Genomic DNA, 60,000 nt, shown 5'->3' with positions numbered 1-60,000 from the left:
TCAGGATGATTATTTCTTTGAAATGATGCAGCTGTAAGGTCCAACTCTAACCCAAATCATAGCTCAATATGTGAACATTCTCTAACCCAAATCATAACTCAATATGTGAACATTCTCTAACCCAAATCATAAACAATATGTGAACATTCTCTAACCCAAATCATAGTTCAATATGTGAACATTCTCTAACCCAAATCATAGCTCAATATGTGAACATTCTCTAACCCAAATCATAGCTCAATATGTGAACATTCTCTAACCCAAATCATAGCTCAATATGTGAACATTATCTAACCCAAATCATAGCTCAATATGTGAACATTCTCTAACCCAAATCATAACTCAATATGTGAACATTCTCTAACCCAAATCATAACTCAATATGTGAACATTCTCTCTGCAAAAGTTGACTTTGATAAAGTGAATTTTAATTTGTTCATGTGCCGAACCATATATTTCACTTGTATATTACTTATGGTGTTCAATACATCCAAATACAGCAGTTTTGGGCTTTTTTTCATAAAACAAGCTATGATTTACAGTTTTATATAACAATCGCTCCGCCTGCCCCCTAGATTGCTTTATGTGTATGTTTGAGCTGCTAGTGCGTCTGTGGATGTTTAGTTTAGTTGATTCCTGTCTTTGAAGTCATCACTTGCTTCCTCTCGTAGTTCAGTGGAGAATAAATGTATATTTAGTTGACATGAAGTCATGTGATTGAGACATCTCCCGCCTTCCTTCCGCTCAGGATGATATTCTCAAAGCGGGAGGTGGCGGTGGCCAGCGGCTCGGGGTTCGTCGTGTCCGAAGACGGACTCATCGTCACCAACGCCCACGTGGTGGCCAACAAGCACCGGGTCAAGGTACGAGAGCAGCCTGACGTTAACATGCAATGTATCACAAAATCACACAATCTGAGCACACAACGTGCTCAGATTGTGTGATTTTGTGATACATTGCATTTTAATGTCGCAGCTAGTTTGTCATATTTCATTTCATGGTTGAAACAAACATTGTCAGCGACGGCAACTAATTTCAAGACATTGTGACCTTGATGAGATAACATGACGAGTGTGTGTGTGTGTGTGAGTGTGTGTGTGTGTGAGTGTGTGTGTGTGTGTCTTTGTTTGTCTGTGTATGTGTGTGTGTGTGTGTGTGTGTGTGTGTCTTTGTTTGTCTGTGTATGTGTGTGTGTGTGTGTGTGTGTGTGTCTCTGTGTACACTACATACACACTAAATGTACCACATACATCATAACTCATGAGACCTGAACAGCATCACATGAACATGAACTCGTCCACCAGGTGGAGCTGAAGAGCGGAGCGACGTTCGACGCCACGATCAAAGACGTGGACGAGAAGGCCGACATCGCTCTGATCCAGATCGACTCTCCGGTGAGCCCAGAGAGCCTCTCTTCCACCGGCCATCATTCGCTCCTCACGGTTCTGTTTCTTCTTCACAGTCTGCAGAAGGTCTTGGCTTCGTCCCAGAGATAGTCGCTTTATTGTATTGGTCAGATTTCTGTTTTAATCTTGGGGAATGAATCCTGGCCAGAAATCAGAGAAACCCCTGAAACAACGTAATCAAGAGGAAGTTAAAAGAGAGAATTAAAGCCTGAAATAAGGGGATATTTGTTTATAACTGTATGCAAGAAACCTTCAGTTTCATGATATCCTTTCTTTCTTGGTGCTGTTTTACGACCTTCTCTCAGACACACTTTTTTATTTTCCAAAACAGAATCAGGTATTTATTGCTTTTTGGGAGAGCATTCCCTAAATGGAAAGTTTTTATTTTTAGCTGGGTGGGATATTTGAGACGAGGCGGCTCAGCAAAATAATGTCGTGACTCGTGAAAGACGATATCATGCGGGGTCCTCCCAGTCGTCTTTTCTTCTTCTTTGTTTCGGTGCAGCGTCCCTTCAGGAAGTCAGGGTTTTTTCCACAGAATTCATGCATTGGAAAAACATAACTTGTCGGAGCTGCAACGTCCTGCACATTTTGATGTCACTCACCAGAACACTTGGCTCAATCTGCTAATGAGAGGTGTGGATGTAGAACTTGAGGACCCACACATGCGCTGCAGGAGTTACTCAAGTTACATCACATCGGATCCGTCACGAAAATAAGGGAGTAATCACCGTTATATGACACAGAAAACTCATGAACACACACTGAAGTGTTTCTCTGAGAATCAGTTGATGCGATGGAAAAAGATGAGAAAACTACACGGATATAATATTACAGACGACTTCCTGCTTTTATTGGAGCGTTGCTGAGGGATTTTTATGAATGGAATAAAGGAACATGTTGTGAGAGAGAGAGAGAGAGAGAGAGAGAGAGGGGCCCTATACCTAGATGATAAACACGACGTGATACTCTGCATTTGAAGAGTTTGGAGGAAAATATTTTTACTTTTTTAGCCTTTCCAAACTGAAGTCCCTGCTCTGAAAGTGAGTTCATCTGTTTCAATCAGAAACAGATGAATCAGTCTGTTTGATTTCTTTTGTCTCAATCATCTTCCTCTCTTCCTCTCTCTGTGTCATCCTCTCTTCCTCTCCTCTCTCATCCTCTCTTCCTCCCTCTCTTCTTCTCCTCTCTCTTCCTCCCTCTCTTCCTCTCATCCTCTCTTCCTCTCTCTGTGTCATCCTCTCTCTCTGTGTCCTCCTCTCTTCCTCTCCTCTCTCATCCTCTCTTCCTCTCCTCTCTCATCCTCTCTTCCTCTCTTCCTCTCTCTCATCCTCTCTTCCTCTCATCCTCTCTTCCTCTCTCTGTGTCATCCTCTCTCTCTGTGTCCTCCTCTCTTCCTCTCCTCTCTCATCCTCTCTTCCTCTCCTCTCTCTCTTCCTCTCCTCTCTCATCCTCTCTTCCTCTCCTCTCTCTCATCCTCTCTCTCATCCTCTCTTCCTCTCCTCTCTCTCATCCTCTCTTCCTCTCCTCTCTCTCTTCCTCTCTCATCCTCTCTTCCTCTCCTCTCTCTCTTCCTCTCCTCTCTCTCATCCTCTCTTCCTCTCCTCTCTCTCTTCCTCTCTCTCATCCTCTCTTCCTCCCTCTCTTCCTCTCCTCTCTCTCATCCTCTCTTCCCCTCTCTCTCTCTCTCTCTCTCTCTCTCTCTGTGTCCTCCTCTCTTCCTCTCCTCTCTCATCCTCTCTTCCTCTCCTCTCTCATCCTCTCTTCCTCTCCTCTCTCTCATCCTCTCTCTCATCCTCTCTTCCTCCCTCTCTTCCTCTCCTCTCTCTCTTCCTCTCCTCTCTCTCATCCTCTCTTCCTCCCTCTCTTCCTCCCTCTCTTCCTCTCCTCTCTCTCTCATCCTCTCTTCCTCTCCTCTCTCTCTTCCTCCCTCTCATCCTCTCTTCCTCCCTCTCTTCCTCTCCTCTCTCTCTCATCCTCTCTCTCTCTCATCCTCTCTTCCTCTCCTCTCTCTCTTCCTCCCTCTCATCCTCTCTTCCTCCCTCTCTTCCTCCCAGGTGAAGCTGCCGGTGCTGCTGCTCGGCCACTCGTCCACCCTGCGTCCCGGTGAGTTCGTGGTGGCCATCGGCAGCCCGTTCTCCCTGCAGAACACCGTGACCACCGGCGTGGTCAGCACCACCCAGAGGGGAGGCAGGGAGCTGGGCCTGCTGGACTCCGACATAGACTACATCCAGACCGACGCCATCATCAACGTGAGTGAAGGCAGAGAGACAGAGAGACAGGCAGAGAGAGAGAGACAGACAGGTCTTTGTCATGATTTTCAGCAACGATGCTCTCAAAAGTCTGCAACACTGAGCATGTCACAACCCAAATTGTTTGTGTTTATAACCATGTTTGTGTATGTAAATTTAAATGATCTGCATTGATCGGCTAACTTTAAACATCTTTCATGACCAAACCACAGAAGCTGATGCTCTATTGCATCGTCACCAATCTGCCAAAAATAGTTCACGATGTTTCTATATCGTATCAGAAATAATTTGCTTGAAAACCTGCTGTGATTTCTTTGCTTTTACATTCTTCCTTTGCTTATTTGTTTTCTTGCAGTACGGCAACTCAGGAGGACCACTAGTCAATCTGGTGAGTGTGTGTGAGTGTGTGTGTGTGTGTGTGTGCGTGTGTGTGTGTATGTGTGTGTGTGTGTGTGTGTGTGTGTGTGTGTGTGTGTGTGTGTGTGTGTGTGTGCGTGTGTGTGTGTGTGTGTGCGTGTGTGTGTGTATGTGTGTGTGTGTGTATGTGTGTGTGTGTGTGTGTGTGTGTGTGTGTGTGTGTGTGCGTGTGTGTGTGTGTGTGTGTGTGTGTGTGTGTGTGTGTCCAGATTAATTTGAATATGAAGCACGTTGTCCAGGACTCAAATATTTCTGTAACTGACATGACCAAGATGTTAAATATGACAATAGGGTGGTGATAATCAATTGTTCTTAATTTTAATGTATTTTATTGTATATCATAGGTAAATTTAAACATAAACAAGCCGTGTTTTGTTCCTCTCACCCTGAGATTCAAGTTCATTTAACTTGTAGCCCTTTAAGCCCTAACCATAACCCCTAATCCTATTTATTGTTTGAGTTGTGTTTAGAGGTTGTACATCGGGATTATATATTATAGTAGCCCTGATTTTTATGTTTAATTTGATACCGAACATGTTTGTTTTTTTGGGGGGGAGGGATTTATACCATGATTTCTTCTTGATTTTCCTGATATAAAAGGGTCCTAGGGCTTAACAGGTTAACAGCGACAGAAAATAAGAGTTTCACATTCCTTGGACCATAACTACATGTTGCGAAACAGAGTGATACATAATCTCATATGAACAGAAACCAAGACCCTGAAGTCCTTGTTCAGTAAATAGTGTCAGTAATGTTTGGCAAACAGTCGCTGTCCGCAGCTGCAGCTGATTATCAGCTGGTTTTGTGTCTGCCGCGTTACTAAAACGTAGAACAACGTCGGTGTTAAAGAAACGCCGTTGAACAGACTGTCACCCGTGTCCTGCAGGACGGAGAGGTCATCGGCATCAACACCCTGAAGGTCACGGCGGGGATCTCCTTCGCCATCCCCTCCGACAAGATCCGACAGTTCCTGGCAGAGTCCCACGAGAGGCGGTCCAAAGGTCGGCCCCCGCTTCATTTAACAGAGACTGTGATGTCACTTTAAAGGCATCTGACTCCTCCAGAACAAACAGGAAGTGCACTTCTTTCAGCCAGTACAGTTTATGTTTTCTAAGGTATTTGGTTCAGTAGGATGCACATTTGAAAGTACTATTTCACCAACAAAGTAAAAAAGTGTTTCCTTCCATGTGATTTTAAAACGTGGAAAGTATTCAGAGAGCAACGCTGTTTGTGTTTCCGTACTTTACTGAGTTTGATTTACAGAAAAGATAAATAGAGTGAAAGAAGAAGATGATTCACATTCCTCATGTTCTGCAGGTAAAACATACAAGAAGAAGAAATACATCGGCGTCAGGATGATGAGTCTCACTTCAGCGTAAGTTTCTGATGACATCATGTAAATGTACACATCAGGGAATGGGTTGCTCTTTGTGGAAAAATAATCATCATATGATAATGAAGGAATATTATTATTTATTTACATTATCTTTTGCATTTCTATCAGATCCTGTGGTGTAAAAGAAAAACACGACGGTGTGGTTTATTCAATCATTTGCTAGCCGTCATGATACGAATTACTTTATTTTAGACATATCATCACTTTAGAGATTGATTTCTCTCTGTCCTGGAAATCATTTTACATTTTGGTCACAGTTATATATTTTTTTTCTTTTTGACAAATTCACCGTTGCTTCATTTCTAGAAAAGAAAATGTATGTATGTGTATAACTGTAGCTTAGCAAAGGACAAACAGAAACAAGCAGTTTGAGCTAACAGAGCTAACAGAGCTAGCAGCTAACAGAGCTAACAGGACAGAGCTAACAGAACAGAATTAACCGAGCAAACAGAACAGAGCGAACAGAGCTAACAGAGCTAATAGAGCTAATAGAGCTAACAGAGCTAACAGAGCCAAATCTGATATTGTCATTCTTTATTTCTACTTCCGTTGACTCGTCATAGCTCATAAATGCAGTCTTTTTTTAATTTTTTATAAATTATTACATGTTGAAGAGTCCTTGAAAAGTTTTCCAGTTCGTGCAAGAAACAGCCATTTGTGTGTTTTCAGCACCATTTCCTAGCAATACTTTGCTAAATATTCACTGTGAGAATGATCTAATGTTAATTTTCATTGTAAGCAAACAATAATATACAACATATATTTCGGTCAGTGGATTTGAAAAATGTCATAATTTACAACTGGTGTCCAGAAGGAGCCTCAACAAACTGATCCAGTGAGTACGTATTGATGATAGTTGCAGTTTTTCAAAGTTTGAAATTTGCAAGTTTTACCACAATTAATTTGAGCAATGCTCTCTACATGCTGCACTTTAAAATGAGTCACAATGCACCAACCCTTGGAGTGGAATTAAGAGCTGGTGTTTTGGTTGTTTCCCTCCTGTCAGGCTGGCTAAGGAGCTGAAGGAGAGGCAGCCAGACTTCCCGGACATCACCTCCGGGGCGTACGTCATTGAGGTCATCAGCCGGACTCCAGCTGAGGCGTGAGTGTCTCCTATCACTTCCTTCATGCCGAATATATAATGTATTTTGTCCCAGGAAAACCTTTTGGTCTCCACATGAAACGCCTGTTGGCAGCAAGAGAAGACAGCAGTTTGTTTTCTTATTGTCTGACGGGTTTCTGTGAACACAGGCGGGAGTCAGGGTGATCTGAGCTGGATGAAAGCACATTTATTAGGTTTGAACTATCTGTGTGTGTGTGAGGACTGCAGGATGTGGAAAGTTCATTTCTGGTTTCAAAGCTGCTGTTTTGAATTTGGAACGAGGCTGAAAGCTGGCAGCGAAGGCAGAATCATGAGTGTTTCCCACCCAGAACGCCCAACTCCCTCTGGCAGGGCGGACAAACCGCCTCAGTCATAGTCCAGAGATTTCTGATTCATCTTCTCTGCAGCCTCTGCGTTGAAGGTATTGCTTTAATTATAGAAGTAAAGGCCCTGAAAACATTTCTGTGAAACATTATTCATAGTGACTACATAAGCAACTGGACGAGTAGAGTTGACACAGTGTTCTCATTTTAATCCATGCAAATGTCTGCAGCAGCTCAACTACAGTTCACCATGTAACTTAATGTTGACTGTGTTCACGTTTCCTCTGCCTCACAGTCCTGCTGTGTTTAGCTCCGTTAGCTCTGTTCTGTTAGCTCTGTTCTGTTAGCTCTGTTCTGTTAGCTCTGTTAGCTCTGTTCTGTTAGCTCTGTTTGCTCTGTTCTGTTAGCTTGGTTAATTCTGTTGTTAGCTCTGTTCTGTTAGCTCTGTTAGCTGCTAGCTCTGTTAGCTCAAACAGCTTGTTTCTGTTTGTCCTTTGCTAAGCTACAATTATACACATACATACATGCAGTTGTTTTACCTCGGGCTGCAAAACAAGAGAGCTAGAAATGATGGTATAAAACAGTCAATAAAACATGTTTTTAATAAATCGTGTTTGCAAAAAGTGTGAGTCGCTGCAACCACAAGAGGCCACTGAGCATACAGTCATGAATGAGCACGACAAATATTAAATTGATTGGCTCAGTTGACAGACAGATGTAGGGATGCACACACACAACTGAATACATAATCTAATGCAGCTATAACAAATAATTTTGTATTACCAAAAAAGAGGTTTTCAGTGCCAAGTGGAGTATGCACATATTTTTTGTTGAGGGAAAAGTTATAAATGAGATACATCCCGCCCTTCTTTCTCGGTAACAGAGCGGGCCTGCAGGAGAAAGACGTCATCATCAGCATCAACGGCGAGCGGATCACCTCGGCCAGCGACGTCAGCGCGGCCATAAAGCGGGACGACACGCTGCGGACGGTGGTGAGGCGCGGCAACGAGGACGTCCTCGTCACCATCGTCCCCGAGGACATGGAACCGTGACCTCTCGGCCGAACGAGCAGACAAGCGACGACCCCGACCAGTCGACCGATCCCGAGCTGGCTCTCAGTGGTTTGCAACCAGTCGTGAACGCTCTGAAAATCCCAGCAGCCAGTAGGGTCGTGTGCCTCTGAGGCCACACCTGCGTTTACAGACTTGTGATTATTAGCACTGCTCTTCCACGCTGATACGCTCACACGCACTTCATGACCCCGTGAACGAGGCTTCATCCCCATAATCATACTTCTCATATAAGTGTTTCTTTTAGTCCCAATTTACCGTAAAAGTCGGGTTTTAAACCGCTACTACCTTCAATGGTTGTCCCCGCAAGCTCCCCGCTGTAGCCAGATAGCGCTGCTGCTAGCAGGGAGCTAGCAGCAGCGCTATCTGGCTACAGCGGGGCGCTAGCGGGGAGCTAGCAGCAGCGCTAGCTGGCTACAGTGACGACAACCACTGAAGGTAGTAGCGGCTTATAACCCGACCTTTACGGTACTTTCCATCATCACAGACCTTTTATATTCACCCTCTGTCGCTATACGATGATTTAACTGCAGGTTACCGTAGTTCTGTTTGGTTGTGTATGTTCTTGATGGGATTTTATTTTTTAAATAGTATTTTTGTCCTTGTTTGTTTGATGCCAATCTTTCAAAAAATGAGAATAAAATGATTTTCCAAACTGTTGACAATGTCAATAAATATTAGATCTCAAACAAGATCCTCAATCATCCAAAAGGAAATAACAACAAGTATAATTTTGAATATCCTCCACAACTGTACACACGTTTTGTGAAAGACAAACATTCCTGAATGCTTCTGAACACACGTTCAAGTCGGTTGAGACCAAAAACTAAAGCTAAAAAGAGAGAACGTTGTACTTCAAATGATCCGGATGCCGGTGACAGGACTCCAAATAAATGCTGATGTTGCTCTGTGTGTCTGCCGGTTGCACAAATAAGCAACTGTTTGCAAACATGTTCATCATTTAGGTTCATTAGGAAATTATTGATGTTGTTTTTACAGCTCACCTGCTTCCCATTTCCCCCAATTATCGGTTCATTTCCACTGTGCTGTGTTTTGGGTCCTGCTCCCTTTTGTTCACTGTGATACGACAAACATAGACGCTCCATATGAAACCAATGAAGCCAACACTGGGTTTATAGTAACTGATCACAGATGAATAAACATGTGTTTGAGTAGAAACTCAGAAGCCGAGCTCCGTTCACAAGGAGATGGAGAAAAATAACTCCTTCATCCCTCAAGCATCTTGTGTGTGCGTGTGTGCGTGTGCGTGTGTGTGCGTGTGTGTGCGTGTGCGTGTGTGTGCGTGTGTGTGTGTGTGCGTGTGTGTGCGTATGCGTGTGCGTATGCGTGTGCGTGTGTGTGTGCGTGTGTGTGTGTGTGCGTGTGTGTGCGTATGCGTGTGCGTGTGTGCGTGTGTGTGTGTGGAGGCCCACTGGAGCGACGGTGTTGCGTAACACTCGACACAGTGAGGTCAGCGATGTGTTCTCTGTGCAGCTTGATGGAGGCCAGCTGATGTAAGTTAGAGCAGTGGGTTTGTGTGTTACTGTACTCGGGTCAGATTCTAAGGGTTTCAACATTATTATTATTATTAAATTATTTAGATATCACCGTGAACCCTCCCAAGTTTAACATTAAACTTGACATGAAACCAGTTCATTACTGACATTAAACACCGTATTGAGTATTTTTGATCTTTTCTTTCCACTAGTCAAAAAGAAGCAAGTTATGGAAGCAAAATAGCCCAAAAGTGTTTTACATTGCTTTTATATTATTATATTATTATTGTCTTCATAGTATAGCTTAATAATTTGTCTGCACAAACTACAAAATGGTATATTCTCAAATTACTCAGGCTTTGATAGTTCTAGCTAAAAATAGGGGCACAACGTTTTTTTAAAAGAGATAACAGAAAGACTATTGGGGATCATATATCATATCTTTGCAAATGTCTTTTTGTGTCAGCTGTAATATCATATTATACTTCACATATCATCCATATTATTAATATGGAGACTTTAAAGTGGCATCCAGTTACCATCTTAAGGATAATTTTGCTAAACTAAACTATGCTAAAGCTTCCACACTCTGTAGAAGAGGAGCAGGAGAAGAAGAGAAGACGAAGAAGAGGAGCAGAGGAAGAGGAGCAGGAGAAGAAGAGAAGACGAAGAAGAGGAGCAGAGGAAGAGGAGCAGGAGAAGAAGAGAAGACGAAGAAGAGGAGCAGAGGAAGAGGAGCAGGAGAAGAAGAGAAGACGAAGAAGAGGAGCAGAGGAAGAGGAGCAGGAGAAGAAGAGAAGACGAAGAAGAGGAGCAGAGGAAGAGGAGCAGGAGAAGAGGAGAAGACGAAGAAGAGGAGCAGAGGAAGAGGAGCAGAGGAAGAGGAGAAGACGAAGAAGAGGAGCAGAGGAAGAGGAGCAGAGGAAGAGGAGCAGGAGAAGAGGAGAAGACGAAGAAGAGGAGCAGAGGAAGAGGAGAAGAAGAAGAAGAGCAGGAGAGGAGGAGAAGAGGAAGAAGAGGAGCAGGAGAAGAGGAGGAGAAGAGGAAGAAGAGGAAGAAGAGGAGCAGGAGAAGAGGAGGAGAAGAGGAAGAAGAGGAGCAGGAGAGCTTCTTTCTTTCCGACCCCAGTTGGATGAGATGTTATGGAACCAGTGACCTGATTGACAGAGCAGGTTTCCTCCCAGAATGCTCAGCTGCTGACTCCGTGTCTTCTCCTCCACAAACATCTGCACATCACCTCATGAGTCGCTGTGACCCGCTGCAGCTCTCTGCTGCTGCCAGCTGGACCGGGTCCTTCAGGTGTGGAGCCGGACTCAGCGCATGCAAAGACCTCCAGGTGACCTCCAGGTGACCTCCAGGGTCAAAACCCTGAGCCTTACTGGAAGCAAGATGATTTGATCTTTCCAGGAAACTCTCGGGCGACGCTCTCCTCTTAAATCAGCGCCGTCGGCTCTTGAAAGTATTTTCTGACTCATGTGTTCTGAGCCCAAAGACACCGAACCCAACGGCAACGCTCTGCTGGTTCTGGTCGTCACGGTGAAATGAACTGCTGATGGGAAATTATTTTATAAAACTTTAATTTCGCATAAAATGAGATTCACATAACTCATTCATGTCCCATTTCCTCTAATGTCCCCCAGCTTGCTTAAAGGAATCATCTTTCTTTCCTCTCGTTGTAATTTACTCCTCTTTGTTATAAAACTTGTAAAACAAGAGTATTCATGTGTATAAATATATACTTTTATTGCTTTTAATATCAGCATAAAACCATCAATGTTACTTCATGTTACAGTACATTATTTCAAACATTACCGTGTCGTATTAAAACACATTTTGATCAGTTACACGTCTCATATATATATATATATATATATATATATATATACATATACATACATATTTATACATACATACATGTTCATTCTGAGATTCAAACCAAACTTACTGGTCCAAACAGTTGCGTGTGATTAATCAGTGCAGTTACAGAACATGTTGGAGGACAAACTGTTTACATTACAACGTGAATAAATAAATGTTCAGCTGGTGTCGCATGTACATTATTATTATTATTATGTTGAAACCTGGATGAGACCACATGTTTCACGTCATTCTAATAGTAAAACGGACTGTTGCTGTTGGTGATGTACTTACAGGTACTTTTCTTTCCCCATATGGCTAAACTTTCCCAGGATGCAATGCAGCCACGAAGCATGTTTTGCTATTTCCCCACCGACACAACGAACAAACCGTTAGAGGTTCCTCTGCAGCAGAATATTGCAATAATTGTGTTATTGGATTAATATTTCTCTTCTCTTTTTTCTCTTCTATTTCTGTTCACTAAGGTCTCGTCTGAAGGCTTGAGGGTTTCGGGTCCTTCAGCAGGACTCAGTGCGTGGCTGCTGTCGGGTCGGTCCGCTCACAGGGTCCCGGCGGCGGCGCCGCCGCCGCCGAGCTGCTCGCGGCCGCCGGGTCGAGGGCGCCGAGCAGCGCCTTCTCCAGCTTCTGCTCCAGGGCGTCCAGGCGGCGGTCCACGTGCTCCTTCAGCCTGCGCTCCATCTCCTCCAGGCGACGCTCCATGGCCGAGTCCCACTCCCTGAAGAGGAAACCCCAGGTGAGAGGACATGAAGCCTTCACGGACACACCATGCAGGGTTCATACACATTCTGACCAGTGGTTTCCAGGACTTTTCACCAAATTTCCATGACTTTTCACCAAATTTTCGTGACTTTTACATGACTTTAAACCAAACATTCCACCAAATGTCCATGACTTTTCCATGACTAACCCAACTTTCCATGACTTTTCACTAAATTTTCATGGCTTTTCCATGATTAAACCACATTTCCATGATTTTAAACCAAATTTCCATGATTTTCCACCACATTTCCATGACTTTTCATCAAATTTTCCACCAAATGTCCATGACTTTTCCATGATTAAATCAAATTTCCATTATTTTCCACCAAATTTCCATGATTTTCACTAAATTTCCATGACTTTTCCATGACTAAACCACATTTCCACTACAAACATTTAGTGAAGTCTGGGTGTGAACAGTAAAAAGTGAGTAAATGTAGTATTTAAACTAACAATGAGAACACAAAGCATACAGTAAACTTTAAAAGACTCAAATGAATGAGACAATAGTTTGATTAAAAGAATAAACATTTATATAGATGCCTGTATGTATGCCTGCTTATATTTTGAGTCTTTCTTTTAAAAGCATATTCATTATTTTAAACTCAGCGTAAATGAACATCATGAACACATGAATATAACACATTTACATGACTTTTACTAAACTTTTTTTTTTTTTTTTTTTTTTAAAAGACTCTTGCAGGTTTTCCGTGTGAACCCTGCAGAATGTTTACTCATGCATGTAAAACTTGTATAGAACAAGAAATATGATGCAAATACTTATATTCTAAACAAAGAATTTAGATAAAAGCTGAACCTTTGCATGATGAATAACAATAAAATAGCAATTTTTAAGACCAGATCTTGTTCGTACAAGTTGTGACTCATGTTAAATATAATAACTGCTTATGAAGCACTTAAATGAGGAGAGAGAGAGTCATATTTTGAAGCCACATCAGAGAAAAAACCTCCAAAACCAACATCCTGCTGCATCCATGTTCCTAATTCCTGTTTGCATGAAGCTCTCAGACAGCTGACTCAGCGTTTCTTTCACCCCAACCAGCCGGGGATCATTTCCTCTTGCGTCACAAACAGCATCTGGTGATGCGCTTTGAACATCTGGTTCTTTTTTTTTTCAGTTGAGGTATTTTTATGTTACAAATCACTGGCGAAGGTTTAGTGAGCAACCCGTTGTAGAAGTAAGAGTAAGAAACCAGCTTCTGCACCTAGAAGCAAGACATGGACTAGAATGCAATGCAGAATGCAAAACAACATTAATCTCAAAGTTTCTCCACAGCAAATAAAGTCATGTCATAAAGACATTAAAACAATTAGAAAACTGCTCTGAGCATCTTTAAAGCAAGCACTCAGTTTACTTCAATCCTTCCTCTCCGCCTTCTGGAGTCAAACTCAAACCCTAAAACTCCACTGATCCGGTCGGGTGAAACTCGCCTCTGAGCCGCCGCCGTCTCCTGGATGTGGAGTCAGATCGTGCGCTGCTCGTCTCCGTCACAGAGCCTCTTTATGCAGCGGCGCTCTGCAGCACCAGCTCGTAAACGCTGCTTTCCTCTTATCGTCGAGTGAAACTAGTGATGTGAAATGATACCGAGCCTTTTGCGTCGCAGATTCCACGTTTAATGACTCACGCGTGCAGCGACGCTGATGAATTATGATGTTTTATACGCGTTGCCGGGCAGATCAGTGAATATTCTACCGCGAGGCAGTGGGAAGTGTTTGGGCGTCAGCTTGCAGCTAACAAAGCGACCTCACACAACCAACGGCTGTCCCATGAGAGAGTCTCTGTTTCAGCCACGCCGACCTCAACAACGACCTTCCATTGAGTTAAGAACAGACGAGCTCAAACAATACAAAGAGAAGCAGCAACTTCAAATATTTTGATTGAAAGTGCTGCGAAAGATCAGTTTAACACCACTAAATACCATCTCTGCTAGAAGTACTATTAGTGTTATTATCATTTAATAGAATATATAGTATAGTAGTAATAACAACAACAGCAATGTATTATTATTTAGCATGTCTTTAGCTGCAGTAACGTCTCTCCGACACAAGGTGGAGCTGCTGCACCGGATTACAGATTCAAGTGGAGATGAGTTCAGATGTTCATTCTGAGCCTCAGAGCTTTTTCAAACTGTTTGGTTCAGGGCCTTAACAACAGCACACACACTCAGAAGACACCTTTATGGGAAGATTAGGACCTAAAGAATCAGAATATGCAACAACAATCACAATGAAACAAAACATTGGCATTTTAGAGAGGAGTTTCTTACTTAAATTACTTATTTTATGGCAAAACATTGGCCGATATGGGCATGCTGGGTATTGAAACGTTCAGGAGCTTCCGCACTAGCTGTTTGACGCTGTTTTAGAACCAGGAAGGCCTCTTCTCACAAGGGTTCGCGGTATTGTAGCAATTTAAATGAAGTTCAATTGAGTCGTGTTGGATCTCGTGAAGGTCACTCACCACGAGCCGTTCCTCGCCGTCTTCTCCGCCGCCGCCGCGTCGTCCATCCTCAGCTGCGTCACCTGACCACAGAGGCTCTGCAGCGCCGGCAGCAGCTGCTCCGGGCCGGAGGCCGCCGGGCCGCCACCTTTCAGGAGGCGGGACATCATCTCCGCCAGCTGGGCGCGGCCCGCCGGACCTCCGCCCTCGCCGCTCGCTAGAGATGGACGAGCACAACGCGAAGATTTAGGCATTTAAAAACTACGAAAAAAAACACGTTTTACACTTTCAGTGTTCCTTGCGCTGAAGGTCGGTCCAGACAAAATCTATCTATAAAACCTCAAAGACATTCCGAATTGTGATTTTTTTTCAAGAGCGCCACACGCCTCAGCACAAAGGTAAGTCTCCTTTTGACCGGAGAGACATGACCTTCCTCACCTGCGATCTCGGCGTCGCCTCCAGAAGCCAGCGGGTCGGGGGAGGAGTCCGACATCGCTCCGTTCTGAGCCGGTGGAAACAACACTGAATTTATCTGATGTGCAGCAAATGCAAACGTTCCACTGGCATGAAGTTGGACGTGCGACATTGATGAATGCAGATGATAGTGACTGGTACCCTGGGGTCTGCCGGCTGCGGCTGCGGCTGGTTGCTGGCGGCGGCTCCTTGAGCCAGAGCGGAGAAAACGCCGCCGCCCATCAGGAGAGGCAGGAAGCCACTGAGAGAGCCGGTCTGGTTCTGGAGAGGAACAAGCGTCACGGCAGGAGGAAAAGAAATATGAACCATAACGCAGGGTTCATCCTGACCAATGGGTTTCAGGACTTTAAACCAAATGTCCACTACAAACATTTAGTGAAGTCTGGGTGTAAACAGTAAAAAGTGAGTAAATGTAGTATTTAAACTAACAATGAGAACACAAAGCATACAGTAAACCTTAAATGACTCAAATGAATGAGACAATAGTTTGATTAAAAGAATAAACATTTATATAGATGCCTGTATGTATGCCTGCTTATATTTTGAGTCTTTCTTATAAAAGCATATTTTTTTAATTATTTAAAACTCAGCGTAAATGAACGTTATGAACACATGAATATAACGCATTTACATGACTTTTACTAAACTTTTATTTAAAAAATAAATAAATATATATATATATATATATATATATATATATATATATAAATAATAATAAATAAGATGCAAATATGATATAATAATAATAAATAATGTTATACATTTTTATAAATATTTTTGTATAAATAATAATTTATAAATCATTTATTAAACGATTAAAATTATGTATTACATAATTTATGTTGTGTTTTATATTATAGTAATAATATAAAACAATATAATATAAATAATAATAAATAATATTTTTTTATTTTTTTCAAGGGCTTTTCCAGGCCTGAAAAATAACCATTTCCATGTCAAATTCCATGACTTTTCCAGGTTTTCCATGACCGTAAGCTAATGGCAGATCAACGAGAAGTCGAGTGAAGGTTCTGCCTTCAACATGAAGTCCATCATCATCGTCGTTATTCGCTGCTGCTGTAATCTCCCTGACTGAGGTCATGAAGGTACGGAGTGACTCACTGCTCCTTTGCTCCCACCTTCTGCTGGAGCTGCACCATGTCCATGAGGTTCTGCGCTCCCGGCGAGAGGCTGGTCCCCATCTCCTCCACCAGACACTGCACCTGCTGCATGTCGATGCCGGGGCCCCGGGGGGCCACGCAGGGCCGCGGCGCCCGGAGGCCCACGACGACCCGCCGCACCAACACACTGCTCCTGCCGCCCAGCGAGAGCAGCTGGGAACGCCGGGAACCAGAGGATTACAAACAGATAACGGCTCAGAGAGTTTATGAGACGCAGACGTCAAACAGCTCACCTTCACTTCACAGGCGGAGGCCGGCTGCTCCAGGACCAGCTGCTTCCTGTAGAAAGGCCCTCTGTCTGAGCTGTGAACAGCAGAGAGACGCCGCTTCAACATTCGTCCAACGCAGACGTCATCAGAGCTTAAACCGCCCAACGTACCCGTCTGGCTGGACGCCGGCGCTCCTCTCCCCGCGCACCGTCCCGCAGTATTCGCCCGTCTGGTCGTACGCCTCCATGGTCCGAGCCTCGCTGACGACCAGCAGGCGGGCGATGGCGGCGCCGGGCGAGCAGCGGAGCGTCAGGAGACACGGAGACCCGTCCTCCGTCTGCTCCAGCAGCACCGGGCCGCCGCCGCTGTTTTTTTTAAAGAAGCATTTCACACAAGTGTCCACAAACACTTCACACAGATAACTAGTTTCCCCGGAGCTTAACGCTCCTCACCTGTCGGCCTCGTCTCCTTCTGGCTGACTGAGCTCCTCTTCGCGGTCCTCTTCGTCACCGAGCCGAACAGGAAGCAGAACGCCGGACAGCCGACGTTCCCGACAGCTCCAGGCCGCGCCGCTCTTCACGGCAATGTCCACCATGACGGACTAGGAGACAAGCTAGGACACGAAGCAGGGAACAGCTTAGGAGACAGGGAAGGAGATGAGTTTGGAGACAATTCAGGGAAAAAGTGTTCATACATATTAAGAAACAAATCAGTTTTTCATAGTCTTAATATTATAAATACATCTGAACTTCAAGTGCAGGATCAGAGGGTACATTTACTGAAGTGCAAGTAATGGAATACTCAATACTACATGTACATATTCCATTTCATAATACTTTATACTTCTATGCCACTACATTTTGGAGGCAAATATTACACTTTTTACTCCACTTCATGTATTCATTACATACATTATTTGCACTCTCCTATTGTTTGTTGTTGTTGTTATTTTTATTTTATTTATACCTCACACACTTAATATGCACATACATACTTGCACTCTTGCACTTCTACTGTTTAAGTTCATTTAATTCCTAAATTAATACTCTGTTATTCTTTCTTTCATCCAGCTATTTTATTGTTATTTTTATCTTTATTAGTATTATTATTGCATATATCTATATATCTTTCATCCCTGTTGATTTTATTCTTATCTTATTTTCTGTGTAAATGGCTGCTACTCGACACGAAATTTCCCCTTGGGGATTAATAAAGTATATATTCATTCATTCAAAAGCTTTAGCTACAACTGTCTTTGCAGATGTATATTATTAATGCAGAATAAATCAATTATGATATCATATATGAAGCAGTATATAGTAGCTACACATTAATATTATGTAACCCCGTGATGAAATGAGCTATTCTGCATATTTAATACATGTATTTATTTCAGTATTTATATACTGTAGTTTTACAACGACCGAGTACACATATCCGAATACTTCTTCCTCCGCCGTGCAGGACGCATCCTTTGACAGCTGTGATGTGTGTTTACGTCACGATGCAGAATAAACAAACAGCACAGCTCGCTCATCTCAAGCTACGTTCACCTTTTCATTTACCTTAAAGTAGCCGTCGATTAGATTGTTTTCCATCCGTTTTTTTTATTTTCATCTTAATTAAATGAAAACATATCCGGATGAACTGGGATCCAAAAGGTTTAACTGGCTGATGAAACGGTCCAGAAGCTAAAGCAGAAGCTAAACCAGAAGCTAAACCCACTGCAGCTGCCTTCTTGAGTCAGGCGGCGCGCGACGACGGGGTGTTGTGGTGCTACGTCATCAAACAGCGCAGACGTTGACGTGAGTCGCGGGTTAGGGTTAATTAATAGGCTCGTTCGAGATGAGCCAAACCGAATAGTTAACTACATGATAACATGGCGAATATAATCCAACACAATTACTTTCCAAACAAATAAAGCCAGCTCAACTGTGTATGTACTTTTCCAATTAGTTAACACTATATTGTCCACGGACCTTCATAGACACGTGACCTATTAGCGTAGAAACCCACTGCAGCTGCCTTGCGTCAGGCGGCGCGCGACGACGGGATGTTGTGGTGCCGCGTCATCAAACAGCGACTCACGTCAACGCAGGCTATTTTGGTTAATAAGCACCTTTTTTTTTCCACAATACAACAACTACCTATGCGTACTGTGTGTCGTATATTTGTACACGGCGGTATGTTAAAGCTGATGACGTAGTCGGCAGTGAAGAAAATGGCGACTAGCAGACTATGTGTTGTGATGTGTGACCGTTAGAGACGTGAGTAGTCAATACACTGAGAATACACGACCCTTTAATACAAGTATTACCAGATACATGTACTGTGTGACGGTATTTAGAGGACGAGCATTTATTGAGCAGTGAAATGCTCCCTTGCGTTTTGCTATTTTTATGTTTCTGGATTTTTATGACTGCTGCATCAATGTGTATGTTGCATGTATACAAGATGTACCTCTTAAATGTAGAGGAGCAGAAGTATTAAGAAGCATACAATGAAGGAAACTAACCAAAGCAGCTCAAATGTGCACTTATTTGAGAACAAAATGTACATAATTACTCTCCACCACTGCAAATACACTCCATATACACTGCACATACTTTGCATTTTTGCACTTTCTTTATTGTTTCATTTCCTAAATTACTACGCTTTACTGTTTTGTTCTATCTATCTAATTAATAATGGCCTAACGAATGGATCTGACTCTTTTCAGAGCAGGGGATGGACTTCACAGAGTGCTACGGAGACACCGTCTCCAGCGTTGCCGTCGCTGCTCGCTCCGGCTGCAGGAAGCGGGTGAGGAGGCTGATCCAGAGAGGCTTCAGTGTGGACGGGCGAGACAACCGCGGCTGGAATGCGCTGCACGAGGCGGCAGCCGCCGGCAGCAAGGGCTGTGTGCTGGAGATCGTGTCTGCCGCCGGCGGTAAGGAAGGAAGGTCATGGTTCACCTCGGGGGTTGTAGTTCTCATATTTTAGAAAGCTGGAAGCGGAGAACGCTTGGATTGGACCAACAATGATAAAAAAACCTCAAGATATTCATATTTATAATTGCGTAGACGGAAGGAAAGCAAGAAACCCTCACATTTAAGATAAGAGAAGATACTTTATGCAGGGTTCTCACGGTCATGGAAAACCTGGAAAAGTCCTTGAGAAAAATAAAATCCCCCAAAGTTTAGTAAAAGTCATGTAAATGTGTTATATTCATGTGTACATGTCGTTCATTTACGCTGAGTTTGAAATAGTGAATATGCTTTTAAAAGAAAGACTCAAAATACATACAGGCATCTATATAAATTATTCTTAATCAAACTATTGTCTCATTCATTTGAGTCATTTAAGGTTTACTGTATGCTTTGTGTTCTCATTGTTAGTTTAAATACTACAATTACTCACTTTTTACTGTTTACACCCAGATTTCACTAAATATTTGTCATGGAAATTTGGTTAAAAGTCATGAAAACGTGGTTAAAAGTCATGGAAATTTGGTTTAAAGTCACGGACATCCATTGGTCAGAATGTGTATGAACCCTGTTTATAGTCATCCATCTATATACTGTATATACAGGAACTAAATTGTGATTCACTGGTCCCCCGTTACAAAATACACATAATGAATGATGTAACATTCAGAGAACACATCGGGTGCAAACAACAGATTTCAATCAAATCAATGAATCAATCCTTTCACAGCTTCAGCTTCCCTCTTTGTCTTCCTGTCAGCGGCCTCCCCCCGTAGCTGCGGCGCCTACGTGAACTCGTTGACCCACGAGGGCGAGTCTGCGTGTTACCTGGCGGCGCAGCGCGGCCACCTGGCCGTGGTGCGCCTCCTCCTGAAAGCACACGCCGACGTCAACCAGCTGACGAACGACCTGTCCTGTCCTCTGTATGCAGGTATGACCCGTCATCAAATGTGGTGGTCGCGTGTGTTTGTACTCTACGCACCTCTGACCAAATGCGTGTCCACTTTACATTTAAATGACATGTTTTCCAACAGCTGTTGACGGCGGGCACAGGGAGGTGGTGGACCTGCTGGTCAGCAAAGGTGCCGAAGTCGACCGAACGCACACCGCATCCTGCTGGACCTGCCTCCACCAGGCGGTGCACAAGGCAACTATGGAGGTCAAAGACAAACTCACAACACACTGAGGTGTATCCTAACTTGTTTTGTTTGTTTTCTTCTAAGGGTCACAAGGAAATTGTACGCATTCTGGTCGGCGTGTGCAACCTGGAGGCTCTAGACGACCACAAGATCTCCCCTCTCTTTGTGGCGGCGCAGTACGGACAGAGGGAATGCCTGGAAGTCCTCGTTAATGCCGGTGAATAGATGTGTTTCTTCATGCCTTTGTGTGCGCTCGTGCTTTTGTTCACAGCTCTAAGATCCAGAGCTCTCTTCTTTTCTTACTTTCATTTGTTTTTTCGGGGGGATTAAGGTGCCAACGTGAGCGCCCAGGCAGCTGACCTGGCCACGCCGCTGCTGATCGCCTCCCAGGAGGGCCACCGGGCCTGTGTGGACTTCCTGTTGGACCACGGGGCGGACCCTGACGCCGCCTGCAGTCACGAGTGGCCACAGCTTCCCATTCACGCTGCCGCTGAGTTCGGCCACATCGGGTACGGACTCAAAACTGTTGACATTCATGACCTTTTTTTTAATGTGAAGCCCTGTTCACATGTTAAATTTGTCAATGAACGTGTGAACTGTTAAACAAAAGGGTCATGGTGCCGTTTTCCAGGGCCCAAAGTAACATCTTCAGATTGCAACCAACAGTCCAAAGCTCAATGCATCCAGTGTATATTCAGTGTAAATGTATTGGGAAAATCAGCAAATCCTCTAATTTGAGGAGCTATAACTTGAGAATATTTGATCCATAACTTTGGACAAGAATGTCCAGTTGCTTAACGACCTGATCAACACATTGGACCCTTCTTAGGAGGTGCTGTGTTAAAGTGTTTTTTAATAGGTATATAGTATATATATCAGGAATATTTTCAGTCTCAAAATGGAAAAACGCCTAGACATTTCATTAGAAAAACATGTGTAAAATATTCATTTTCTGTGATATTGTTATCAACTTTTTACTTAGCCTAGAAAAGGCTTCAGGCTATGGTCCCATTGTGTGTTCCAGTCCATAAGTCACATTTATAGTCATCTACAGGCATCTATTTACAAAGAAATGTTCAGGCGGAAATAAAAACCTGATACTTTAGTGTGTTCAAACTCATATAACTCAGTGTCAGCAGCACTTAAAGTGATTCTGACTATTGAGGGAAAAAAGCTTCAGATTGTTACCTTTCAAAAGAGACCAAGACCATGCATTTACTCCACATAGTTCAAGTACAGCTTCCTGTTTACTTTGGGTTTACCTGGATATAGAGGTTAACGACCTGCTCAACACATTGGACCCTTCTTAGGAGGTGCTGTGTTCAAGTGTCCCATCTTATTTCCCCTCAACAGCATCCTCAAGAGGCTGATCGCCGTCACGGACCGTGTGTGTGACCGTGGGCGCGGCGCGGTGAGTCCTCTGTTCCTCGCCGTCCACGGCCGTCAGAGCCGGAGCGTGGAGGCGCTCCTGAGGGACGGCTACAGCCCGGACGCCCAGGACTGCTCGCACGTCCTGGGCGTCCGGTCGCCGCTCTCCCTGGCCTTGTCCACGTCCACCGAGCCGTGCAGGTTTGTTAAGAAATCTCCTCGCAGATTCCACGGAACGTATAAAAACTAAACATACAACGGGCGGCTGTGTACTTTCAAGTGAATCGGTGCGGTTGCTTGTGGCCGCGGGAGCAAGTCTGGGCGAGGAGGACTGGATCCACGCCGTGGCCACGGACAGAACAGACCTGCTGCGACTGATCCTGGAGCACAGACGCGTCCCTCGACACCAGGCGCTGACCGGGGACAGTTCGACTCATTGTGGGCAAACGTTTTTAAAGCTGCAGGAGCTGAGGGAGCTGCTCTGCGTGGCTCTACACCAGGTGCACTTCGCCGCCTGCTGGCTTCCTGTGCTCCTGGAGGCGGGACTGGAACCGTCTTTGCTGCTTCAGCCACACATGTAGGGACCGTCCTCCCACTCGTCCACCCTTCCTCAAGCATCCGATTGGCTTTACTCGATCGATATCTCTCTGTTCCTGTGCCGTCCAGGTTGGAGCAGGCGGACGGCGAGGTGTTGAGTTACCTGCTGGAGTTTGTGAACTGGTCGACTCTGCCTCCCTCTTTGAAACGTGTTCTGGATCGAAGACGGGAAGAGAAGACCTGGGAACCACGTCCACATCTCGGTACGTGACAACATACGCACTGCGGAGCTGCTTCCACAACTAATGAGTGATGATAAATGTCCCTTTTCTTTCCCGCTCTCCTCCCTCTAGACTCCATCCCCCGCCTGTCCCACGTCTGCCGGCTGCAGGTCCGGGCGGCGCTGGGTCCGGCTCGGCTGATGAGGACCGGCGTGGTGCAGCGGCTCCCTGTTCCCGCCCCGCTGCACGCCTTCCTCCGGTTCAGAGACATCCCAGAAGCCACCTGCACGCGCTCGCCGCCATCGTCGCCACTTTCAAATCGAATACAGCGACACCGCCGCACACACCAACACAGACATGTTCTATAGCCGCTCACCGTCCTCTTTATGGCGCTTTAAGGTTATTAAATCATTGTTTGACAGTTTCATATGTTTACTGGATCCGCTTGTTACGTTATGTTTCAGTGTATTTAGACCTCTGTTTGTATGACTGCACTGGGACTAATAAATATTATTATTCCATCACATTTGAATGTTTTTCACACGTTTTCCTAAAAGAAATGGGACTATATCGTATCTTTGAGACTTTTGGATGACAATGATTGCAGGTATAAAAGTTGTAGATGGGTTTTTAACACAGGTTGGGCCAGAGATACTTCACCTGTTATTTTTACTAAATGATTTCACTCATTTGCAAATAATAATAATATAGATAGATGATGTATACTTTATTTATCCCCGAGGGGAAATTCGTTTGTCACAACTTACATATGAGACAAATAAAATACCAATAAACAAATATCAGAAATGCAAAATATAAAATATATATATATATATATATATAACAAAACAGTAAAGTGCAACGATTTAGGAAATGAAACAAATGCTTTAATTTAATCTGATTTATTTATTTTTCCCCCAAAAAACCCAGTGTGTTTGTTCAGTTCACGTATCGATCCCCTTGTTTGTGATACGACAATAAACGCCGTTTTGGTCGAGCTGTGATTGGTGAAATCCGTTGTCATTAACAACCAGACGAGCTCTGATTGGCTGACGTCACCTGTTCTTTCTGACAGGAGGAAATGGCGACCGGGAGCGACGTCAGAGACAAGGGAGCTCGTTTTTAGGCTTGTTTACTTGACGCAACGCGTCCGCAATGTGAGGTCGTTGAACTGCCACCGTGAGCAGGGATATGCCTTAATGTATTTCATACGTGAGTATGTTGCATTGCTCCTTTTTATCCGTTGCATTTGTGTGTTTTCCAGTCGGCTGTGTAGCTGTCGCTCGGGAGCCCGATTCAGCTCAAGTGACGTAAACAAGCGCCTCGTGTCGCGCGCACTTGTTTTCTTCTAGTTTTCTGTCACCACTCGGAACAAAGAGGCGAAGACGAACAAAACAACTATTCGGTCGCGTGCTGAAAGTCCCGCCAAGACAACACAATTGGTTGTATAGCTACCGCTTCACGGTAACCAGCGGGTGAGTTTACGCCAGCTGGGGGTCCTTTACGGCACGCTTTGATAAAAGGCAGCTAACAGACGCTGCGATGGTGCAGCTGGTCTGTGGCTCAGGGTGGGCGTCTCTCTGAGGGCTCACTGGACTGTTGCTTATCGAACAGCGGTTGAGGGAGTATTAAATATGACTTCCTCAAAATGATTGTTTATTTTGTGAGGCGAGCATGCAAATGAAGGAACTACATTCATTGCACACTGCAACATTCAAATGTTTTTGCACAAGCTAGTGCAAGCAAAATGCAATGTGTGCTAATATTATACTACTGTTGGCAAAACAGCTTTCATCATCGTTGTTGTTTTGTTCTGTCAAGCTTTTTAATTTCCTTTCCCTTTTTTAAATCTAGATATGTTTTAACTTGCAGCTGAGGCCGGCATCAGGGAGACGAGCTCTCGTCCGTACACCATCCAGATGAGGCATGCTGGGAGCATGCAGCCGCTGCACAGGAGAGACGCTGGAGTCTGGCACCAGACCAGGAGTCTCCTCTACAAGAACCTGCTCATCAAATGGAGGACCAAGCAGCAGAGTCTCCAGGTGCGTCGTTAGTTCTCAGCAGACTGATGTGAACCTGCAGGTCCTGCTGTCGTTTAACGGTTCATATCCCGCAACTTGTCCTGTAGCAAAGTCAATATTTAGATTCTGCCGCTGGCGTTACCCCTCAGTCACAGGAGGGAAGAGATGTTCACTAAAGGTTTGTTGGGCAGTTATCTTGGATTCCACATTCCTTTTCTCAAGGCTAGCACACCGTCACGGCCCGTGTTATGTCTGCATGTCTGCTCCAGAGCTGCAAACTACAAAAGGACTCCTTCATTCACAGGAAAGATGTTGTAATTAGATAAAAGCGATAGCTTGTTATCCTCCTCTACCTCCCGTCCTCTTTTGTTACACCATGCATTTTTCATTTGCGCTGATGCATTTTTCATGTCCCTGTGTGTCTCAACTTTTCTTTCGAGGCAGCTTCCTAAACAGCAGATTACGTCACACAGAGATGTCGGAGCTCTGGAAAACAGAGCCTCATGAAACCTCTAATGTGAGGACGGTGTTTCCTCGATGAGGTTGAGAGTCAATCACACTCATATTTCTTTGTCGGAAGCTCTTGACGCGCTCTGAAATCAGCTCTTGACATGTCGGGGGTTACCAATTTATTGTTGTGTTTCTCGAGGCTGCAGCGTGTTGTTTATGTAGTAGAAATAAAAGGAGGAATGTGTACAGCCTTAAAGCAAAGGGCTCTATTTACTCCTAGATTCATGTTCTAATATTGTGTCATTGCCTGGGAAGAGTTGGATGATGTCAGACTACTGCGTTGAACTGGATAAGTAGCAGAAAAATGAAAAGTAATTATTAAAACCTTTTGGTAAACAGACATTTTTGGGCGAAATTTGTGAATAGTTTGCATCCCATACTATAAATAAATGCTGATTATCTCCTCAACCACAAGGTCTATTTGAATAATTAAAAAGGTATAATATACAGAAAACCCGTGTGAGACTACATAAGAAGTTCATGTATGTGTAACTGGTGTATTGGTTTATGATAGTACACAGGAAAGGAAAAAAATAAGAATTATTTCCGAAAAAAAATAATCTTCAAAGACGTATTTTCTCATTTTAATTATATATATATATATATATATGTTTTTTTTAAAGTAATACTATAGCACTATGTGTTAAGAGTGTCTCTGCTATGTTTGTCTTTGATGAAGTGAAGTTAAGTATTTTTAATAATTAATCTAAATGGGCTCTGGGTGAAGTCATTTGAAGGTTTCTTTGTGTGTTTGGTTGGACATGGATGAACGAAGGGAAACTCTTCCTGGTTTCCTCACCGGCTGTTCCTCTCCTCTCAGGAGCTGATCCTCCCTCTGCTGCTGCTGGGTCTCCTGATCCTCATCAGCACCCTGAACCCTCACGTTTACTACGGGGGCATCAGCACCGTGGAGCTGGAGCGGGACGACCACTTCCTGAAGGGCCTGGGCTACACGCCCATCAGCAACGTCACCACCCACATCATGGAGGAGGTGGCCCAGGAGATGCGTAAGTCCTTGATGGGACGGAGGTCACTGGCGCTGAATGTTCTCGGTTCCTGACCCCTTCCTTCCTTCCTTCCTTCCTTCCTCCACTTCCAGACATGGATCGTCTGGAGAGCTTCTCCAGTGAGGAGGACCTGGAGAACGCCAGCCTGTACGAGCCCTCCAGCTACGTGGGCGTTGTGTTCATGGACGGCTCGGCCACGTCGTACCGACTGCGCTTCCCGTACAACCAGCTGCCCTTACCCAGCGACTACACGGAGTCCATCGGTACCGTGGGGTCTTTGGGCTTTCTTTGATGTGTGATCCTTTATGTGAACGCATAATGTGGTTTTAGAACATTTTCAGAGCCCCTCACTTTTTTTTTCCTGATTTTGTAGATTTAGTTTGAAAAGTATTTATATAAGAGGCAATTGAGAACAAGATTTAGCCAGTAAATAAATACTGAAATGTTACTTTAAATATTTACTTTTTAATATACTTTCAGTAAATATGACTGAATAAAACTAAAAATATAATAATAATAATAATAATAATCATAATGCTACTTTTTTTTAAATTATTTGTTATTATGAAACGGGAGGATTTCTTTTTTTTTTAATCTATGGAAACGGTAAAAAAACAAACAGCTGCCCTTACCCAGCAACTACACGGTATCCATTGGTATCGTCTCATTGGACTTTCTTTGATTTTTGCCTCCTTAACATTTCCTTTTAATTTCTTCTTTTTTTTTTTTTACATTTTCTCGAGCCCCTCACTTTTTTTCTGATTTTGTAGATTTTATTTTAATAGTATTTATTGAGAACAAGATTTAGCCAGTAAATAAATACTGCAATTGTATCTTAATATTTACTTTTTAATATACTTTTAGTCAAAATTACTGAAAATAAAATATTATAATAATAATACTTTTGTTTTTTAAATCTGTGAAACAGGAGGACTTTTTTTTTTTTTTTGGACCGGGTGAAAAATAGGATTTGCCAGTGTAATTTTAAGAGTAAATTATAATATTTTGTATCTATGGAAACGGTAAAACAACCCTGTTGTTCTCCTGCAGCCAACTGCTTCACCAGCTCGGTGAACTGCAGAGCGGCTAACTACTGGTACTCCGGCTTCATCCGCCTCCAGTCTCTGATCGACGCCGCCATCATCCAGGTGAGGAGGCCAGGACTCAGTTCTGTGATTGGTCCAACAGAAGGACGTGTTGGAGATCCATCATGAAGATGATCATAGTCAGATTCCAGTAAGCGCCAAAGTCCTTCTGCCGTGAACAGATGCAGACCAAGCGCTCGGTGTGGAGCGAGATGGACCTGAAGGTGGTGATGATGGGGCAGCCCGGCTCCGTGGAGGTGCAGAAGTTCCCTCACGCCCTCATCTCCATCTACCTGGTGCTGGCCTTCACGCCCTTCGTCACCTTCCTCATCGTCAACGTCGCAGCCGAGAAGGAACAACGGCTGAAGGACACCATGACGATGATGGGGCTGTACGACACGTCCTTCTGGTGAGGAGGGCCAGGCGGTGTGTGTGTGTGTGTGTGTGTGTGTGTGTGTGTGTGTGTGTGTGTGTGTGTGTGTGTGTGTGTGTGTGTGTGTGTGAACTTGAAGTGTGTGTGTGAACTTGAAGTGTGTGTGTGAACTTGAAGTGTGTGTGTGAACTTGAAGTGTGTGTGTGAACTTGAAGTGTGTGTGTGAACTTGAGGTTGTGTGTGTGAGCTTGAGATTGTGTGTGTGAGCTTGAGGTTGTGTGTCTGAGCTTGAGGTTGTGTGTCTATACTCGAGGTTGTGTGTCTATACTCGAGGTTGTGTGTCTGAGCTTGAGGTTGTGTGTCTGAGCTTGAGGTTGTGTGTCTGAGCTTGAGGTTGTGTGTCTAAACTGGAGGTTGTGTGTCTGAGCTTGAGGTTGTGTGTCTATACTTGAGGTTGTGTGTCTGAGCTTGAGGTTGTGTGTCTGAGCTTGAGGTTGTGTGTCTGAGCTTGAGGTTGTGTGTCTAAACTGGAGGTTGTGTGTCTGAGCTTGAGGTTGTGTGTCTATACTTGAGGTTGTGTGTCTGAGCTTGAGGTTGTGTGTCTGAGCTTGAGGTTGTGTGTCTATACTCAAGGTTGTGTGTCTGAGCTTGAGGTTGTGTGTCTGAACTGGAGGTTGTGTGTCTATACTCGAGGTTGTGTGTCTGAGCTTGAGGTTGTGTGTCTGAGCTTGAGGTTGTGTGTCTAAACTGGAGGTTGTGTGTCTGAGCTTGAGGTTGTGTGTCTATACTTGAGGTTGTGTGTCTATACTCAAGGTTGTGTGTCTGAGCTTGAGGTTGTGTGTCTGAACTGGAGGTTGTGTGTCTATACTCGAGGTTGTGTGTCTGAACTGGAGGTTGTGTGTCTGAGCTTGAGGTTGTGTGTCTGAGCTTGAGGTTGTGTGTCTGAGCTTGAGGTTGTGTGTCTATACTCAAGGTTGTGTGTCTGAGCTTGAGGTTGTGTGTCTGAACTGGAGGTTGTGTGTCTGAACTGGAGGTTGTGTGTCTATACTCGAGGTTGTGTGTCTGAACTGGAGGTTGTGTGTCTGAGCTTGAGGTTGTGTGTCTATACTTGAGGTTGTGTGTCTGAGCTTGAGGTTGTGTGTCTGAGCTTGAGGTTGTGTGTCTATACTCAAGGTTGTGTGTCTGAGCTTGAGGTTGTGTGTCTGAACTGGAGGTTGTGTGTCTATACTCGAGGTTGTGTGTCTGAGCTTGAGGTTGTGTGTCTGAGCTTGAGGTTGTGTGTCTGAGCTTGAGGTTGTGTGTCTGAGCTTGAGGTTGTGTGTCTAAACTGGAGGTTGTGTGTCTGAGCTTGAGGTTGTGTGTCTGAGCTTGAGGTTGTGTGTCTATACTCAAGGTTGTGTGTCTGAGCTTGAGGTTGTGTGTCTGAACTGGAGGTTGTGTGTCTATACTCGAGGTTGTGTGTCTGAACTGGAGGTTGTGTGTCTGAGCTTGAGGTTGTGTGTCTGAGCTTGAGGTTGTGTGTCTGAGCTTGAGGTTGTGTGTCTATACTCAAGGTTGTGTGTCTGAGCTTGAGGTTGTGTGTCTGAACTGGAGGTTGTGTGTCTGAACTGGAGGTTGTGTGTCTGAACTGGAGGTTGTGTGTCTGAGCTTGAGGTTGTGTGTCTGAGCTTGAGGTTGTGTGTCTGAGCTTGAGGTTGTGTGTCTAAACTGGAGGTTGTGTGTCTATACTTGAGGTTGTGTGTCTAAACTGGAGGTTGTGTGTCTAAACTGGAGGTTGTGTGTCTATACTTGAGGTTGTGTGTCTAAACTGGAGGTTGTGTGTCTAAACTGGAGGTTGTGTGTCTGAGCTTGAGGTTGTGTGTCTGAACTGGAGGTTGTGTGTCTAAACTGGAGGTTGTGTGTCTGAGCTTGAGGTTGTGTGTCTGAACTGGAGGTTGTGTGTCTGAACTGGAGGTTGTGTGTCTGAGCTTGAGGTTGTGTGTCTGAGCTTGAGGTTGTGTGTCTATACTTGAGGTTGTGTGTCTATACTGGAGGTTGTGTGTCTATACTGGAGGTTTTGTGTCTATACTGGAGGTTGTGTGTCTATACTCAAGGTTGTGTGTCTGAGCTCGAGGTTGTGTGTCTGAGCTTGAGGTTGTGTGTCTGAGCTTGAGGTTGTGTGTCTGAGCTTGAGGTTGTGTGTCTAAACTGGAGGTTGTGTGTCTGAGCTTGAGGTTGTGTGTCTATACTTGAGGTTGTGTGTCTGAGCTTGAGGTTGTGTGTCTGAGCTTGAGGTTGTGTGTCTATACTCAAGGTTGTGTGTCTGAGCTTGAGGTTGTGTGTCTGAACTGGAGGTTGTGTGTCTATACTCGAGGTTGTGTGTCTGAACTGGAGGTTGTGTGTCTGAGCTTGAGGTTGTGTGTCTGAGCTTGAGGTTGTGTGTCTATACTTGAGGTTGTGTGTCTATACTTGAGGTTGTGTGTCTGAGCTTGAGGTTGTGTGTCTGAGCTTGAGGTTGTGTGTCTATACTCAAGGTTGTGTGTCTGAGCTTGAGGTTGTGTGTCTGAACTGGAGGTTGTGTGTCTGAACTGGAGGTTGTGTGTCTATACTCGAGGTTGTGTGTCTGAACTGGAGGTTGTGTGTCTGAGCTGGAGGTTGTGTGTCTGAGCTTGAGGTTGTGTGTCTGAGCTTGAGGTTGTGTGTCTATACTTGAGGTTGTGTGTCTAAACTGGAGGTTGTGTGTCTATACTTGAGGTTGTGTGTCTAAACTGGAGGTTGTGTGTCTATACTTGAGGTTGTGTGTCTATACTTGAGGTTGTGTGTCTAAACTGGAGGTTGTGTGTCTAAACTGGAGGTTGTGTGTCTAAACTGGAGGTTGTGTGTCTGAGCTTGAGGTTGTGTGTCTGAACTGGAGGTTGTGTGTCTGAACTGGAGGTTGTGTGTCTATACTGGAGGTTGTGTGTCTATACTGGAGGTTGTGTGTCTATACTCAAGGTTGTGTGTCTGAGCTCGAGGTTGTGTGTGCAGGTTGTCGTGGGGCCTCCTGTACGCGGCTCTGGTGACCACCATGTCCGTCCTGATGTCCGTCATCTCCACGTACACGGCCCTGTTCCCCAACAGCGACTTCTTCGTCGTCTTCATCCTCATCTTCCTCTATGGAATATCATCGGTGAGGAAAACCTGCGTTTCTCAGTTTGAAGCCTCATGATGACGCGTTCCCTTCTCCTAAAATAAATACTGTTTAAATGCATGGTTTTCCCTGCGCAGATCTTTTTCTCCTTCATGCTGACTCCGTTATTTAAGAAGCCCAAGTTTGCCAGCACGGTGGGCTCCATGCTGACGGTGGTGTTCGGCTGCCTGTCGCTGTTCACCGTGCTGGTGAAGGACTTCCCGCAGCCGCTGGTGTGGCTCCTCTGCCTGCTCTCGCCCAGCGCCTTCTCCATCGGCATCGCACAGGTGACGCTTTCCTGCATGTGCTCGTGTCATGAAGCGCCCGATTGGCCCGATTGGCCCGATTGGCCCGATTGGCCCGATCTTACGGTCATTTTTTTTTAATAGTTATTTCCAGCCCTGGAAAAGTCAAAAATTCAATCCCAAAAGTGTTGTAAAAGACATGGAAATGTGTTATGTTCATATTATATTATATATATATATATATATATATATATATATATATATATATATATATATATATATATTTATAAAAGTATTTATAAAAATGTATAAACATTATTATATATATATTTATTATTATATATTTTTATAATATAAAAAGTATTTATAAAAATGTATAAAAATTATTATATATATATTTATTATTATATATTTTTATAATATAAAAAGTATTTATAAAAATGTATAAAAATTATTATATATATATTTATTATTATATATTTTTATAATATAAAAAGTATTTATAAAAATGTATAAAAATTATTATATATATTTATTATTATATTTGTATATTATTTATTATAACTTATATTTATATATTTTTTCATAAAAGTTTAGTAAAAGTCATGTAAATGTGTTATATTCATGTGTTCATGTCGTTCATTTACGCTGAGTTTGAAATAATGAATATGCTTTTAAAAGAAAGACTCAAAATATAAACAGGCATACATACAGGCATCTATATAAATGTTTATTCTTTTAATCAAACTATTGTCTCATTCATTTGTGTCATGTAAGGTTTACTGTATGCTTTGTATTCTCATTGTTAGTTTAAATACTACATTTACTCACTTTTTACTGTTTACACCCAGATTTCACTAAATGTTTGTAATGGACATTTGGTTAAAAGTCATGAGCTCCATTGGTCAGAATGTGTGTGAACCCTGTGTGTGTGTGTGTGTGTGTGTGTGTGTGTGTGTGTGTGTGTTGCCATGTCAGGTGGTCTACCTGGAGGCCCAGGGCGATGGCGCCGTGTTCTCCTCGCTGGCCAACGGGCCTCATCCTCTTTACGTGCCCATGCTCATGCTGGTTGTGGACTGCGTCCTCTACCTTCTGTTGGCGCTCTACCTGGACCAGGTACTGCCCGGTAAGTACACACAAAGTACACGCATGTACAACGTGTTACGTTTTAAATACCATTAGCTGTATCCGTTCGGCAACAGCCACGTTCTTTGGTGTTATTAACCGGAACCTTGTTGTGTGACATGAAGGGGACTTTGGAGTGAGGAGGTCCTTGCTGTACTTCCTGAAGCCGTCCTATTGGTCCAAACGCAGGAAGCGCTACGTGGAAGTGAGCTCTGTGTACGACACCGACGTGAAAGGAGCGCCCGCCGGAGACGAGTCTGTCGAGCCGGTTTCTCCCGAGTTCAGAGGGAAGGAGGCCATCCGGTAACTTGATGAATACTACAGTTTGATGAAAGGCTTTTTCTTTGTGCATTAAAATCAAGTTTTTATGATGGTTTTACCCACAAAATATGTGTTGCTGGAGCATGAAATGGAGGCGTTGAGGGTGTCTGGTCCACATGCGTGTCGGGCTCAGTTAAATACGCCGCCTGGCTCCTCATGCTGACGCTGCTGCTGTGTTTACACCTCGTCTTCCTCTCCTCCGGCAGCATCACCAACATCCACAAAGTGTACAAGGAGAAGGACAACGTGGTGGAGGCCCTGAGAGGTGAGTCCTGAACCCTCCGAGGTTCCTCCATTAGCAGCAGCTCAGCTTCTCAGTGTTCTTCACAGGTATGATATGCAACTTATTGGCATTGAAAAGTACTCAACCTATGTTATATATTTTGTAAAGTTGTATACTTTTAAAATGCACAGAAATCTGTCATTTTAATCAATGTTTCCTTTGGTGGCCGGTCAATGGTTTCATATCCTCTTTGTGCAGACGTCAGCGTTTATTTTTTATTATTTAACCTTTATTTTGTATCCAGACTCGTCCCATTTAAGAGTTAAAATCTCTTTTACCAAAAGGGGTATAAAAAAGCACAACTATCTCAGGCCACAGAATCCTGGTGAGGAGATTAAGATTACTCATGAAAAAGCAATCTTTGCCTGAAAGTTGTCTCTTTTTATTCTGCAAAAAAAATGGTTTCCACCGTGTCCGATGATGCCAATGAGCTCCTATGTTTGTGTTTTCTGACGCGTCCTGCTCTCCCTCTCCCAGGTCTGACGTTTGACATCTACGAGGGCCAGATCACGGCGCTGCTGGGCCACAGCGGCGCCGGGAAGTCCACCCTCATGAACATCCTGTGCGGCATCTGCCCGCCCAGCAGCGGCTCGGCCTCCATCTACGGCTCGCCCGTGGCGGAGATCGCAGACGGGTCGGACATGAAGCAGCTGGTGGGCATTTGCCCCCAGTTCAACATCATCTTCGACGTGCTCACCGTGGAGGAGCACCTCAGGATATTCGCCGCCATCAAAGGGATCCCGCCCTCGGACATCGACGCCGAGGTAATGTGTTATATTCATGTGTTATATTCATGTGTTATATTCATGTGTTCATGACGTTCATTTACGCTGAGTTTGAAATAATGAATATGCTTTTAAAAGAGACTCAAAATATAAGCAGGCATACATACATGCATCTATATAAATGTTTATTCTTTTATTCAAACTATTGTCTCATTCATTTGAGTCATTTAAGGTTTACTGTATGCTTTGTGTTCTCATTGTTAGTTTAAATACTACATTTACTCACTTTTTACTGTTTACACCCAGACTTCACTAAATGTTTGTCATGGAAATTCGGTCAAAAGTCATGAAAATGTGGCTAAAAGTCATTGAAATCTGGTTAAAGGTCATGGAAATCCACTGGTCAAAATGTGCATGAACCCTGTGTTTAGTGTTGCTTCAAATGTTTTGTCAGAGAATATTCAAACACATGAGCATCTCAGTATCGGCCTCATAAATGTAGCACGAGACGGGTGACAGGAGATGTCTGCTTCTTCCTCACAGGTCGCCAAGGTGCTGAAGGACCTGGACCTGGACAAGATCAAGACGGCTCAGGCCAAGAACCTGAGCGGAGGCCAGAAGAGGAAACTCTCCGTGGGAATCGCCATCCTGGGAGATCCCAAGGTACCCGGAGAACGTCCGCTCGCCGCTAACCGTTTACTTTTAGTCTTGGACGTGCTTGGAGTTGTTGGAGCCCATTCTGAGCTTGTTTTTGGGTCCAGATCCTCCTCCTGGACGAGCCCACCGCCGGCATGGACCCCTGCTCCCGGCACCAGGTGTGGTCGCTGCTGAAGAGCCGCCGGGCCGGAAGAGTCACCGTCCTCAGCACGCACTACATGGACGAGGCCGACATCCTGGCCGGTAGGAGCCTTCACGGGCAGAACACTCTTCCTGCTGCTGCTGCTCCCCAGTTTAGGAGTTGAAGAGTTGTGTTCTTTGCAACCGTGCTGTCGACTTGTTGCACACATTCATCAAAGTATTCAACGAATAGATTTGTTGCTTCTTCTCCAGATCGCAAAGCCGTGATCTCCCAAGGACAGCTGAAGTGCGTCGGCTCTTCTATGTACCTCAAGGTCAAGTGTGGCGTCGGCTATCATCTCAGGCGAGTAAACCTCATGTAGTTTATTATTGGAAACGTCACAGGTGACCCGTCTTTGGAGCATTTTATAAATATCCTGATAAATGTGTGACATTCTGTACAAAAGGAATAGTTCAATAGATTGTTTTGCTCTGACTTCTTGAGGGTCTGCACATCCTAGCGAGTGATTTTAAAGTAAAACGTCTTTGTATTGAATAACTTTTCTGTCTCCACGCAGAATGTCCATCGACGAGGGATGTGAGGCGGAGAAGATCTCGTCGCTGGTCGACCGGCACGTCCCCAAGGCGAAGCTTTCCCGCCAACACGAGGCCGAGTTGACCTTCACGCTTCCTTTTGAGAGCATGGACACGTTTTCAGGTCGGACGCCCGGTGAAAACACTTCAAAGCGTCCACGCTGTCCTTCACGCTGCTTCTCTACAGATCCTCTGACTCCGCTGGTTTTAAATGAGTTTTTCTTCATACAGGCTTGTTCACGGAGCTCGACCGTCAACCCGGTCTGGGAATTACCAACTATGGGGTTTCCATGACGACGCTGGAGGATGTGTTTCTCCGCTTGGAGGCGGAGGCCGAAGTGGACCAAGCCGGTGAGCTTTTTACTCACCAAACAGTTATAACTGTTCAAAAGCTTTGTATTGGTGCTTTAATTGTATTAGTTTACCCTTTAATCTTGGAAATGTGTCATATTTCAACCATATTAGTTCCTTTTTTTTTTGACTTTTACTGCTTTTGTGCATGCACATCTATCTAACTTTTTGGATTAAACCGACTTGTTTCCACCCCCGACTCGCCTCCAGACTACAGCGTGTTCAACCGCGAGCCGGCGGAGGAGGAGTGCGACGGCGTCTCCGTGGACGACACGGACCAGCGGCTGCTGGCGTTCTCTGACGGCAAGTCGGACGTGGTGTCGGGTCACGCCCTGTGGCGGCAGCAGTTCGGCGCCGTGGCCTGGCTGCACATGCTCAACATGCGGCGCGAGAGGAAGGCCTTCGTCTCCACGTGAGTGTGCAGAGTGATGATGTCGTTCGTGTGGAATGTATTAAGTTCTGAGTCCTTCCCTCGCCGCCTCTCCTCCTGCAGCCTGGCCCTGTTCCTGGTGTTCGTGGCCGCCGTGCTCGTCCTGTCTCTGGCCACGGGAAACATCCAGATTCACTCCCCGGACCGCGAGTTTCTGCCCATCTACCTCCTCAAGAGGAACCAGGAGCAGCGGAGGTACGCCACCAGCCTGCTGGTGCAGAACTCCTCAGGTGAGTCCTCGGGTCTTCTTTCCGTGAAGAAGGCCTGGAAAAGTCCTTGAAAAAAATAAAATCCCCAAAAAACTTTAGAAAATTGGTTTAAAGTCATGAAATCCATTTTTCCTGCACATGGGTTAATCGTGCCCTCTCCTCTGCCAACAGGATCTGATATTTCCGACTTCATCCACAACCTGCAGTCTCAGGACATCAAAGTGGACGTGATGAAGCACGGAGACTACATGGCCGCGGCGCCCCACAGCGCCGCCATCAACGTGACGGGATCCAGCAAGGTCTCTTCATTAATGGATCACATTTTAACGTGATTAGCTTGACAACTTATATTCAGCTTCAGAGTGGACTCTTACCGCTTTGTTCTCCGGTTGCACAACAGGGTTTCAAGTACAGCGTTGCGTTCAACAGCACCACCGTTCACTCGCTGCCGATGGCCGTCAACATCCTGAGCAACGCTCTCCTGAGAGGCCTGAACGGAACCGGGCGGATCCGGACCTGGACCAAGCCGTTTGACTACGTGAGTGTTCACCGACCGGACCTCGTCTCTCCTGTTTGACCCGAGTCATTTCAAGATGTTCAATGTTCCCCTCAGCAAATCCCGGACGCTACGTCCTACGCTCTGGTCTACATCGAGGCCATCATTCTGGGGATGCTGGCAGCAGGGATGCCCGCCTATTTCGCAATGGACCACACTCGAGACCGAGAGGTAATCGGTTATTACACTAAAAATGTGTATTTTTATGATTTGTTTGCACTTAAAAAGAATGTTTTTGTGGCACTTTGCCTTTTTTTTTATTGGACCGTTTGAGGAAGAGGAAGTGAAAGGAGGGACTCGGGTGATGAAGGTGTGGGCCGGTAGGTGGTCACCTGTGTGAGAGACAGCGGTCCCTTCAGGGTGTAATAGCTCCTCCCTCCTCTAGAGCGCGTAGACGTTGGTTAGATTGTGTTTTAGTTCCCATCGCCGCTGGTTTTCCCATGATTCACTCTCTCTCTCTCTTTCTCCTCCTCCTTCAGATCAAGTGTCGCTCGACCCTCCGTGTCTCCGGCCTGCTGCCGTCCGCCTACTGGTGCGGCCAGGCGGCCGTGGACGTTCCCTTCTTCTACCTCATCCTCTGCAGCATGACCGTCCTCCTCTTCTCCTTCCACTCCGGGAGCCTGCTCACCTCCAGCAACCTCACCGCGGTGGTCCGTGCTGCGCTGACCGAGACTGATGCATGCTGGGTAATGAAAACATTGCCATTGAGCCACCTTTCATGCCTCCTCTCTCCTCTATCCTCTCTCCTGCGTCCTCTGTCCTCTCTCTTCTCTTTCCTGCCTCCTGCCTCCTCTCTCCTCTCTCCTGCCTCCTCTGTCCTCTCTCTTCTCTCCTGCCTCCTCTCTCCTGCCTCCTGCCTCCTCTCTCCTGCCTCCTCTCCTCTCGTAGGTCCTGTGTACTGTCGGCTTCGGTCCAGCCTTGATTCTCTTCACGTACGTGTCTTCCTTCGGCTTCGCCCGAGTCCAGAGCAACAGGGATTTCTTCTCCGTCATCTCCATGATGGTGAGGTCTGCCTGACGTGAACACATTCTACATGCAGGCGTAGCTAACGGCACGATAAGATGTGTTCCTGAAGAACTGAATGCATAATGGGCTTCACGGTCTGGCTCCTCAGGTGTGTGTGGTGTCGGCCTCGCTGGTGCAGTTGTCTTTTGTGAACGACAACCCCGAACTGACCCGAAATCTGCACAACATCTTGTGTTTCTTCAACCCTCTGTACCCTCTCATGGGCTGCCTCAACTGCATCACCAAGGTAGGGGCTCCGTTTGGATGTTTCAAGTGTGGTTGTAGGAGGCGCTTATCCACAGTCAGTGTATTATCTCCAGTAGAAACCCACAGGAGTACCAGCTCAGGAGCAAAACAGTGCAGTTTTTGTGAAGGGAGTCTGGCGTCTTTGTAGAGACGGCAATGTAAAATAAATATTCTAAATATAGTTTACACATGAACTGCTAATTCATCTTTGAGGTGTCTAAATACGTCCACAGCCGTTCTTTGCTTTTCTCCCACGCTGGTTCTCCCGTCTGGTTTCTCCACTGAAACTCCTCCGCAAAGATGAAACGGTGACGACGTGAACGTCTCTTCCCTTCAGCCTCCTGCTGCTTGGATATTCCACCAACACACCTTTTCAAAAATATTTCACACTGCATGACCGCTGATCTTTTACAAATTGTAAACTCATCCCTTCTCTCAGATGTCTTCCCACAAGCCCTAAAAACTGCAGTTATTAAACCACTTCTAAAGAAGGCTAGTTTAGACCCCGAAATATTGAAAAACTATAGACCAATATCAAACCTCCCATTCTTAAGTAAAATAATGGAAGAAGCGGTTTTTCAACAGCTGAACAACTTCTTGGCTGAAAATAACTGTTTTGATGTCTTCCAGTCTTTCGTCAGCACCACAGAACTGAAACTGCTCTTGTTAAGGTTTTCAACGACATCACTTAAACACAGACAGTGGCAGAACCTCAGTCTTAGTGTTACTGGATCTCAGTGCTGCATTCGACACGGTTGATCATGACATACTACTAGACAGACTGAAGTCTGGTAGGACTCTCTGGAGCAGCACTTAACTGGTTTGAATCCTACTTGAAGGACTGACAATACTTTGTGTCGGTAGCTAATTACACATCAGAGCTGACTAGGATGACATGTGGTGTTCCCCAAGGTTCAATACTGGGGCCTCTTCTGTTCAACATCTACATGCTTCCACTAGCTCAGATTATGAAAAACAACAAAGTGTGTTATCATAATTATGCAGATGACACACAACTCTACATAACTATATCACCAGGGGACTATAGTCCCATACAAGAGCTGTGTAACATAACTATATCACCGGGGGACTATAGTCCCATACAAGAGCTGTGTAACATAACTATATCACCGGGGGACTATAGTCCCATACAAGGGCTGGCTAAATGCATTGAAGAAATCAATAACTGGATGTGCCAGACTTTTCTTCAATTAAATCAAGATAAAACAGAAGTAATTGTTTTTGGTCCCAAGGACGAACGATTGAAAGTCAGCGCTCAGCTTCAATCACTAATGTTAAAAACCTCAAACCAAGCCAGAAATCTAGGTGTAGTTATGGATTCAGACCTCAACCTGAACAGCCATATCAAGACAATTACAAAATCAGCCTACTATCACCTGAAGAATATATCAAGGGTTAGAGGACTTATGTCTCAACAGGATCTGGAGAAACTTGTCCATGCATTTATCTTCAGTAGACTTGACTACTGTAACGGTGTGTTCACAGGTCATTTATCTTCAGGAGACTTGACTACTGTAACGGTGTGTTCACAGGTCATTTATCTTCAGGAGACTTGACTACTGTAACGGTGTGTTCACAGGTCATTTATCTTCAGTAGACTTGACTACTGTAACGGTGTGTTCACAGGTCATTTATCTTCAGTAGACTTGACTACAGTAACGGTGTGTTCACAGGCCTCTGTAAAAAGTCAATCAGAACGCTGCAGCTGGAGTCCTCACTAAGACCAGGAAAGTGGATCACATCACTCCAGTTCTGAGGTCTTTGCTCTGGCTCCCTGTCAAACAAAGAATTGACTTTAAAATCCTGCTGCTGGTTTATAAAGCACTGAATGGTTTAGGGCCTAAGTATGTTTGTGATCTGCTGCTACCTTATGAACCATCCTGACCCTCAGGTCGTCTGGGACGGGTCTACTTTCTGTTCCAAGAGTCAGAACTAAACATGGAGAAGCAGCGTTCATCTTTTCTGCTCCACACATCTGGAACAAGGTCCTGAAAGCTGCAGGTCTGCTGAGACCCTCAGCTCCTTTAAGTCCACATTGAAGACCTTTCTGTTTGCTGCTGCCTTTAACTGAACCAGATTCAATTACTGCATCTCACTACTGCATTTTATTTCTGAAACTGCAACTTTTATTCAACTTTTATTTTGTTTTTTGACTGTTTTAATGTTTTCTTAACTGTTTTTAAATCTGCATTATGTTTTAATGGTTTTATGTGAAGCACTTTGAATGGCCTTGTTGTTGAAATGTGCTACACAAATAAACTTGCCTTGCCTCCTCCCTGATGTGTTTTCTCCGTCTACAGGCGACCTTCCTGCACTCTCTGTACGAGGAGAACTTCTTGTGGAAGAACCTTCTCATTTCCGTTATAGCTGTATGTATATACACACTTATTTTTGCACAGACGTCTCTCTGCGTTCAGTAAACGTTCAGCCGTAACGTGCGTTCCTGTGTTTAGCCGTATCTCCAGTGCATCCTGCTGCTGTTCCTGCTCCGCTGGCTGGAGATCCGTTACGGAGGAAGGACCGTCGGCAGGTAGGGATCACAGGGTTCTTACGGTCATGGAAAAGTTATGGAAATCCATTGGTCAAAATGTGTGTGAACCCTGGGATCAGCTTTCAGGTCATAACCCAAGAGCGTGTGAGTTCACGTTAACGTTATTAATGACGGGAGATTCTTTGGCATCTCCAGCATGTCGTCCAAGTCGAAGCCCAAAGTGGAGAAGAACCTGGAAGAGGGGCTGAGCGAGGATGAGGATGTCCGGATGGAGAAGGCCAGAGTGAAGGAGGCCCTCACCTGCCAGTCCTGTGAGGAGGTGCGTGAACATCTCCCCTTTGGTCGGTTTTCGGTGAAATCGAGACCCGTCGGGAGTTTATTATTTTTGTACTGTAAAATAAGGAGCAAATTGCTCCTTATTTTACAGTACAAAAATAATAAACTATTTTTACTTTTTTAAGTAAACGTTTCCTCTAAACATCCAGAAACCCGCGGTGGTCGTGAGCAACCTGAGGAAGCAGTACAAAGGCCGGAGAGAAGGCTTCTTTCTGAACAAGACCAGGAAAGTGGCCGCTAACAACGTCTCCTTCTGCGTCCGCAAAGGTGCGTTTCCTCTTTCGGTCGAGAGCCATCCGGCTTCGTTGGTTTGATTGGTTACCATCTTCTCTGTTTCAGGAAAAATCAAACTTCTGTTTCTGACTTCAGGTGAAGTTCTTGGCCTGTTGGGCCCCAACGGAGCAGGAAAGAGCACCATCATGCACATGCTGGCAGGGGACGCGGAGCCCACGGCCGGCCAGGTACCGACCATCCTGAGGATGATAATGCATATGATACTGATGATACTGATAATAATAATACAGATGATACTGATAATACTTAGGATGATAATGCATATAATGCAGATGATACTGATGATAATACAGATAATAATAATAATAATGCAAATAATACTGATAATAATGCTGATGATGCAGGTGATACAGATAATAATAATAATAATAATAATAATAACAACACAGATGATACAACTACTACTACTACTACTACTACTACTAACAACAAAGATGCTGCTACTCCTACTACTACTAATACAGATGATACTAATAATAATAATAACAATACAGAAGATACTGGAGCCCTCCTCGTCTCTGCTGCTGGTTATTAGTTCCTGATCCCCATTTTAGACGATTTACTCATGTCAACTTTACCACAGATGTGGAATTTATGCACAAAATTAATTAAGTGGGTTTTTATATGTATTATTATTATTGCACTAATATAACGCTGAGTTTAGATTAGCTACATGTCTTTAAGACATAAAAGTAATGAAAATAAAATGAGCATAATCTCACTTTTGATGATTCTATTTAAATTTGATAATCAAGCAGTTTAATAGAGAGGGGAAAAAAAGAAAATTCTCAACTCTTTTCTGTTACCAATAGTCCCGTGTCACACACATTTACATGCATTGACCTTTTTCTTCTCAAACCCGTCCAAAGAAAGAGCGTAAATGCGATGGTGGATGTGAGGTCGTCCTCCGCTCACTGACCTTTTGCTGCGTCCAGATCCTGATGGGCGACTACGGCACGGACTTCCTCCCGGAGGACAACCCCCTGCAGCACGTGGGCTACTGCCCCCAGGAGAACCCGCTGTGGCCCCGCATCACGCTGCAGGAGCACCTGGAGATCTACGCCGCCGTCAAGGGCCTGAGAGGGGAGGACGTACCGGGCATCGTGAAGCGGTGAGCCGGGTTCAGACCGCCGGTTCTTTGGTCTTTTTGAGCTGCAGTACTGAGGAGTGTGCGTGACTCTTGTTGTGTTCAGTGTGGTGAACGCTCTGGAGCTGAAGGAGCACCTGAACAAACAAGCCAAGACGCTGTCCGCTGGCCTCAAGAGGAAGGTGAGGACACGACCCCACTGTGTGGGGAGTGGGGCGCGTGGGGAGTGGGGCGCGTGGAGAGTGGGGCGCGTGGAGAGTGGGGCGCGTGGAGAGTGGGGCGCGCTGAACTGTTGTTGTTTGTTCACAGCTGTGCTTCGCCTTGAGCATGATCGGGAATCCTCAGATCGTCTTACTGGACGAGCCGTCTTCAGGGATGGACCCCAAGTCTAAACAGCGCATGTGGTGAGACTACATTTACTTTATTTAAAACAAATTCATTTGAATAGTACATTTCTATTTATTATTTATTTATATATATATATATATATTTTTTTTTTTGCCCATACAAATTAATTAAATGTAATAAAATCGTGAGAAAACATTCAATGAAATGATAAATACAGCAATTAATTCAATATGACAAAAATCTTAACACAAAAATCTTGCACAGTTACAAATAAATAAAAAGTACACCATAATATATAGTCACGAACATTTCTGAGCACTGCTCCAGTTTATCTTTGTTCTTTAATTCAAAGCTTAAAGAAATGTAAAAAGTTGTTTTCCTTGACATTCATAAAAAAGAAATCTCAAAATAAAACATATTTTTATTCACTTTTTTTATGTATTCAACTTTTGTGACGTTCTTGGTCACAAATAAATAATGAATTATAAAAAGTACCTAACTTCACTCAATCAAAGCCAAACATCTCACAGATACTTTTAATACATAGAGCTATGTTATATATTAAATTAAGATATAGCAAATACAGTTACGATAAGAAAATACAACTTTTAAATATTATTGTTTTGCAAAATATATATATATATTTTTCCTTTCATAAACCAATATACTAGTAACACATATATGATCTTATTATCTATGTTCCCATGGGCCTTCTGTATATTATACCTTTTTTCATTATTTAAATAGACCTTGTGGTTGAGGAGATAATCAGAATTTAGTACAGGAATATTAACCATTCGGATCTTCAGGAAAACGGGGCTCGATGCCATGAGGTTGACGACGGAGGATTGTTCTCTGACCTCCGTATCTTCTTTGCAGGAGAGCAATCCGCGCCGCCTTCAAGAACCGGCAGCGGGGCGCCGTCCTCACCACGCACTACATGGAGGAGGCCGAGGCCGTGTGCGACCGCGTGGCCATCATGGTGTCCGGTCGGCTGAGGTATCGGTCACGGAGATGTGTTACAATCATGTGTTCATGTCGTTCATTTACGCTGAGTTTGAAATAATGAATATGCTTTCAAAAGAAAGACGCTCAAAATATAAGCAGGCATACATACAGGCATCTATATAAATGTTTATTCTTTTAATCAAGCTATTGTCTCATTCATTTGTGTCATTTAAGGTTTACTGTATGCTTTGTATTCTCATTGTTAGTTTAAATACTACATTTACTCACTTTTTACTGTTTACACCCAGACTTCACTAAATGTTTTTAATGGACATTTGGTTTAAAGTCATGAAATCCATTGGTTAAAATGTGTATGAACCCTGATCATTGCACTTCAGAGATCAAAGTCACTCAAAGAGCACTTGCATCCACCTTAAAGTACTGCTATCTGTTGTCTGTGCACTTTATTTTAACTTATATCAGAAGGGTGCGTGTTCAGATCACGTCAGGGTCACCAATGTAGGAGCATGTAAACAAACGACGAGGCGAGTATTCTCTTTTGCAAAAAAGTCATGGACATTTGGTTTATTCGTGGAAAAGTCATGGAAATGTGGTGAAAAGTCATGAACTCCATTGGTCAGAATGCGTATGGACCCTGTTCCTTTTCCCGCCAGGTGCATCGGCTCCATCCAACACCTAAAAGGGAAGTACGGTCGCGGCTACAGCCTGGAGGTGAAGCTGCGGGAGGAGCTGACGGGCCTCCAGCAGATGGCGCTGCTGCACAAAGAGATCCTGAGAATCTTCCCGCATGCCGCCCGGCAGGAGAGGTGAGACCAAACTCTACGTTCGTCTCGTTTACGACACTTGTGCTAATGTTCGGTTCCATGGAAAGTGAAATGTAGGAAGTGTGCCCTTCAAAATAAAAGCTTTTGAAGAAATGTGCGACGCCTTCCTCATAATTTAATGTGGACATTGATTCTATTGGCTGACGCTTTCTCTGCAGCTTTGCTACTCTGATGGTTTACAAGATCCCCATGGAGGACGTGAAGTCACTGGCCAAGTCTTTCTCTCAGCTAGAGAGAGGTGAGAGAAAGACACACACACACACACACACACACACACACACACACACACACACTCTGTCTGAGGGTCGTCTTAATCTCCGTTTCTTTTCAGCCAAGCAAACCTTCAACTTTGAGGAGTACAACTTCTCCCAGTCGACCTTGGAGCAGGTGTGTGGATAAGAAGCTCAGTTTGAAATGTTCCTTCACCATCAAACGTCTTTAACGCTCCTCTTCCTCCTCCTCCTCTTCCTCCAGGTGTTCATGGAGTTCGCCAAGGAGCAGGAGAACGAAGAGGAGGAGCTCGGCTCCCTCAGCACGACCTTCCAGTGGCGGCGTCTGCGCCAGGACGCCTCCGTCCCCGCCGTCCACACCGAGAGCGTCGTGCACCAGCTTTAGGCTCCGCCCCCGAGGCGGGAGCCGGCTGCCGGTGGACCCGGAAGCCGACCAATCACACGACCCGCCGGGCCTCGAGGCACCCAATGGGGGGCTCGCACCAGCACTCGCCTGCCCCACGCTAGCCCCACGCTAGCCCGACGCCCACCACCCTTTTTAAATGGATGGGAACTGTGTGGGGGAGGGGGCTCGCATACACTGTGTGTGTGTGTGTGTGTGTGTGTGTGTGTGTGTGTCTGTCTCAGGGCTCGTGTTTTAACCCCTCGTCCACTGGTGCTCCGTGTTTTCTGAATCGCACTGACCTTCTCTTTCTACTGCTGTTTTTCTTGTTTTTAATCTTCACAGGGAGTCTAAAGAAGAAGAAAAGAAACACATGTAAACAATAATATATAATATTTATGCTCTGTAATCCTTTCCGTCCGTTCTCCTCGGTGGGACTAAAGTGTGTTTCGCTCGTCCGTCGTCGTGTTCGTGAAAACTCTTTTTTTTTTTTTTAACCAGAACTTGGGATCCGTCCACGATCGAACCAAAGCTGCGGTGGCCACGCCTCCTGCGGTGGCCACGCCTCCTGCGGTGGCCACGCCTCCTCCCGCTTCCTGACTTTCCTCTGGCGCCGGTAGCATGTGCATAAATAGTCTTTCTAGATCTCTGCTCCTCCTCGTCCTCTTGACACCAGCATGCACGCCGTGGCGTCCTTCAGGACCGAGGGTTTCGTGTCTCTGCATGCGCTCGCCGCCCGGCGGACTTTGTGAAACGGTGGCCGCCCTTCGGCCCCCGTGGCCTTTTCCTCTCTGCAGACTCGGCTTTGGACCTGGAGCCCTCATGTCTTTGGGATCGTGGCGTCGATACGCACCACCGGTCCATGTAGCACGCGGCCCGTGTCAGACGTTAGCCGGAGGCCGAGGACCTCGAGGCACGTGGAGCTGGAATCTCAAGGTTTTTGTGGTCCGGAAGGGTCCTGAAGTGTGTTGGAAGGGTCCTGAAGAGGTCCTGAAGGGTCTTGAAGGGTCTGAAGGGTCCTGAAGGGGTCCTGAAGGGGTCTTGAAGGGGTCCTGAAGGGTCTGAAGGGTCCTGAAGGGGTCCTGAAGTGGTCTTGAAGTGGTCCTGAAGGGGTCCTGAAGGGTCTGAAGGGTCCTGAAGTGGTCCTAAAGGGGTCTTGAAGGGTCTTGAAGGGGTCCTGAAGGGTCCTGAAGGGTCTTGAAGAGTCCTCTCGGTCCGGTTTGATGAAGACCTCTGAAGCCAGACTTTGAATGTACGTTTTTGGGCCTCCGGCGAGACGAGGGCTTGTAACTCTGTTTCACTTTGGTGCCACTTTTAATCACGCAGCTGTGTTTTGTTAACGCTATCTAGCCTGGTGTGTGTGTGTGTGTGTGTGTGTGTGTGTGTGTGTGTGTGTGTGTGTGTGTGTGTGTGTGTGTGTGTGTGATGTGAGTAGCTGCGGCTATTTCTGCATAATCTCGTATTTGTGCATCGGGAAAACCGATAAATTGTAATTTCTTTTGAGAGTTTGAGCTGGTTGGCTGAGGACGGTGTGACTTTCCAAACAGAATCAAAGCTCACCTGGAGAAGTTCATGCACTGTCATGCAAATCATTACCTTTTTTTAAAATGTGCTCTTTAAATGCCGTTCTCATTTTAAATATTTTGTTTGCACACATGTAGCCTTGTTCCTGTTTTAACGGGACAATAAAACGCTGGGTCTGCATTAAGTTTACCGAGGGCCTAGAGTGGACGTCATATGTGCACTAAAATATATATATATATATATATATATATATATATATATATATATATATATATATATATATATATATATATATATATATATATATATATATATATATATAATTTTTTTTTTTTTTTTTTTTTCATGTTTGCTTTCTAACGTGCAATGTCGGGTATTTAGTTCACAAAACATTTGTTTATTTCACGTGAAGAAAAGGCAGACTGTCCTCTGGAAGTGGAGCATTTACACGTCTGCCGATGAAAGTTGAGAAAAGTTATTTTTGTTATTTTCCTGGTGGTGGTGAAATTTGCACTATTTCTGGGAAATTTTATATCCTTTGTTTGTTATTATGCAATCTTTGTAAGATGGTCTGTTCACTGATTTTATTTTTTAAAGACTGTGGTTTAGCTGTAACCTTCCTGCTGTCTCACTCATGTCTGGATGACACTAATGAACTCTATGTGACCTTTTCAAGAATAAATGTTAATCTCAAATATGGTTTTTGTCCTCTTTTTATTTTAATGGCCCTTTTTTTTAATTTTAATGGCCCGATCAGAAAGCCAGATACTGATCTGACTAGCCAGGTTCTCCTCGTGAGTTTATTATGTAACATGTAACACTAGCTGGATTCATACATTAATAAATGCATAAATACATCCATGTGCTGTACATTAAAATGTTTTAACCAATTGTAACAGGTGAAGAAGAATATATTAAATAAATACGAGAAAACCAGTGGTGGTAGAATTTAAGATCCGTTATTAACTAAAAGTTCTGCGTCAAAAATCATACTAAAGTACAAAGATATTCGCTTCAAAATATGCTTTAAAAGTACTCTTTTTGCAGAAAAAAACAATTTGAGAATAATTCTCGTTACAATACTGGATTATAATTATAGATATGTATGTGTTAATCACTTTACATTAATTATAATGTAACCTATAATGATCCATCATACTTTATTAATTGATTCATATTTTGTAATAATCTGCAAATGAACTAAGTCACCAAATATGTTTTAAAATAAAAAATACAATATTTGAGTAGAAGCCTAAATGTGTACTTAAGTACCATACTTGAGTAAATGTACTTTCTTCCTGGTGAAAACAAGAAAATAAATATAATTGCAGACTTCTAGCTGGTGGATGCTAACCCACACTATTCTAATCTATTTGGAAAGCTTTATTTTGAAGGTCTTCACCTGAAGTAGTAGTACGCCATTAAATCTGCCTTGACGCACATCGAGTTCATACTGTGTTCCGCGCCCCCTAGCGGCCGGAGAGCGTACCTGCAGCTGATGTTTGTAGCTTCCGGTGGTCATGAAGTAAAACTTCATCTCTCTCTGTAATACAGTTTATTTTATATAATTTCTCCTCGATCTTATGTGGTTGTTTATAGCGGAATTAGCTCGAGCTAACGCTAAAGTCAAGAGCATAGAAATGTGATTTAACCCAACGGGTGTTTACACTGCCCTCTAGCGGTCACAGTGAATAACTGCAACACAACATTTATTAAGTTAGCGTCAATGCAGACGGGACAGGCGCACTCTCACTTCCGGTACAGACTTTCAAAAATACAGTGACCAACGTAACACAAAGTATCACGTTAATGAGTTTGTTAATTGCTGTTAAGTGATTTATTTACACGTCAGTGAGCACAATTAGAATATAATTACTGAGACGTGAGCTTTTGTACTCGTGTATCTACAAGACAAAACTTGTAAAAATATATATACAAGTTTTGTTGTAAGACAAACCGATTAAAAAGAGAATATAGTTTGAAAGATATGATATACCGCTCAATAATATTATTAATTAGTACAAATATATGTTTGATTCTCAAATGACAACCAACGACAGTTACCTTGATCGTTTAATATCGCTTCAGTTAAATCTTTATTTTGAAGGTATAAACCGGAAGTGTGTTTTGTTGCATTGACGCTAGTTTTACTAATACTGCCGTTCTCCTCTGTGGCCGCTGGAGGGCGCCAAACACTCGTGATTCTAAACCAGTTGTTGTTCTTTTTGTCCCTTCCCAGACACCGTTCTTCCTGGTGTGGGTGTGGCCGCCAGAACAGATGACTACACGAATAATGGAGGAGAAGCTCTAGTAGACTTTCTGCTACAAGTTGTAAACAAACAAACAAACAAACTATCAACACACACGGTGGTGAAGCGGGTCCCGGTTGCGAGTCGCAGCTGGAATGCTGCGTCAGGATGGGGAATCTTTTTGGGAAAAAGAAACACAGCCGCGTGACGGAGCAAGACAAAGCGGTGCTGGTGAGTGTCCGCGAGCTAACGGCGGCTAACGGCTAACGGCTAACGGCTAACGGTCTGTTTGAGCCAAACCGCTGTCAAGAAATGCGCTATTTTAACAACAATGCGCGTGACACGCAGTTTACGAAACACAACTTTATATCTGTTAACTCTTTAAGTTTATCTTCAGTTCGGCGGGAATATTAAACAACATATCCTCTGGGTTTGTAGATTAATCTCTTATTCTCTCTTGAAGTCGAGATTTAAACTTCTTTTACCAAAGTGGAGCTCAGACTCTTTACTGCTGATTTATATGAGTTTTCACCGTGAGTCTGACGTCACTGTTTAACTTTAATAACTCTAATAACTTAACTTTAATACCTTTTAATAACTGTTTAACTTTAATAACGTTAACTGTTTATCTTTAATACCTGTAATAACGTTTACTGTTTATCTTTAATACCTGTAATACCTTTCTGTGCATGGCGTTGCCTAGCAACTGAAGCAGCAGCGGGATAAGCTGCGTCAGTACCAGAAGAGGATCGGCCTGCAGCTCGACAAGGAGAGACTTCTGGCCAAGCAGCTGCTCAGCGACGGCAAGAAAGAGTGAGTTCATAATTATATATATATAAATATTAATGCTACAGTTCAGTGAAAGAGGTTTATTATTCATAGGGACACAGTCGGTAAAGATGACATCATGTTTTTGGAAGAGAAATCCTCCTTCAAAGTAACGATTATTAAATATTCATACACATAATAAGCTTTATTGTTTATTTATTTTAATCTAAATGTTGGATCAGTTATTTGAAAATATTTAGCTTATGGTCATAAAACCAGACGTAGATTTTTGTTAAATTTGTTTTTGGAACACAACAGAACAACGCTTCACATTTAAATGAACATAATAATAAAATAAATAGTAATGATCAAAACAGTAGTATTAGTATCAATAGTTTATCTTATAGCGAGTATAAATGCTAACCTTTACATACATGAACATCTCACCCGACAAATGCTTCTACATACACACACACACACACACACACACACACACGTATATACTTTTACTGTTATTCTGATTTTCTACATATGCGTCTTTAAAGAGTATGTATTTTTTCTCTTCAGATATTGTATTGCATGTAACCACTTATACAATACAATACATACAATAATACTCATTAGTTTATTAATGTGTGTATTGTATTTAACCACTACATTAATACTCATTAGTCTATTAATGTGTGTATTGTATTTAACCACTACATTAATACTCATTAGTCTATTAATGTGTGTATTGTATGTTTCTGATCTCTTCCTCTGGTCCTTCAGCAAAGCGCTGCTGCTGCTGAAGAAGAAGCGCTATCAGGATAAACTGCTGGACAAGACGGAGAACCAGATTGGGAACCTGGAGCGCATGGTGAGGACACACACACACTCACACACACACACACACACACACACACACACACACACACACACTAGAAACTGGTGGAACACAGAAAGGAGGGAACTAAACGCGTCGCTCTGTTTCTGTTTTCCAGGTTCAGGACTTGGAGTTCGCTCAGATCGAATCGAAGGTCATCCAAGGGCTGAAGGCCGGAAATGAATGTCTGAAGAAGATGCACGAGGTAGGCGAGGGAGGGGCTTCAGATAAAGGGGCGTGGCCTGTAAATTAAGGGGCGTGGCCTGTGCACTGCATATTAAACGCTCTGGTTGTTGCAGGTGATGTCCGTCGAGGAGGTGGAGCGGATCATGGATGAAACGCAGGACGCCGTCGAGTATCAGAAGGTTCACCGCTCCCTTTGTTCCCTTTGTCTGTTCTGACCAACAGACGTGTTCTGACCAACAGACGTGTTCTGACCAACAGACGTGTTCTGACTTCAACATGTTTGTTGTTTACTGATTGTCTTGTTGTCTTCGCAGCAAATCGATGACCTGCTGGCCGGCTCTCTGTCTCAAGAGGACGAGGACGCCGTGCTCGCCGAGCTGGAGGCCATCACACAGGTGAGTCTCACTCTGTCTCACTCTGGTGTCACTCTGTCTCACTCTGGTGTCACTCTGTCTCACTCTGGTGTCACTCTGTCTCACTCTGGTGTCACTCTGGTCTCACTCTGGTGTCACTCTGGTCTCACTCTGGTGTCACTCTGTCTCACTCTGGTGTCACTCTGTCTCACTCTGGTCTCACTCTGGTGTCACTCTGGTCTCACTCTGGTGTCACTCTGGTGTCACTCTGTCTCACTCTGGTCTCACTCTGGTCTCACTCTGGTGTCACTCTGGTCTCACTCTGGTGTCACTCTGGTGTCACTCTGTCTCACTCTGGTGTCACTCTGTCTCACTCTGGTGTCACTCTGTCTCACTCTGTCTCACTCTGTCTCACTCTGGTGTCACTCTGTCTCACTCTGGTGTCACTCTGGTGTCATTCTGTCTCACTCTGGTGTCACTCTGGTCTCACTCTGGTCTCACTCTGGTGTCACTCTGGTGTCATTCTGGTGTCACTCTGTCTCACTCTGGTGTCACTCTGGTGTCACTCTGTCTCACTCTGTCTCACTCTGGTGTCACTCTGGTGTCACTCTGTCTCACTCTGGTGTCACTCTGTCTCACTCTGGTGTCACTCTGTCTCACTCTGGTGTCACTCTGTCTCACTCTGGTGTCACTCTGGTGTCACTCTGGTGTCACTCTGATGTCACTCTGGTGTCACTCTGGTGTCACTCTGTCTCACTCTGGTGTCACTCTGGTGTCACTCTGATGTCACTCTGTCTCACTCTGGTGTCACTCTGGTGTCACTCTGATGTCACTCTGTCTCACTCTGGTGTCACTCTGGTGTCACTTTGGTGTCACTCTGGTGTCACTCTGTCTCACTCTGGTGTCACTCTGGTGTCACGCACCGGCGGTTTTAAAGGAGAAGAAGGTTTGAAGGTTTGAAGGAGACGGTATAAGGAGACAGGAGAGGGTTAAAGAAGATGTTAAAAGGTGTAAAGGCGTTGTCGCCCCTCCGCTTGTCTTCTCAGGGAGACGTCGAGTTTCCAGAAGTTCCTGAAGACGAGCTTCCTGACGTCCCCGAGGCAACGAAGAAGAAACCAGGTCTGACACTCTCACACACACACACACACACGTTTAGTTTCACAGTGTCTTCTAGCATCCCATGCTTTCATCCCCCACAATGCATCTCTCCCTCATGAAGCGAACACACTTCTCCTTTTGACTTCTGTAAAACTCACTTTGGTTCTGTGTTTCTGTTCAGAGAGCGATCGCTCCGGGAAGAAGCCTCAGCGGGAGCTGCTCGCCGCCTAAAGACCTCCAGCCTCTCTGCCCCTCTCTCTCTCTTTCTCCATCTCTCTCTCTCTCTTTCTCTCTCTCTCTCTCCATCTCTCTCTCTCTCTCTCTCTCTCTCTCTCTCTCTCTCTCTCTCTCTCACCTGCACCCGACCTTCTGTTCCTCTAGTGTTCATAAACCACTCCTCGCACACGCGTGTGCTTCCTCATCCTAGTTCATCAAACCACTCCTAGGCTCCTCCTCCACTCGCGTGGTTTCACCTTCTGGTTTTTACTTGACAGTTTTTTTTTATTGGGACTACTTTCCACCAAAGAACTACGAAGATCTGAAAATCAAACCCTTTTCTTTTGGCTTCACCACACATATCTGCTCTGTAAGTCACATGACCCGTTGAGAACAAAGATTTTGTATTACACGGCATCTCTCAGTCTAGTCTACCTTTTCTTGCTTTTTAAATAATGAAGAATAACCTTTTTAACGAATAAGAAAACACTGACATTATTTTAAATTGAATAAAATGACAACTTTAAACAGACTGTGGTCCATCAAGCCAGTTGAATGTGTCGCTACTTCCTCACGTCCTCGTATGTCTGCTGTGCAAGGCATTGTGGGTCCTGGAGATTTTGCCAAAAACTGCATGTGACCTCCTTTGTGTACATACGTGTTTTGTTAACGTGTTTTCGAAGGTGCAACGTATTTTTGCCTCCAGCCAATCGGAGCAGACGGGTGTGTTTTGTCTCTTAAAGAGACAGGCGCCAAAATGGAGCGTTTGAGTGAATGCAGGTATAATCTGACAGACGGTATGAGGACAATAATGTGTATTAAAGCATGTAAAGGTGTTCTAGTAGTAGATGTGTGAACCTTCAAATGAGCTCGACGTGTCCTTTAAACATCTGAGCAAAGTGGTGAAACGCTGTGCGCTGGCCCTTTAAATCATAACCTGGGGCCTGTCATTTATTTCACTGTTCGCTTGTGTGGATCTATGTCACATCGCCGCAAGAACAAAGATGGCCGACATTCATGAAGCTTTCTCTCAGGATCCGTCTCACTAATCTGTAAATCAATTAATCTCACCGCTGGGTCTCATCAACCCTCTCTCTCTCTCTCTCTCTCTCTCTCTCTCTCTCTCTCTCTCTCTCTCTCTCTCTCTCTCTCTCTCTCTCTGTACATCCCTTTCACAATAAAAGTGTTTCTTTTTCATCGTCATCCTCTTGTTCCCGCCCTGCAGGCCTCGTTCTCGTGTTCCTTCAGTCCAACACCAGGTGGAGACAAAGGTTCTCCTGCAGCTCGTTGTGTGACCTTTACGTCTATATCTAAAGACACTTCATGAAGAGCGGGTCTGGCCCGTCACCACGGGCACGAACACATCCATTTGATCCGTATGATCACATGTGGTCTATCTGTACATGTGAGCCTTTATTTCCTGTTGGAAGAAGGTTAAAAGCTCAACTCTAGATCTTGAACGCTATCACAACCTTTAGGTGTTTCCATGACGATGAGCATTGTTCAGGCCTGTGAGTCTGGATCGGTTTCTTTGTGAGGTCCCTGAACCCCTCATGGCGCCGGTTCTGAATGCACTGGCGTGGAGCCGCAGACGGCAGCGTGAATCACAGCGTGGATCTGAGGCGCCGATTGGCCGAGAGGACGATGGTGAGTGGGACGGGCGAGGAGGCGGGACCAAGCGCTGTGAATGGAGGCTCCGAGTGTGTAGGTGTGTGTGACTGTGTGAGGGTGTGTGTGACTGTGTGTAGGTGACTGTGTGAGGGTGTGTGTGACTGTGTGCTTGTGTCTGTGTTGTGTGTTTATGTTATGTGTATCTGTGTGTGTGTGTATGTTATGTGTGTGTGTGTGTGTTTGTATGTGTGTGTGTGTTTGTGTGTGTCTGTATGTTATCTGTGTATGTTCTGTGTGTGTGTGAGTGTCTGTATGTTGTGTGTGTCTGTATGTTATGTGTGAGTGTGACTGTGTGTGTGTTGTGTGTCTGTATGTTGTGTGCGTGTGTGTGTGTCTGTATGTTATGTGTGTCTGTGTGTGTGCGTGTTCAGTGTGTGTGTGCTTGTGCGTGTGTGTCTAAGTGTGTGTGTGAATACTTGCCTACCTGACTACACCCCCACCGTGTACTCTACACACACACACACACACACACACATTCCTCTCTGTCAAGTCCCAGGAGACTCAGAGCTCAAGTCCCATGACACACCTGTGTAAAGGTTCCAGTCACATGACCAGTTGATTGATGACTCGTCTCTCACTTGACGCACCGACGTGTTTCTTTTCTTAAAGGGATCTGGCGCCACCTAGCGGCGAGCTTTCAGATCGCAACCGAGAACGACGGCGTCGACGAGGCGAGGTGAGCGGCTCCAGAGCCGGCGTGTGGTTTGACCCTTCAGGGCTTCTGTAGAAACACGAAGAGGAGCGGAAACTCAAGGGTTCTTAGTTTCAGGCGACTTGAACGTTTCTTCCCATAGATGAAATGTCACACAACCAATGTAACAGTTAGTCACTCCGTCGCCAACGTCAGGTATATTTTACCCGATAACAAATACATATATTAAAAAACAACAATACATGGAACATCAAAGTACTTTTATTTTTCCTACACAACGTTTCATAAAAACGAAAAAAAAGGTTTTCACAAAGATTTGTGAAAAATGAAGGAATCGGCGTGGCGTTGCCGTGCGTGCCGTTGCCGTGCGTGCCGTTGCCGTGGCGTTGCCGTGGCGTTGCCGTGGCGTCTCAGGCCCACATCACATGCTCAGCTTGTTGAACTCACTGTGATTAACAGTCATTGACTTCACTCACTCGTGTATAATTACACTTCAAGATGGATCGGCAGTCTGCAAACAGAATGAAAACCTGCATTCAATTATGGAAACTAATTGCAGGGCCTGAAAGCCCACAGAGGAATGAATCAATAGCCTGACGGAGCCGTTTGCTCCAGTAAAGCTCAACACCTTCTCTCCTGGGTTTTGTTTTAATCCGACGTGACACTCAAAAGTAAACCGGTCTCGCTGAGGTTCCACTCGGTTCTCCTCCCGGCCCGAAAACATCCCAATAGAACCGTGAAGCGGAACAGAAGAAGGCACGACCGGCCCTCTGCTCTTCCGTGAAACCCTCAGAGGGCCTTCAGATCGTGATGCGTTTACTTGTGTGGGATTCCCCAACCCCCCGCAAAGGCTTTGAAATAAAGAACATGCGTCTCCATCCCACTCGAGTCCCACCAGAGGAGAGCAGCCACGCTGATATAGAGCCGGGTGGCTGATATATATATATATACATATATATATATATATATATATATATATATATATATATATATATATATATATATATATATATATACTACATATATATATATATACTACATATATATATATATATATATATATATATATATACTACATATTAAATGGGACAATGTCAACCCCATAAACAGACCTCTGTGTGTATCTCAGCTATATTATCATTCATTAATAAACACTATAAAGCCAACAACAGACGCTGCAGGTGAATATGAGAATATCAGGATGATATTACAGAGATGTGATTCTCCTGAAGGCAGCACGTGACACAGAGGAGGAGGCGGGGCTTTTAAATGCCGTGCTGCGTTCAGGGACTCACCGTTAAACACTAGTTTTTGTTCAGTGTCAGTTGGGGTTAGTTGATGCCAGAGAAGAAGAGAACAATGCATCATTTATGTTGTAATTAAATTATTAAGAAAAGCCGATATGACAGTTTGCTAATTTAAGGTATTCCAGTTATGAAAATAAATATACGACGTATAGCACAAGCACCATCTTGAATATAAATGACCACTGCTTGTGTATTTATTAGTATCTACAGAGCAAACATGTGACATGAGAGAAAAGAGGCATCGCTTCTATTCCTTCTGTTTTCATGTAAAGTAAACGTTAAACCTTTAAAAGCGCTAAACACATACAGTGTATTGTTATTATATCAACATGATGGGTCATTAAATCACTCGCTGCTTCACACAGCACACCTGTATCCAGGTAGCATGTTAGCATGTTAGCATAACAACCCAGAGGAGCGTGTCTGTATGTTTTTAACCACGAGTGATTATACCCGTGTCCTCGTATTGTGTTTCAAATATTGTTGTTGTATTTGTGTTTGTTGCTATATGGACCGATGAGTTTGAAATAAAAAGGAATATATAATAGGAGCTGATTGGTTGTCCAGGTCATGTGACGTGTCCAGAGCAGATCAATGAACAACTCTGATGATCTCTTTGTCTTTTCGGAACAAAACCTCAATTTATTTGGCTTTTTTAAATATGTATGTATGTTCTCTGCCTATATGGTGGCATTCAAATCATCTTTAACTTAAAAAAATAAAATGTAACCCCGTCCTGCCTTTTCGCCAGACCTCTCGTTTCCCACGGCCCGTGAAGGCAGCACCGCCCCCTCCTCTGCGGAGGACTTTCCTATAAAAGCCGGGATCCCTGCGGCCAGCCGCCGCTCGCCTCTCCGTCTCCCGCAGAACGAGCCGCTCCTCCGGGACCAGCCGCGTCTTCCTCCCGGAACCCGAACCAGAAGAACGGATTCTCAGCCTGTGGTCGAGACCCAGCCGCAAGATGTCCCGCACCGACGAGGTGCACCGCATCACGGAGAACGTGTACAAGGTAAGAGGACCGCTGGTCTCCCCGCGGAGGGACACCTGCGGACCGGAGAGGAGTTTTAATGATGGAGACATTACACACGTTTTGTCCTCTATAAGATGCCGTGAGCTCTGATGTTAGTGCACGAGGCGGCGCCGCGCATTCCTGCAGAGGTTAAGGGTCAAGAGTCAGTCTGGAGTCACAAAATAGAGCCAAAGCAATTCTCTTTTTATCAGTGACAAAGTCACGTTGGTCACATTGCAGCAATAAGAAACGTAACCGCAGATCTGCTCATGGAATAATGGTCCGTGTGGAGTGAACCAACGTGTCTCTGTTACAGCGCTGGTTTACTTTCTTTTCTATTGCAACATAATGCTGCGTCATGTAAATGAAATGTTGCCCCTGGGGGCCGATCAGCTGAAGTTGCTCCACACGTTGCTGGGGAGCAGCGGATCAGTCATTACATGGCTGGTCTTTATTCTGGGTAAAGACTCCAAGTCAACGTGTTGCTGTTGTTGTTGCCGTAAGCAGGACATCGCTGTGGAATGAAGGGGAACTGTAACTTTACTGTTGAGCCCGAGCTCCAAAAACCCAAATGTGAGGTTCAACAAGTGAAGGTGACAAATTGTCGAGGAGGAGGAGGAGGAGGAGGAGGAGGAGGAGGATGATGCACATGTTCATGCTGGTACTGCAGTGAATAAGGAGGCAGTTTCTGCATTGAATTAGTGATGAAGTGATTGAGAAAAGATGAATTGTAAAGGTATTTGAGTTATGGATTATGCATCAAGACAAAACTATGTTACATTATTATTATTATTATTATTATTATTATGAGCGGAGTGTCTCTGGGTTCAGGCAAAACAAACCCTGAGAGAAGCTGCTGCTCTGAGATGAGACTCGTTGTTGTAACCAGAAGACTAATAATGAGCGTAATGTCAGAGTATGGAACAGCTGCGGGGTTTCTCCTGTCAGCAGGGAGGCAGGAGGCTGAGGGTGCTGCGGTGCACCCACCTGACGGTCGTTACTAATTCATCCAACGCGTGGGAGAGGAAGACGCCCAGAGGTGCCGGCTGCGTCAGGAGGAGAGGAGCTGGAGACGCTGCATGTCTCTGGCTCTTAAGAAGCAGCATTAAGTGCAGCATGGAGAGCAGGAGCTTCATCAGAGGAAGAGGAAGAGGAAGACTCAGCTTCTCTCTCTCAGCCGGTTCCATGAGGACCGACGGACGACCTTTCCCTTGATCAACAGCGACTCTGCTGCTCCGTTTGTTTTATTTGTTTTTTCTGCTGCCAGAGTTCAGTAACACAATAACTCAGTAACACAATAACTCAGTAACACAATAACTCAGTAACACAATAACTCAGTAACACAATGACACAATAACACAACAATAAAGGAACCGCACCGCCCTGCTGCTGAAAGCAGAGACGCTCAATGCAATTTATTTTTGGGATGACTCACACTGGCCTGTGTGTGGGCAGTGTCTCACGACTGTGTGTGTGTGTGTGTGTGTGTGTGTGTGTGTGTGTGTGTGTGTGTGTGTGTGTGTGTGTGTGTGTGTGTGTGTGTGTGTGTGTGTGTGTGTCGCCATATCTGTCTCTGTGACGTTGCGTCACATCAGAAATGCAAACGAGGGAAAACGTCCCTCTGGGTTTGGTTTGTTGAGGGTCTCCCGTTAGCGTTGTGCGTACGCTGTGTGTCCTCGGGTTGTTGTGCGTAAAGTGTGTGTCCTTGGGTTGTTGTGCGTTGTGTGTAAAGTGTGTGTGTCCTCGGGTTGTTGTGGCTGCTGAACAAGCACCATCTGCATGTTTACTCGGCCGAGCCCGTAATCCCCGCGGCAGCTGAGCTGAGCTGGAGATGCTGTTTTGTGTGTGTGTGTGTGTGTGTGTGTGTGTGTGTGTGTGTGTGTGTGTGTGTGTGTGTGTGTGTGTGTGTGTGTGTGTGTGTGTGTGTGTGTGTGATATCAGTTGATTGGACAAAACAAGACATTTTAAGATCTTAGCTTCTGGAAACTTGACCATTTTGTTCGGGTTGGGCGACACATAAGTAAAGAAAATCATGAATATCTTTTATTAAATACCTTTTTATTGATATTGTGGTGTTGACCATTGGTGCTTTCACCAATATGTACACACAATTGACAAGTTATTTCACAGTGACATCATTTTACTGTAATGCACCCTTAAAAACCAAGAAAAGATGATGTGTGTATATATCTATCTATCTTCTTGTATCATGGTGTCATCATAACTGGTGTCATCATAACTGTCTCTTGGCTCTCATGAAACCGTAAGAAACGAGCTTGGATGATCCAGATGTTCGTCAGCAGACTTGCGCTTGAACCGTCGTTCTTAAAACACACACCTCACACACACTTAACGATGGAGACGTTGAGACTTTGTAACAGAATAAGAGTTGGCGTTCTCACGACTCTTTAGATATGAATATAATATTAGTTTTTAAGCAGCTGGACACAAGAATCAACATCCAGGAGGAGCTGGAGTCCTTTTCTATTATTCGTGTGTGTGTGTGTGTGTGTGTGTGTGTGTGTGTGTGTGTGTGTGTGTGTGTGTGTGTGTGTGTGAGCGAGTAGCCGTTAGCATATCTGTAAGTTATCTAACTTGAGATGGAGGCTGCCAGGGAGCAGGAGGTTAAAAGGAGGAGTGCTCCCTCAGTGGGGTTTCAAGCTGAACTGCATCATCATCATCATCATCATCATCATCATCTCGCCGCTGTACTCTGCTGCTTCCTCTTCGTGTTTCACGGTGAGGAGCACAGACGCTCCTGAACGCCACGCAGGACGTCCTGGTTCACCCTGGAATGATCCCACGCTCTCGTGTGCGTGTGGAGGTAGAATCTGATGCGTTGGTCTGAGGCGGCGATGATGATGATGATGATGATGATGATGATGATGATGATGATCATCCACTTGGCTCACACGGAGGAGACTCCCTCCCTCCCTAACCTCCTCACCACAGCGTCAGCGTTCCTGCATGAGCCGAACGTGAGGGGAATAAAGATGGCAGCTCTGTCACGGGGGGAAGGAGGGGGGGGGGGTTCCAGCACGTCCATATATGGCGGTGGAAGTGCCCCCTCCTTCCCGTCTCCTCCTAAAGCTGCATCCGTGGAGTCGGGGACGCCGGCTCTGCCTCGGTTCGCCTGCCTGCAGATAAGAGCTCCTCTGAAAGGGAAATTGGCTGAACACACACACACACACACACACACACACACACACACACACACACACACACACACACACACACGGAAACAGAACAAACACACACGGAAACAGAACAATGAGGGACACTAATGGACATAATCCAACAGCTCATCCGCCACACACACACACACACACACACACACACACACACACACACAGTGTGTGTTCGGGTGCACACGTTACACAGGTGTACCTAATAAATTGGCCACTGGGTGCAGAAGCACAATGTGCATGAAACGTGTTTCTGAGAAGACGACTCC

The 60,000-nt window shown here is 44.6% G+C and overlaps 5 protein-coding genes across 5 annotated transcripts in view; 4 read left to right on the top strand and 1 right to left on the bottom strand.

Annotated features, from left to right (window-relative positions):
• The window catches only part of LOC306753657 (serine protease HTRA1B-like), a gene marked incomplete at its 5' end in the record, with an annotated part of 11,531 nt that extends 2,906 nt beyond the window's left edge, over positions 1-8,625 (top strand). The window contains 8 exons of the mRNA XM_079237552.1: positions 749-863; positions 1,305-1,394; positions 3,464-3,658; positions 4,014-4,046; positions 4,962-5,076; positions 5,393-5,450; positions 6,478-6,573; positions 7,780-8,625. Of these exons, the coding sequence (XP_079093678.1) occupies positions 749-863; positions 1,305-1,394; positions 3,464-3,658; positions 4,014-4,046; positions 4,962-5,076; positions 5,393-5,450; positions 6,478-6,573; positions 7,780-7,948 (871 nt within the window). The 3' untranslated portion in view covers positions 7,949-8,625. The remainder of the gene's footprint in view (positions 1-748; positions 864-1,304; positions 1,395-3,463; positions 3,659-4,013; positions 4,047-4,961; positions 5,077-5,392; positions 5,451-6,477; positions 6,574-7,779) is intronic.
• A 2,483-nt stretch (positions 8,626-11,108) lies between these two features.
• cUnh10orf88 (chromosome Un C10orf88 homolog) lies at positions 11,109-17,019 on the bottom strand (the record flags this gene model as incomplete). The annotated part of the gene is made up of 8 exons (XM_079237559.1): positions 11,109-12,055; positions 14,582-14,777; positions 14,999-15,062; positions 15,176-15,295; positions 16,174-16,368; positions 16,449-16,518; positions 16,595-16,789; positions 16,877-17,019. The coding sequence occupies 8 exons, from the start codon at positions 17,017-17,019 to the stop codon at positions 11,848-11,850; spliced, it is 1,191 nt and encodes a 396-aa protein (XP_079093685.1). The 3' UTR covers positions 11,109-11,847.
• Positions 17,020-18,567: 1,548 nt separating this feature from the next.
• On the top strand, positions 18,568-23,139 carry asb3 (ankyrin repeat and SOCS box containing 3). Its single transcript, XM_079237560.1, has 10 exons — positions 18,568-18,691; positions 19,144-19,353; positions 20,151-20,321; positions 20,425-20,528; positions 20,578-20,746; positions 20,861-21,038; positions 21,883-22,098; positions 22,178-22,474; positions 22,564-22,697; positions 22,788-23,139. The coding sequence occupies exons 2-10, from the start codon at positions 19,152-19,154 to the stop codon at positions 23,021-23,023; spliced, it is 1,707 nt and encodes a 568-aa protein (XP_079093686.1). The 5' UTR covers positions 18,568-18,691; positions 19,144-19,151; the 3' UTR covers positions 23,024-23,139.
• Positions 23,140-23,826: 687 nt separating this feature from the next.
• Positions 23,827-44,651, top strand: abca5 (ATP-binding cassette, sub-family A (ABC1), member 5; the record flags this gene model as incomplete). The annotated part of the gene is made up of 38 exons (XM_079237549.1): positions 23,827-23,867; positions 24,528-24,697; positions 26,007-26,193; positions 26,286-26,456; positions 27,244-27,341; positions 27,461-27,687; positions 30,658-30,799; positions 30,898-31,086; positions 32,023-32,170; positions 32,295-32,472; positions 32,697-32,755; positions 33,251-33,537; positions 34,042-34,161; positions 34,260-34,398; positions 34,549-34,639; positions 34,854-34,993; positions 35,101-35,220; positions 35,431-35,632; positions 35,714-35,880; positions 36,031-36,158; positions 36,260-36,397; positions 36,473-36,586; positions 36,895-37,065; positions 37,304-37,417; positions 37,530-37,667; positions 39,988-40,056; positions 40,141-40,217; positions 40,374-40,497; positions 40,664-40,781; positions 40,884-40,975; positions 41,744-41,919; positions 42,002-42,077; positions 42,205-42,299; positions 43,123-43,242; positions 43,866-44,018; positions 44,195-44,274; positions 44,368-44,423; positions 44,511-44,651. The coding sequence occupies exons 1-38, from the start codon at positions 23,855-23,857 to the stop codon at positions 44,649-44,651; spliced, it is 5,028 nt and encodes a 1,675-aa protein (XP_079093675.1). The 5' UTR covers positions 23,827-23,854.
• Positions 44,652-48,465: 3,814 nt separating this feature from the next.
• On the top strand, positions 48,466-52,973 carry chmp6b (charged multivesicular body protein 6b). Its single transcript, XM_079237558.1, has 8 exons — positions 48,466-48,652; positions 49,125-49,234; positions 49,961-50,048; positions 50,173-50,259; positions 50,354-50,419; positions 50,555-50,635; positions 51,640-51,712; positions 51,873-52,973. The coding sequence occupies exons 1-8, from the start codon at positions 48,590-48,592 to the stop codon at positions 51,920-51,922; spliced, it is 618 nt and encodes a 205-aa protein (XP_079093684.1). The 5' UTR covers positions 48,466-48,589; the 3' UTR covers positions 51,923-52,973.
• Positions 52,974-60,000: the final 7,027 nt, after the last annotated feature.

Source organism: Taurulus bubalis (genome assembly GCF_910589615.1).
Source record: "Taurulus bubalis genome assembly, chromosome: 2".
NCBI lineage: Eukaryota > Metazoa > Chordata > Actinopteri > Perciformes > Cottidae > Taurulus > Taurulus bubalis.
The sequence above is the reverse complement of the archived record's forward strand: the minus strand, read 5'-3'. Positions and strand labels throughout refer to the sequence as shown.

Excerpts from the sequence above, each read along its gene's own strand:
- asb3 (XM_079237560.1), top strand. The coding sequence starts at position 19,152 with ATGGACTTCACAGAGTGCTACGGAGACACCGTCTCCAGCGTTGCCGTC. Across the intron at positions 19,354-20,150 it reads GATCGTGTCTGCCGCCGGCG|CGGCCTCCCCCCGTAGCTGC; the intron begins GTAAGGAAGGAA and ends TCTTCCTGTCAG. Across the intron at positions 20,747-20,860 it reads GGAAGTCCTCGTTAATGCCG|GTGCCAACGTGAGCGCCCAG; the intron begins GTGAATAGATGT and ends GGGGGGATTAAG.
- chmp6b (XM_079237558.1), top strand. The coding sequence starts at position 48,590 with ATGGGGAATCTTTTTGGGAAAAAGAAACACAGCCGCGTGACGGAGCAA. Across the intron at positions 49,235-49,960 it reads CTCAGCGACGGCAAGAAAGA|CAAAGCGCTGCTGCTGCTGA; the intron begins GTGAGTTCATAA and ends CTGGTCCTTCAG. Across the intron at positions 50,049-50,172 it reads TTGGGAACCTGGAGCGCATG|GTTCAGGACTTGGAGTTCGC; the intron begins GTGAGGACACAC and ends TCTGTTTTCCAG.